Source organism: Haliotis asinina, chromosome 10, assembly GCF_037392515.1.
Source record: "Haliotis asinina isolate JCU_RB_2024 chromosome 10, JCU_Hal_asi_v2, whole genome shotgun sequence".
NCBI classification, from domain to species: domain Eukaryota; kingdom Metazoa; phylum Mollusca; class Gastropoda; order Lepetellida; family Haliotidae; genus Haliotis; species Haliotis asinina.
In genome coordinates, this window is record NC_090289.1 from 12,254,757 (window position 1) to 12,326,845 (window position 72,089).

At 37.3% G+C, this 72,089-nt stretch overlaps 1 protein-coding gene across 1 annotated transcript; it reads left to right on the forward strand.

Moving 5' to 3' along the window:
• The first annotated feature begins 19,931 nt into the window (after nt 1–19,931).
• LOC137298486 (homeobox protein MOX-2-like) lies at nt 19,932–46,539 on the forward strand. The gene is made up of 3 exons (XM_067830774.1): nt 19,932–20,379; nt 39,918–40,087; nt 46,360–46,539. The coding sequence occupies exons 1-3, from the start codon at nt 19,932–19,934 to the stop codon at nt 46,537–46,539; spliced, it is 798 nt and encodes a 265-aa protein (XP_067686875.1).
• Nucleotides 46,540–72,089: the final 25,550 nt, after the last annotated feature.

Genomic DNA, 72,089 nt, shown 5'->3' on the forward strand with positions numbered 1-72,089 from the left:
ATACACATCATAATGATTCAAAATAGCGGAACACGCATCTTGGAGCATTTCGTCGGTTAATTTCATGCATTGTAAGCATGTTAATGACATTGCCGGGAACTAATATCGTGAGCCACTAACAATGTCTTAATGGATCAATGTTTTAGCTTATGTTGGTTTATGTCAATATTTATTAGCACTTTACACATTAGACAATAGGCCATAATAGAAGTACCACCCGAGGTGTGTTATTGTTTAATTTGACGCATATCTTTTAACACATTACACAGACTTCTCAAATGGTTTTACCATGTAAAGGACATGTCCCGACTGAAAATTAGCAAAGAAACGTGTGTTTTTCCCATTTACATTGTAATACGCGTGTACATTATTAGCACATGTGATAAAGAGAAGGTGTAGGTAAAACCACAAATCATTGCAGTCTATACTAAAAGAATATTAGGGCAGTAATGTTTAGTTAATTTGACTGTGTGCATGAGGATGAGTATTTTAAAGTGTGTTTACATTTATTTGAGTGAAGTTTTGTCAGTTTCAACTTACCCTGAAATACTTTCACATTTCTATTTGCATGTGAATGTCTTGTCAAACTGAATTTCCGTCGAAATTCGCCTAAACATGCATCTGAATGATTTGTCATTAACTGAATTTACCTCGAAATACGCCTAAATATGTATGTAAATGTCTTGTCATTAGCTGAATTTACCTCGACATACGCCTAAACATGTATGTATGCAACCGTTTGGTGAAACTTTATATATCTCGAAATGCGCTTAAATATGTTTGTGAATGTTTGGTCAAATAGAATTTACCTAAATACATGTGTACCCGTTTGGGCAAACTTAATTTACCTCAAAATACGCCCAAATATGTATGTGGATGTTTTGTCAAACTGAGATATAACTAAATATCAGTGTAGAGTTACCCCGAGAGCCGCATATATGTGAAAGCGCGTGTATATGTGAATATTTCGTCAATCTGAATTTACCTGTGAATATTTCGTCAATCTGAATTTACCCGAAGTACGCCTAAATATGCATGTGAATGTTTTATCAAGGCGAACTTAGCCCCGCATCCGCTTAAGTGAGAATGTGTATGTGCATGCGAAAACTGTGTCTATCTGAATTTACCCCGAAATATGCCTAAATCTGTATGTGTGAATGTATGTGTGTGTGAATGTTTTGTCCAATTAAATAAACTTCGAAATATGCTTGAATGTGTAAAGTTGAGCTAATCCCCCAAACGCTTAAATATATTTGCAGTTGTGTATGCTATGTTTTGTGTGTAGCTTTTATTGCAGATCCAAGTATGAAAACTTATATTTTGAACATAAACGTACACAAAAATAACTATTTTTTCTCATCTTTTGCGGGCGCATAGTATCAGCACTATTTCATGGTGATTCATCATGGTGATTCATGAACACATTTTATAATGCCAATCTCTGTTGTCAGTCATTTGTTCAAGAAAATGTTTAAGAAATACCGTTTGACGTGGAACTGCATAGTTTACACAATTCACGATAGAAAATGCAGAAATGATACAGTTGACTCGCATGTAGGCCATACCCCGTGTGTTCGACAAGAAGGTAAATAATTAGTGAGATCCAGGTTAACGGTGTCCACTCTGTTACAGATATAACATGAAACTACTTTCTTTACAACTGTTTGATGTGTATGCATCGGCAGATGCTCAAACGTGATCGGACAGTGTTCGACATTATTTGTGCATGTCAATCCTATTTTCTATATTATACATCCCAGGGACCCTACTTTCTTTTTATACAATTTATAGTTTTGGTTTTTTTCTTACGTTTTTGTTTACAACATGCCGTTTTGCCATTGAATAACGATTGGCATAGAATAGTACTATTAATTCAAACCATATGGACAGTCACAAAATCTTCTCATATGTTCTTCATCCATTTTATATGTTCTCAAAACAATATTGCAATAGGTATCGTTTGAAAAGCGTACTGCAATATACCGGTATACCGGTATATCGTAGAGACCTAGTCTAGATACAGGTCTACCTCTTCGACTTGCCTACTTTTAAAAAAAATATTGAGTAAGCAATCTATGCGGCGTTGGCATTACGTGTCATCGTTCCCCTAACATCGACAGTCTTGCTCATGAAATCGACCACTCGTTTGTCTTATTTTATCATTATTATGTTATTATTTATTATTATATAGGATATTATAGGATATTTATATTTTATGTAGAGCACTTATCCATTAAACTAGAGCTTCCTCAAGGCGCTGGTATTTGTTTCCCTCCATCATTGAATGTCAATCTCATATTATCAATCACGTCACATCATGTTATCAATTTCAACTCCCTGGGGAGTAAACAACTATTGCTGCCACTAGGCAGTGTCTCTCTCATCTTTACGTGGTACACTTGTATACTCGCTGCCGTGACATATTAGGACTGTCAGAGACTGCTAAACTACATTCACTGAACTTCCTCTTCTGTAGGTATCTATATCTCATTGTGTAGTATTAACAACACACTTCAAAAATAACGTTGAGTAGCGGATCTGTACTTAATAATATCTAATAACTCTTTGCTTTATGTGTCGTCATTGCGATTACGTAAGTCTCAGTTATTTTGTAATTTTGAATAAATGCTTTCATTTTACAAAACTTGTCTCAGCCAAATTACAGTTTTTATGTCTGTGTGTGTGTGTGTGCGCGCGCGCGTGTGTGTATTTCCTATTTTAGACCCAATATACAGTTCCTATATTAGCTGCAAAGTCAGCAAATCACACATCAGTTAACATATAAAATGAAAAACGTGTTATTAAATTTTATACAATTCAGTGTCAGTCCTTTTGCCTTTCTTCTATAGACACACTCACTTAGAACACACTTTACAATCATGTTTTACGAATAGCAAGCTTAATAGCAAGAATAGCATATGCTTAAGTCAGTATTTCGAATTTATAATGATCTGTTTACATTCCGTTCAAGATTCTTTTTGAACAATAAGTGCGAATACATTATTTATCTACGTGTTATGTTTTTAGTTAATTGCCTCTTCACATTGTTGAGCTAAACAAGAACGACAAGAATGACACGTGTGTCGCTATAATATGTTTAAGAGATTACCGTTACAAGTCACGCTCCAGTACCGTTAGTTTTGCATTACATTGACTGAGGTGTCTTGTCATATGGAAAACTGATGTAGAAGGAACATGGTGACATTTGCAGGTAAGAGTATTCTACAGTAGAACAGGGTTAGAACGAAATCGGACATTCAAGACTAAGATTATAACGAACATTTCGACTGTTTTATGACCAATAACGCACAATTATTAATTATTAATGTCAGTTTACCTTTCATTCGACGGACCAATGTGCATGATCAGTGAAGTGGGTCGACAGCAAACGCCACCCAAAATGCCACTCGAACAAAAGCCACAATTTAGGCAACAGTTTATCAGTGAGCACGATTTAGTAAGCCATGTCCAAATGCCGCTCCCCATTGTAATTACTTTATAAATTATATATTTTTATCAGCAATCGCATCCAAAACAAAAATATCTTTATTCACCGTTGGGTAGCAAATAAACTATTTCTAGTACAACATATCTGCAGTATTACAGTATTTACAAAATATTTTACTGTCAAAACCAGAATGAACCACCCTACTAAATATTCATGGCAATAGGGTTTTAGTAATAATTACATGCATGAATGCAAAATATCTTTAATGATTATTCCAGAACTGACATTGTAAGAACATAATGTTGTGTGAGTTTATACATTAGTTGTTTATACCATTGTCCAAATTTGAAAAATCAGTAGATTGTGAATTAAATTTTGTATCGGCATTTTAACGTTGGCAGTTTAAGATGTTCAATATGCCATTAATGGTGTCATGTTTATTTCATCATATACGTTAAATGATCAACCTTTTTCTTCAGTTTTGCAGAAAATGGCATTTTTCTCATATCGGAATATTTAAGACCTTTAATAACGTTCTGAACCAGACAGTCCTGTAAAACATTGTCCATAATTTAAAAGAAAAACCAGCACATTGCGTAGTAAGATGCGATCGGAATTAAATTGTGTAAAGATATTTTAATATGCGCAGTTTAAGATGTACAATGTGCATTTAATGGTGTCCGGTTCATTTCATCGCATACGTCACATGATCAACCGTTTTGATCACATTTCCAGAAAATGACATTTTTCTCATCTTTGCTAACATTTCAAAACAGTATGTAAGTTCCTAACCAGACAGTACTGTAAAACATTGTCATTTATATGAATGAATCGTCAGTTAAGTTACAGCTGATTTTTGTATTCCGTGAAATAGTTTCCTAGTATTATCGGTATAGCTTGTTTTTATGATATGTACGTATTATAGCTTTGTACAAGTTATTACCCCATTGGTGTGAAACAAAGCGCTCATTTAAACCATGTTTCCGAAATCACACACCTCATTTCATTTTACAAAGCATTTAACTTAAAATACTTATACTGATAAACAAATCTAAACGCGTTTCTGAGAATTACATCAGAAATAAGATGTATTTAATATATGGATTCTTACTTGACTTTTCAATACCAATTCTTGCTACACATACAAAAATAGCGAATCCTGCATCGCTGACTTTACGATCTTCTGTTTTACGATGGAAATACCTTCCAGCTAATTTTTGGATGTAATTATTTCCGCGGACATGGGCTGATGTAATTGACATCTGTGTGCAATAGAAAAGCAATTGACAACAGAGGTATGTCAATCATTGTATCCAGTGTAGCGGCACATGCACGAGTGGTATATTTGTTGGCATATTTAGGTATAGCTGAAGAAAATGTCCGCGAACACTGGGTCTACTGATTTATTACATCATGCATGCAGTAACACATTTACAAGATGCGTTCACTGAGATGTTTTTTCTCAAAGAGAATTTTTCAAATGCGTGGTATGTGCATTTGTGCTAGTCTAAAGATTTACAACATAATGGATTATGACAAGTATTATTAATATCATAAATAACTATTTCTTTACTATACACACCCGTTTCAAGGTTACTCCATGCCCCTGCACATCTCCCATACATTAGTTTCCTATAGGAATCGAAATGGTAATATCAATTTATAATTACTGATAATTGTAATGACTGTTTTCTTAATTATCAACATAGTGTTGGCAAAACATTCGTTTAATGACATTATGAGAAAGAATTTGTTCTTACCTTGTAACCTAAAAACATTTGTTGTGATGCATATTTCGTAAGTAATCGAACGTTAGGGTACTTTTTGTAAATACTTATTTCTTGCTGGGAAACAAATGACTTACAAAAACACTTTTCATTTACCTCTAAAAACAATTTGAACTCATTGGGTATCCTTGGGTGAACTGTTTCAACTTACATTGTAGTTCTATTTCATTATTTAATACATTGCGGGAACAAAGAGTTGAAAGCCATGCCATTAATGGTATTTATATATTTCCAAAATGCCACTAAGTCATTTCAACAAAACCACCTATATTGTATGTCTGCCACACATCTACTTCAAACATATTCCCACATTCTCTTAAAGATAGTAACGAACAAAGAAACCCACATTTCACATATTAACCCCAAAGAAAACCCAGAAACCAACATTAACGCGTGGTTGGTAACCTTTCTGAAACACACCCTTCTTTCAATGACCCACGTTATTTTCAGAGTTTTGTGCTCTTTCAGGTTCCCGAACCAGTAGTTCCAAGGAATGGTTCTGTTTCTATCTTGAGGCCTGTTCTCCAGTTTTAAATTTCGAAGATCATTTTATTATCACTTCTTCAAAGTGAGGCGTGATTTACACGGATAAGGCGAGATGACCTGTGATTTGGAAAGGGGGCTATTTTTCGGGAAGGAGAAGTTTTGTTTGATCTCCCGGCCCACTAACGCTCTCAGATGGAAATGGGCCGTGAAGGAATTTCGCACATTTTCTCCTCTGCCACACAGAACAAGTTTAATAGACCTATGTAGTCGTTGTAGACGTGGCTGGGGAGTTGGGGCGTTGTACAGGAAGCTGACAGGTTTCGCTACAGACTGTATGTCCCGTTGTATGCTGCAGGATGAACTCTGTGGCATATGAGGGAAGATCTCACACTGTACCTTTCCATTTCTTGAACCCACTGAATTCTTGAATTGAGTGTATTTTTGTTACTTATTTTTAGAGAAACAGATTGATTTTTTTAGATCCTTGATAGGCTGTTACAGTTAAGGGCGTAAATATGTATTGTCAATGCCAGGGAAAATCGACTCATTAGTAACCATTGTAACATAACCTATTTTGTGCAAAGAGGAAACTAATAAAAATACACTCTATAAGGCGTTTTGTGCATCTTCAGGATCCCGAAACAGTTGTTTCAAGGGATGGTTCTGTTTCTATCTTGAGGCCTTGTCAGGCTGTTACAGTTAAGGGAATAAATATATATTGTCAATGCTAGAGAAAAAGGATTCACATGTAACCATTGTAACATAACCGTAACCGTGGTAACATAACCTATCTTGTGCGTAGAGGAAACTAATAACAATACACTCCGTATTTTCTTTAGTAATTTTGTATTACTGATTTATAAGCAGTGGTGCAACGATATAATTGCCCAGATTCTTATAAATCCTTGAACAAACTCTCCGTATTCCTCCACGGACGACTGGATAATTAAAGCAAAATGGATATTTTGAAACTGTTCACGGTTGACATTAAACCCAAATCAACCCACTTTCGGATATTTCAATTATTTTTCAATTTTTCAACCCGGAATAGAATTATCTGTAGTTAAACGTCACTGATAAGAAAGCGGAATAACTGCGGGTTCATATGTAGTCATCACTGCACTGTTGTGTAGAATTTCGGTTAACTCGAAGTAGTTACTCAGATCACATCGCATCACTTCGACACATTCGAGTTTGTCCATAGATATTTGTTTGGTGTTCGAGTAAAAGTCAGTGTACGATATCCATCTGATGGAATCTGTCACAAACTATGTGAAACAATCAGATATCATTGTGAGCGTTCTCGAGATGACATGGTGCTGGACATATCACTTATCATTTTCACACAAAAATAATAAAAAAAACGCGAGCTCATAGTCATCTAGTTAATTTGGCACCGAGAAAGAATGGAGTACGTGTAACTTGTATTTTACCACATTAACAAATTATACGAACAAGGAGAAAAAAACATATGGTTAAAACACACTACTCGGGGACGACGGCCCATAAGTAGTCTGTAGTTATGTTTACTATATGGTATATGATATTACCTCTGCGAACCAGTACCAATATCTGATGCATTATCCTAAGATCCCTCAGGTGATAAACAGATTCATTGTTTTTCCAATAACTGCGAAACAGCTAAAACAGGGACACATGAGACGACGGTGGGTAAAAAGATCTCCCCAAAGCACTGCTATAGTCTCTCTGCTTTCCCGGGATGGGGGACTCCGTGTGTGAACCGTAAAACTTTGAGATATAAAGAGCAACGTGAGAGATCCGCGTTGATAGTGTGACGTCATACGATAAGAACTCAGGTGACGTCACGTGATATTTTCCTTCAACGCCCTTTATAACAGATGCTCGAAAGGACTGCCAGTTGGTGTGTGTGAGTGCTTTTAACGCGGAGATGATACCATATTTTTTACTTTATTTATGTAGTAATGTATCGTTATTAGAAATCTTAAAGTCGATCGTACAAGTCATTTGGCTTATAAGGAAAGCGACTTGATATATAAAGAATCATTTGCAACAGACCGACAACTGTATATCATTAATGTCGGTTTACGAATCCCTATCCAGTTCACGAAAGAGTGTACGTATGATGTTCCAACAAAGTCACTCGTCACACATACAAAGGCAAGACGAGTGCTCGCCAGCCACCACGTCCTTGTCAGTGAGTTAAGTTTTACGCCGCTTTTAGCAATATTCCAGCAACATCCAGCGGGGACACCAGAAATGGGCTTCGCACATTGAACCCACTTGGGGAATCGAACCCAGGCCTTCGGCGTGACGAGCGAACGCTTTTATCACTAGGCTATCCCATGGCTCCTGATACTGTGTGTGACACGACCAGATATAATGATTATCATATTTACCAGACTATAACAGACGTTATGTATACTTACTCATAGGTCATCGAGACTTCTGTATTTATGCTGATTCAAAGTAGAAAGACGCTACAGTCAGTTAGTGTTACAGACAATAGTACGGTCGACATAGCATCACAAGGAGCTTAACTAATTTCGAAATATCAGAAAAAAAGTTGAACGTATGAGCAGTCAACTATTTACACCAACTGATGGATTTCTGTTGCTACGAGTTCAACTCAATAGAGCCGTGAAGGTCCATGGTAGAATACGCCTTTACCAACCAAGGCGACTCTGCTTGTTTATCTGTGAGGCGACTAACGGGATCGGATGGTCAGGCTCACTGACTTGGTTGATACATGTCATCGGTTCCCAGTTGCGCAGATCGATGATCATGCTGTTGATCACTGGATTGTCTGTTCCAGACCGCCTCCATCTAGCTGGAATATTGCTGAGTGCGGCGTAAAACTAAACTCACTCTCTCGCTCAACTCATTACGGATAAGGTCTTTCTGAAATAAACACATGAACTGTTTTGTTTCTCACGTATATGAAAACGAGCCATTATGGTTGTCTGCGGCAGTAGTTTCGGGTAGCAAAATACAGTATAGAAAGTGGTGACAGATATTTTGCAAATACCTCCATGAAAAAGTTTAACTGTTCAAACACAAAACGCGGTTATTTTTCATTTGTCTCTATACTGAATTGATATTGTACCAGACTTTCATTCTACCATGATAATATACTAGATTTACATTTTATCGTGATAATGTACTCTGTATCTACGTTCTACTATGATAATGTACCAGAATTACATCGATCCTATCGTATCCTAATGTAATAGATTTACATTCTCCCGTGATAATGCTCTAGAACAACATTCAAAAGTGATCATGCACTAGATTTTCATTGCACTGGTATATTGTACAATTCATATTTTATCTGTGATGGTTCGTGTAGAAAGAATACTGTATGATACCTCGTATATGTATATCTATCAAACAGTCTACTAGGGAAAGCATTCTATAGTATGGAACTCCTACGGGACATCATAAAGTATACACGTAAATTAGACGGCAGATGAAATGAAGCAAACGAGAAATAGCAATTCAATGGTGATATATTTAAGAGGGGTGTCGTAGTTGTATTTTGAAATTAAAGTTTTCAGTCTTTGAGCGTCTATTTTTTTCAGTTGTAAATTGTGTACTTTCGTATGCTCGGTTTTGTTTGTATATATTTAATTTAATGTGATGATGTATCTATTCTTGTTAAACAAGCTGAAAACTTCGTGCACATATGCCATGGAACAACGGTATAAACATAAATATATTTAGTGATGCGCTGAGATTCATGATGCATTGTCTATTTGTGATTTTTTTAGTTTTGACTTTTCAATGTAATGGTTCTCATTATATACTTTTATTTCTATTAAATTCCAGATATTTGTTATTTACCAAATCTAACTGGTAATGCCCATATAATTTCAATCCATATCAAACACAACCAACTTTATAATTTAAAATCATTTCAAAAGCAAAAACACAATTTGTAATCTAAAATCATTCTTGAAATACATTTCTTACCTGAGATAAAAAAAGCCACCAATACGTGCATATTTTTATGAAATATAATAATGTTTCGTTAAAAACTTATACAGTGTTTTCATATTCTTTCAGACCGATGAATGACATGCGTATTCGTCAAGGTGGTCCACAACACAATGCAAAGGTTATTTAACTCCAACGAACTTTCTGCCCTTCTCAAGGGGTTCTGTCTTATTTTTCATTCAATCATACAAGGCTTTGACACACGTGCTAGCCATATGGTACCTGCCTATGCCTGCCCCTCTATTCAGGTCTGTGTTAGTGTTACACGAGGCATTGTAAGTCGTACACCGGAAACCGTGCATCGTTTTTGCCTTATTCTAATCCATGTTAAACGCATGCACGGACGGCGCCGAGGCGAATATTGTGTTGTTTGCAAATAGAGAGAAGGTGTTTATTTATACATGTTTGTGTAGAGGAAACAAACATACAATCACAAATACATGTGAAATACATTCTTTATGTCAATATCAGTTTGTTGGGGATGTAAATAAAGCAAGATACACTTGTTTTGTCTTTGTTGCACGGTTGAGCATGTCACGCGTGCCTGTATGTTACTGGCGTACAAGGTCCAGGTATATTTGTAAGTAGCTTCCTGACTTTTGTTATTTCGTCACCGTTTCAACAGAAAAGATTAGATTTGATATGCAAAGGCAGCCACAATAATGTTAAGTTATAAGCAATCTATTAACAAAACTTATTCTTCTCTTATTTGCAGATATTTTTCTCATTGTGTCACCGTTTCAACATGCAGAAAAGATAAGATTTGATTTGTAAAAGTAGTCATAGTGTATTAGGGATATAAGCAAGATATTAACAAAACACTTATTTGTAGGTGTTTTCCTGACTTTTGTCATTTTTGTTACCATTTCAACAGGCAGAAGAGATCAGATTTGCTATGCAAAATCAGTCACAATGTATGAGGATATAAGCAACATTAACAAAACACTTCTCTTATTTGTAGGTGTTTTCCTGACTTTTGTCATTTTTGTCACCATTTCAACAGGCAGAAGAGATCAGATTTGCTATGCAAAACCAGCTACAACATATTAGGATATAAGCAATATTAACTAGACACTTTTCTTATTTGTAGGTATTTTCCTGACTTTTGTCAACACGCAGAATTAGATCTTATACCCACAAGTAGTCACTATATATTAGCATATAAGTAATATACAAACAAGCATTGTCTTTGCCTGGTATTGTCTATACTTTATAATGATGCACATGCAACCGTTTCTGGTATAACTGGAATCCTACAATGGAAGCGGCTTCAAGCAGAGATTAATTAATAATATGGAAGATGTTTTGTCGTTTTCATGCAACCATTAGTTCGCGACTCAATGGATCAGGTGAAACCTGTTTATCATTACCCTGACAACTACTTGAGAAACCGAAAAATAAAGAATAAAAATTGATTTAATTGGTGTAGAAGGCAAATAAATTGTGAGAATTACATGAATAGATCACTGTGATTCTATGTTCTCTAAAGGGCAAGGCTCGTCAGGGAAATGATTTTCAAAATGTCAAGTTACCCAGGCCTTTTAACTCAATATGGCAGATTTACTTCATTGTAATGTTCTGCTAGATGCCACGGCATTTCATGTCTTACTTTTATTTATTTAAGTTTTGTACGTCATTTACTTATCAATTTCAGTGATAATTTGATGTTATTTATATATTGTATTCTTTATTACTTATCTATAATTACGGATGCTTCGGTGGTGAATATATACTTGATCTCTATAGTTTATAAACGTACCAGGTACGAAATATACATATACCTGACTTTAACTCTAACTATGACACTTTCGTTTGTACGAATTCTCAAAAACCAAGCCTCAAGGGTCCTCATCAACCGCAACAAAACCACTCCTAACATGTCACCTCTTATCTAACTCAAATACACCAATATCTGTACTGTTTCCACCGACTATAAGATTGTGAAACAATTTACCTACGGATGTTAGGAATTGTACTTCCCTATCAAAGTTTTAATGAACCATAATGACATCATACAACTCTGTCCCACAGTACTTTTCCAACGGCATTAGAAAATTTAACATTTTACATACTCGGTTACGCCATGAAGCTGGTAGATTAAGTTACGATCTGTACAGAGTAGGGCTAATCCCTGATCCATCCTGCGCATGTGGAAACCAGTACGAAAATGTTCATCACAATTTCTTAGAATGTTCTTTCTACAGTCAACATAGAAGGGTCATGCTAAAAGCTATTCAAAACCTATGTGGTAGTAACTTTGTGATTACATTATCTGTTATTTTAAACGGCATTGCAGATCTGACCAATGATAAAAATGAAATGATATTAAAAAATGTCCATCAATACATATGCAAATCTAAACGATTCCAGTAGTCTTCTATCTACACACCTTTTGCATTATACCACTCCCCTCTGTTACCATTCAGTCTTTCCCTGTTTCTGATAATTTCTTGTGATGTAATAAGCGATTGTAAATATCTTTGGAGAGGGGTTTTATAAGTTGAATGAACTTGCCCCCAATCCTTTTTACATTGAGAAGAAAATATGTTTAAACTAACTGTTCTTCGCCAACAAAACCAACCCTCGCACGTCCTCATAAAACCCACACCAAAACGCTACATAGTTAAAAGTAATAATATGGATCTTAATCTTGCAGTAAACTCAACGCCAAAAAGTGTGCTCAAAGCGCCCACGGATATCCACAATTCATTATTACCCTGGATAATCTGAGCTGCTTATGAGGCGCGAGAAATTTATAGTCATATGTGATTTATTTCACCGGGTACCCATTTTCTGCTGGGTGAACAGAGGCACTTTTGAACAAACTCACTTGCATATGGTGGTACCGCAAGTATGAGGTAGGAATGAAGTCATAGAAACTCTCAGGAGTCATGCTGCCAAGCACGGTAATCGTGAAATGACCATCAAGTCCACTACTGGAGGTTTCGGCCATGGCACAACGAAGTTCTCGGACCAGCCACGTCATTACGGGTGGAGAAGATAATGTCAAAACACGCTGCTCGCATCATCTATCTGGTCCTATGGAGTGTGAATTGGAACACCATACCATAAACTATTCATCTTTTGAGGCACAACCTTCTTTCGGAAGTCGGAAACAACATTCCCTTTGTCATGCGCTTAGTTGCCAGTATTCGTTTCCAGCTGCCTCGGATTTTAGATGATCCCAGTTAACCTTCTGGTAACAGCGAGTACAAGAAAGCAAAATAAGCATGCTCTTACGGATTACAGTCGTTGTTGTGTCCGATACACTACAAACTTACGGCTGCTATGACACCAATATGACATGCATCACCATCGAATAATCATATCTATGTTATATTATCAATAATCACCAGTAAAACACGGATGCACGCTTTCCTAACTTTTGTCTGGCAGTTCATATCAAGGGAGTCTGGTTGGTTTGGTATTTAACACTACATGCGGCTGTATCACAGCTATTTGGCGGCGGTCTGTAACTATTTGAGTCTGGACCGGACAATCCAGTGATCAACAGCATAAGCATCGAACTGTACAACTGGGCTACGATGGTTTGTGTCAGCAAAGTGAGCGATCCTTATCACTCGATCCCGTTAGTAGCCTCATATGACAAGCATGGGTTGCGTGGGTCCCTAGATGCAACGCAGGTTCGGGACTGGCGGGGTTCGTTAACAAAGAATCGCTAGGAAGCATCTCCGATATCATGAAGAGAGATGCAGTTTCTGTACAAATGATGTTTCTAAATGTTTGTAGTATTCATTTAGGCGTCAAGGAGTGGGGTACAGTTGGACATAGTAACATGGTAGTATTTTGATAGTGAAAACAGGCTGACAAGTGTCACACAGGATGGTCAGATATATTTAGCTTGCCCATCCTGTGTTAAAATACTAGACGACTACGTCGGGGACGCGATAGTTCTACTTCCTGATCCAGAGACCCGCAAGAGAACTTCGTAGAATCAAAGACCCACTCCCCCAGCACCAAGTCACCGTAGTGATCTTGAGTTAAGGAGGAGATTCGGAGATGTCCCCGAAAGCGTCTTGATCTACAACAACGGCCCACGCGTCTGCAGCGACTGTGGCATTGGCCTTGTTTCAGGGAGGAAATAAATGTTAGAGCTTCTCAGTGGTGTGGCCACCAACATTAGACTGAACAACATTCAGTACACGTCAGCAAATTCTGACATGTATGAGTGCAGATGCAAATTTGTTGACAATTTACACTGTCGTATGTTGATGAAGTATTAAACACGTTTTCCTTACCATTTGTTGTAAATATGGACATTTTTCCTAGGCACATTTAGTACCTCTTTGCCAGTACTTTTTTCCGATGACGTTTTTTCCTAACACCCCTTTTAGGAAAAGAAGTCCCCCATCCACCAAGTGTCCCCTTTCTGTAAACACACTCCGTCCAATAAAACAACCAGCCTACAAACACTGATAATGTCGTGTGTACACGCACCTCTTGTAAATGCATAAAATATTGCCATTTGCGGTAGGAACAGATTATACAATCATGACAACTGGGTATTTAAGTTTGTGTCAACAAGTGTCTCTCTGCACCAGCTTCGTCAAAATGAAGTCAGTCTCAGGACGAAATCTCCACACTGGTCATTGAAACACCTGTCATTTGGAGCAACCACGCCAGTGTTACAAATGATGGCAATAAACACCTATTCGTAATTCCCAACATGTTTAACGCCCATCATTAATTACGAGCAGTCTTCGGAGAGCAGTATAACCAGCAGGGAGCCAATTGCGATTCCCATAATCCACTTGTAACAAGTCTCCAGGCTGGAAGTACGGAAGTTAGGATTTGTAGTGCAGGCGCTGACACTCCACATTGCCTTACGTAAGTTCACGTCACACGAGATCTCCTTACTGAAAGGAAAACAGAAAAGTCGGATTGGAAAAAGTACCGAAAGGGGAGTGGGGCGATAAAAACTTGGCACCATTGGTTTATTAGCTTACGGGAAATGTGTCACAAACGTGTCGGGGTTTTGGAACCAATATTTCCTTTAGATCCAATTAAACCCCAGCTGAGGAAACAAAGCTTACGTGTGGCGAAGGATGATGTGTGGAACGTTTTATAAGAAAACTTAAAAGCGGCATGGTGGTGTTAATTGGGCAACACCCACACGTGGGGTGAGGCCAATCAAAGTGAACTTGATACTAATCAGTTTATATAGCTTTCTCACTTTCTTAATTTATTTCTCAGTTTCGTTATTAATTTTAGCTGTCAAACAATTAATTGTAAAAGTGTTGTCTTTATTCACTCATTCATTCTTTCAGTCATTCATTTTACCGTTGCAACTACATCTTACATACCAACACTGAATGGGATGGAATATATAAACATTGTTCTGTTATACACGGGACGGGTTGATTAAACCTAAACATCAACACGTCCATGAAGTGCAACCATGTTCTGACAACTTTCATGGACGGAGCTGGGCAGGACACCAATAACAAGGGTGTTTTACAAGTGAGCTTCACTTTGGTAATTTATCCTCAAGAGTCTGATGGACCAAGTATTGTCTCCACACAGACTCCAATCGGCGTCATACGTTGAATCGAACCCTGGTCTTCGGCGTGACTACAACTTAACTACTGCGCTACCCCCACAGTCCCTTAAATTTATAAACACCTGGGTCGTTTCGGGCAGGACAAAGCCACGGATGCAAGTCGCAGACGTTTATGCTGTCGTGTAACCATTGTCGAATTCGAACCCGGGGCTGTGAAGTAAGGGACCTAACATCTCTGTCCGTGTCTCTAATCAGTACATGATTCAAATATCGATCAATATTTTCGATAACTGCATCAAGTGCTGTGACACAACTATCACGACAGTAGACATCGCGGTTTCGTTAAAATGCTATACAAAAATGCCCCTTTCAATGGTTCAGCATATTCATGATAATTGGATAATAGATCCATACCTATTATCTTTATTTACACAACCACGTATTTGCACTGGCAACGAAATAACATCAGTGCTGCGATGACTGATCAGGCATATGTAAGATACGTTTCTGTAATCACAAGCATACTGAAAACACGTTTGGATGTTATGCTTACTTAGAAGCGGGTATTCAAACATACATTGGCGCTCAGTACCCTCTGTTTATTGATGTTTAACTAATGATATTATTGGCACAATAGCTGCTCTGTAGATGCTAGAAATGACTTTCATTTGTGAACTAACTCATAAATTCAAAACGTCAGCAAGAACGATCAGTCTCAATATCTGTCGAAACAAATTCCATAAGCGCAAAAGGTTAAATAGTGATGAAATTATATTAATGGGTTTTAGAAAACACCAGGTGTTCGAGAAAACGGTAAGCATGTGTTTGACTCCGTCACTCAAAGAAGTTGTATAAAAACCCGTGTCAGTGAGTAAGGAGGAGGGTAAACTCCATGCGTAGATCCTGCATAGGATTGCATCGCAGAGGTGTTGACAAGCCACGTGTCACATTTAGTAAATTTCAGTGATTCTCTTTAAAAAAAATATCTGGGATTACTAGACCAGACGTTCTGGTTGAAACCATGATTAACAATCTTAGCTGTGAGGAAATATGTATATTTGTGAAACTGGAAGACACAGGCACAAAAGTAACAAGACGTTTGAGAATTGTACAGCCAATATTCTACGCTCAAGGTCAAGTGACGTCAGGACGCACAATTTGCACGCAGCTTACTCAGCATGGCTCTTTTGACGTCACAGAAACTTTTATCAAGGTCAAAGTCATATCTACACTCAGACTGGAATTTAGTCCATGAAATGGAGGTATTTCATTTGAAAAAAACAAATAACAACGAAAACACTCCAGATAGAGCCCAGAGCAATCTAGACTTGAAATATTGTCCAAGAATTCATTTTGTGCACCTAGTATATTTACGTTCCAGGGACCTAGAGTGAGTGAGTAAGTTTGGTTTTACGCCGCTTTTAGCAATACCCCAGCAATATCACGTCGGGGAACACCCGAAAGGTTAATCATTACACAGCAGATTAAGTAGCATATTCTAAGCACCGCGTGTTGAGAACAAATACATTTTTCTCTTCAATTATTTTATTATTTATGACAGTTTACAGAAGTAACGAAATACCAAAATGGCCTTATTGAAAGACGTGGTAACTTGAAAATCCATTCACTGTGCCATGTTGGAGTTCTTCCGTGTCTTGGTCAAACGCACTCAGGACAAAAGCCACTTGGTACAAAAGCCCGTCGACCAAAGGCCCCTCAAGACAAAAGCCTCTCGAAAAATGACCAAAACCCTTTCCCATTACCTATTACGGGAAAATAAAATTAGAGACAAGAAATGGTTAACAACATAATACATTGTATATTATAGACTATGGATATTAATGAATATGTAATTGGCAAATATTATTAGAGGGTAAGAAATATATATCAATGAACACAAATCAACAAGAAATGACATGGCTTCATTGTGGTGCTAAACCTGACATGATAAATACGTATTAATGTTTGCTTGCCAAATACTTGGATCCCAGTGTAACAGGATGGTGTGGGGTTTTTTTGCAATATCTTCCTTCGATGAGCCTGAGTTTGGGTATATTTGAAACAATTAAGTAAGATACATGAGTCGAATGGCTTTCGACATGGGTACTCAACATAGCGAGGGGCTTTTGTCTTGAGGGGCTTTTGGCCGTTCCCCGTTGTTCCAAAGGCTCTTTTCCCAAGCCCTGGAACCAAACGTTGCCTCAATGGTAACTTAGACTTCAACCAGCACGAGTTTTTGAAACCTTTATTGAACATGACCAGCGCATGTAGGAGAAGGCTTCGCGTGACCATTATACCTCTCGGGTTTCCACTTGATGAGGGTTCTTGACAGACAAAGATAATGCGAGCCTGGGGGTGTTCGCCAAAATTGTTTCAACCATTTCTAATTGACACTGACAGTCAACAGGGGGCGCTATGATCCAACTCGAGCTGTTGACCAATAGATGGAGAGATAAATAGATCTGTGGCATTTGATCCCGTTCCAGATTTGTCACGGTTCGAGATTTTGGATTTCCCAGAATTTGTATGTGTCTATGATGATACGAGAATCCGTGAAGGTGTCAGACTCAAAGATCCCCATCCCCGCTGTTGCTTTGTTTCAGTGGAAAGAGCAGAGACTGATGAAGCGTTACGTGCACACGTGGTCATGAAGCAGCTGAGAAAAGCTCTCATCAATCTGGCCTAACTGGCATCTGATTATTGAATTTATATATTATATACTTTTTACTTTACAACAGTTTAAGTGCAGAAACCCGCTATACAGGAAGTGTTTTTATACGAGCTATTTTATACAGTACACACAATCAGTATGTAGTTTCCAAGAAAAGTATCTCTTATTATGCCAATCACTGAATTGTCTGATCCAGATTCGGTTATTCATAGATTGCCGTCACACAGTTTTGTTGCGTTTGGAGTTAAACAAACAAACAAACAAACAAACAAACAAACAAACAAACAAAATCATGCTCATAATTTAGTCGGAATTGCACAATCGACACGACTTCATATGTATGTGGAAATGGTCCTGTAGTTTTATTTTCACAGATCATGCGTAATAATGATGTTGATAATGCAGCGAAACTTTTATTAAACATACCTGTATCCAATAAACTCCCTGATGTCTCATCTTCTGTTTTTCTGGTAAACATTTCTAAATCCGATATTCGTACTACCTGCGTGCAAAAACCGTTTACGTTTTAAAATTAAAATGATTAAAAAATATAATCTGTATTTACTTTCACGTGTATTTGGTTTAGTTTCTTCAGGCACTTCGCGGAAGCCTATCGCGGTTCTCTGGTGATTCATGGACGCATTGTCTTGATATAGTCGACATTGTACAACCACTGCATTTGATTGTAATATCTTATAAAAGCGGAAAGAATTGGTCAGATTTAGTCTTTGAAATGTGTTTATATATTTCCGCTTTTATTTTACCTTGACTGATAGCGATGTTGCTCCTATATAAGAAATTCTACAAAATATCACTCCTATAAGCACTTCTTCGCGATTGAAAGGAACGTGGTTTTAGTTTAACTTATAAATACGGTAAATTAAGGTTATTTCGAACGTAAGGGCAAAACTAATTTTAGTTCTTTACAACAGTTGTTGGTTATACGCATTTCTACTGAAATAAATAGCCAGGGACAAGGGCTAAAACAACAGTTCGCATACGAGTGGGTTAGTTTTAAACGTAGTCCACTGTCCTTGGACTGACACTGTGATATTCTGATTCCTGATATACTGAAGACGTTCTGTTTACTCGAATTATTACTAATTTTTTGTACTTGTATGTGTCTATATACTGGACACAATAAGTTATGGATATTGGCATTTTTATGATTAATATTTCATCAGCGTGTCAATAAATGAATAGATCATTATTTTAAAATTTTAAACTTTACATATATCCCTAACTATATTTGTCCAGTATATTTCCTCTTGCTCTCCTTCAGCAAAGGATAGTTCTAAAATACCCATTTTTTTCATTTGCATTTGCCATGCCAATCGTTGCGTAAGATTGTGCTAACCGGCATGTTAGGATTTAATTCTCCTGTCTACATCAACATGTATATTGTATGTGTATGTGCAACGTTTTCTATACAGACGGTATTGTCTGAAGCACATTCCATATACACAGTATACAAATAGAAAAGTGACCTATTTCAGTAAACATTCGACATATGGAAACACGCAAACGTGAGTTAGATTGTGTGAAGATACAAACGTGAGTGGAAGATTGTGCTGAGAAAACAATGGATCGTGATTTAATGGTGGTCGAAACTAAGGGAAAGAAATCTGGTAATAACATTACACCGTTACTTGACACTTTTAATGACTAGAAATTGGAGGAGGGACCGGCGTCTGAGATGCACGGGGAGGGGTGCAGTGAAGGGGGAGTACGGGGCGCAAGGCTTTAGCCTTCTTCACTTCCGTGTCCTAGAGGCGCTGACGGGACGCTTCACAACCTCTGTAAGAGATATTCTTCCGCACTACGATGGCTTGTCAGTGCTAGTGTGTATCACGACTCGGCTCACAGCTGGAAGAGTGTTTTTCTTGCTAACGCGAGACTCCGTCTTTCTACCGACGTTACTTTAGTTGTGGAATACAACAGTTCAAGCAACGGCTACGAGCCCAGGTTGACAGCCATTCCAAAAAGGATCCTTCACAATTTTTTATTTTACTACAGAGGTTAGTTCGTCATCCAGGGTATCCGATGGAAGGACCAGAAAGGATAGGCGCAAGGACAAGTGTTCCTGGGATGGCCAGCTCGTCCTGCAACTATAGCATGGGACGTTATCTTCAGAGGCCAAGTCCGTTTGACTGTATGCACAGTGGCGTGGGAATGAATTCTGGTAATCTTGGGTACGGGACATATTCCAATGACTGGGGGTTGGTACATGGTGCCTACTCACCCCACAGTCTCAACTCAGACCGACAGATGAACAGATCACAAGGGTCCTACCTGTCTATGTCCTCGTCAAAAGACTATTCAATCAATACCTCTGCCTTATCCCCATCATACCCCTCTCCCCCTCAGTCGGGGAGGGGCGCGTTCGACACGACAGGGGGAACGGACTCGTATAATTCAATGTGTAACCCTTCGACACAAGTAACAACATGTATAACACCGGAACTAGACAAGAAAGAAAACAAACCAAAAGGTATGTAACCGATAAAAAACAAACATCAACAATTGCTTCCAAGATTCTAAGAAGGAAAGGTGTCCGGGGAAGGTTGCGATCACTGACATAAATTGAAGAATTCACATGCTGTTTGGGGGTTAACGTTTTGAATTTCATTTTTGAAACTAATTAGATCAACTGACTTCAAGGTTGTTTCGTGTGTTTATGGAAGAGTGATTAAATCTCATTTTGGAATTTACTACTGAATGTTAAAACATATCAACCCCTGAAAACGTTTGAAGAATTATGTTTTGATTCTGACCCAGTTACAGAACCTAAAAGGAATCAGTTTTATCAACGGAAGTTGTCACGAACTTCTTCTTATGTCTACAGGCGAGTCAGTTTCAGTACATTAATTTAATGTAAACAGATGTATAGTCCAAAGAAATGTTGTTCGATGTTTTAAGGTAAACTTTTATAGCCTGGTTTTCGACAAGTGAATGTTTTGGTGTCCTATTTCAAGTAAGGCTGCAAAACGTGATTAGATGTCGTCATGGTAACCACTTATTTTTAATGTAATAACACATAAGATCTTACTTCATATATTCGAAGGCATAATCTAGACTGCATTAATTTGTCTTCGGAGTTCCCATTTCAGATATTTTCAAAATAGACTCACACCTTTGCTTTGATGTCTGAGAAACAAAAAACGTAAAAAAGTCTGATGTGCACCCGTATCGTGAATCGTCCCGATATTGCATTCCAATTCGGTGCGGGATTACCCGTTCTATCAGTTTTATTGCAACAGAGCAGGTGCGCGTTGATCCACATATCTTTATTAGGGTGCTGATTTCAACGACCACACTTCGTACATCGACAAGTGCCCATATACACATCACGTCCATTAGTATAAATTTCATTTTTTAAAGAATAAAAAAAAATAGTAGAAATAAAAAAAACATGTTTAGACAAAAACTAATTTTATGGCTATATATGGTACAAACGTTATGATAAGTATATTTTTAAATAGTTATTCGTTTTAGTTTTTTCATTTCAAACTTCGAATTTTGTTTACTAGGAATAAGATTGCTATTCGGTCCAGTATACTCAAACGAACGTCACGGAGAATGCAGTATTGTAACTATTCCATGCAGTTACGACTCAAGGGTACGTCACGGAGAATGCAGTATTGTAACTATTCCATGCAGTTACGACTCAAGGGTACGTCACGGAGAATGCAGTAATGTACCTATTTTATGTAGCTAATATATGGCATTTTGATCCCCTTATATTAAGTAGGTCGTAACAAATCTCTGTTACAATTCATTTCTAGGAACGTGTTGTCTTTTTTTTAAATCTATGGAGTTTTAAACAAATGATATTCGTCATTTCAGGTCTTTAATACTTAGTGCTACATTTTAGCTTTCAGTTATATTCCCAAAAGAAATATTCCTGTACCGAGTAAGCATAAGGAATTTGTAACGAATGAACCCAAAATATACTCTAAAGCACTCTCAAAGAAATGTAAAAGTCGCATTTTGACAAAGCTCGTAGAAATAGTTGATAGGGGAAGAATTTCTGTTCTATTTTTTACAACAATAAATCATTCTAATCGCCCAATACAGACATAACCCAACAGAATGCTTAAAAACGGCGTGCCTGTGGTCTGACGTCATGACTTAACATCTTTTTAAAATGACAATATCAAAATACCTAGTCACAATATTACATGTTAATTTTGATTCGTAGCAATTCCGAAAAAATAAGGAGGCGGTGTTCTCGAATTTAACTTCTCAGTTACAATCAGAATTTACATCTCCCCGCATCCCGCCTTCTATGCAATATATGTCATTTCAATTTACATTTAATTTTTTAAAAATAAATCGTTAAAAAAGAAATGCACTTCGCCCAATTTAATTCGCACTATACACCCTTGTCTGTTCCCATTGAAAATGAAGATGTAACACAGTGAATGGACACGGTTTTCGTTACATTACAGGAAATAAATTATCATATTGTCAAGATTCCACAGATGAGCAAGATAAGTTTCAAAGTCGGTGTGGAACTTATCGCAAATATTTCGTTGTAGGAAGCCATATTTCATCATCCATCTCGTTAGGAAAGATTCCTCCGTAAATAGTGGGCAGAGAAACACGCCTACAGTTGCGAGAGCGTTGAAGAGACTGACTATAAATGCAATGGTTTAGGAGACATTTATATATGTAAGACCTGTGGATACAACAAATTATCTTGGTTAAAAATCCACTAACTAGGGGTTACATCTTTACACGGGGAGTATGGTGTTTAGTGTAACGTCAACTGTTTCAAACAGGTCTTTTAAAGGGTGCATATTTGTGTCGAATCACCTGTTATAACATTTAAACATTTCACTGATTAAATATGAATATACGAGTTTTCATTCTTTATCCGTTTTAGTTAAGATTGACTCGATATAAACGATTATTTTGGGATGTGTATGAAACTGCAACCAACTTGCCGTAATCAAAAGAAATCTCTGGATAAAACACACGCCACTGTACTTTTCCGACTATTCTGAAATAGTTTGTTTACAAAAACACTATTTAATAGTGTAAAAACCAGGTGGTCGCACATTCGCAGAATATGCAATATATAAGGAAACATATATTCTGTATAAGTGCTGAAAAACAAAATGACAAATACGTGGATAGAATTCTTCAGAAGAACGATCGAAACCTCATAACCATGTAGACAGATATAAGATAATTATAACTGAAATGTGATTTTGTGAGCATTTTGAACAGACAGAAGAATGTGATGATGTGAATTGATAAGAGCCAATAATTCATGAAAGGTCGTCTAACTTTTCATGTCAAGACTATTGCAAGTTTATAGAAGGCGTCGTTTTATTATATGATTTCTTTAGTCTGTGGAAATTTAAAGGTCTGTATCGCTTGTGTCATTGGGTGGTGCGGTACAAGACTAAGTTGATACACAACTGAATGTTTAACATGCAGTGGGGCAAGATTGTCCTTTCCGAATTGCAATGAAAGGCCAAGATGAAGAAATCCTTTGTTTGATTCAGAGCGATGTTTTTTACTTGCGCGTTTATTGTGTCATCTTCAGTCTAACCATAGCTGCCTACGACTGCAGGATGGTGATTGTAAAGGATTATATCCTGCTCTTAATGTCCATTTCTCTTAAAGTCTCAGACGTATTCTGCAAATGACACCACGTAACACGCTAAAGGTGCTGCTACGTGTTACATGTTGGCAATTCAAAATATATTACAAAGAGGCGTTGAACTATTTGAAGCTGTTTGTTCCCCATTCCAGTTCCACATTCCAGTTCCACATATACAACGTCGACAAATATCTATAGCCAGTGAGGGTAACACAAACTTGTGACTGATAGTATCAACAAACTAACTTGACCACCCGATATCCCGTTAGTCACCTCGTGCGATGAGTAAAGGTTTATGTGGATAACCCGGGACAACAATGGGCAACAATTTAGCAGGAATGCAAGCATACCGAATAAAAAACATAGACTTGTCACTCATATTTTATGTATCCGTGTCTTGAAACCGTACAAAATATGTAAATATAGATGATATATTCGTGTGTATGTATCGTTTGCATATACACTGTCGACGTGCGACACGCGAGAGATATTAATTTATTATATCTTCAAATCCAAGGTAAATCAGAAATATACAACTCAGGTTTCAAGAAATATATGTCAGAGTCTAGGGTTGTTTGTTGGTTCATTTTAAAAAAAGCACTTACCTAGGTCATACTTTAAAACACAACTAACACATATAACATAAATATAACATCTTCTTTGCATAATGGATTTGATATCACTGAATATGTCTAAACATGCCACGAAACTCTGAACCTTGAAGATGTATGTAAAATGTTGGCCATTATAAGTTCGTTTGAAAATATGCACCACAATGGGAAAAAATACAAATATTCAGTATTTTACAGTGAATGTTTTACTGTTGGGTCTATTGAACATATTACAGAAAATGTTTTGAATGACAACCACGAGATTCAAATCAAAGTTAAGTTAAGTTAGATATCATCTAAGATACGTACGGTGGTGAAATGTGTTATGTGTTAGCTTCAATAATAACAAAGCTCATCAAATACAGTTCACTTTTACTTATGCTGCTAAAATACACAATTTCATCGTTTAATTTGTGCCTGCTTATTTCTTCAGCTGATATAACAGAGATATTAATTACATTATCATCATAACTGTTTTTGTATAGTTTTGTCGATATGCGAACTCAATTCTTATATATTTGATAACTCGTTTGCTCAATACAGTAAATCTAAATAGCTTCAGCTTGAACGTCTCACATAAAGGGTTAGTTTTCCATCAAGATGGATACAGGTGTTTAGTTGAGGCTAACTAACATCTAAGATTTAAAACTGTACTAAATTATCGTTTACTGTCCCTTCTTTACAATTAAGTAAGGAAAAATTAAGTAAGACAGTGTGCATAAACAGTGTGTTATGCTACCTTCTCCCCAAACAACTATCACTGGCATTTATGTCCCAAAGACAAATTTGGATATCTTTAACATGCTTTAATACTTTCCCTGTGCTTTGAAAGCATGCATATGTCTGCTAATGCCAAATATCCACTGTACTTATTATTGAGAGAGTTAATTTCTTTTTCATTGCAGATGGGATTTTTTATAACAAATTATCATAACCTTAGATTAGAATTTGCATACTCTGAGGACGTAGATAAAACCGCTTCGTAACCCAGCAACGCCCCTTGTCAGGTGTCGTTACGTCATAGTGCTGTCAGCTGACCGTGAATGATTGACAGTTACCCCCGAAGCAGACAGCCAATCAGCAGGGGAGGTGTAGATCAGAGCCTGATAGTGCCAAGGTGCTGGGCGGAACATTCGGTGAAGCTCTCCTGGGATCTGCATAGCTACTGGATACCTATAACAGTAGCAAGATGAAGGAGATATGTGGAAAATCTAGCAGAGATAATTAACAAATATTCACAAGTCAATTAGAGTTTATGGCATCAACATTTGTGGCAGGATCGTCTGGAAACTGAGCATGGTAATTGAACTAAAATCAAGACTTACATATAGGTGGGAGATATGTGGCTAGACATTTCATAAGCCACTTAAAATGGTTATAAAACCGATCAATAATTACTTAAAATAATTTCAGACTAAGAAAACGAGCGCTTAATTTGGCAACATTACTCTATTTATAGGGCAGTTGTATATAAAAAAAGCAAAATCCCGTACCAATAGTAAACATCGGTAAACACCATAATTATCTGTCATTTTTCAAATGGAAATATACCATTAAACGTGTAGAAATATACATAATTAAGATGTTCACATCACTAGTTGATACTAGTGATTCACAAAACACAACTGGGAAATAGTGGAATTAGTGAAAGGACTCTTTTTAGCTGTTATGGTTGTTGAGGAAAGTGTTATTTGCATCTGTTTAATCAAATATAGGACTTTTAATCAATTTCATATGTCTACACATAATATCTAATTGGCATTTAATGTGTGACTTCGGTTTGCTATGCTATCAAGGTTTAATTAATCAATTAAAGTTAAATCCTTTCACGCTGATTAACAGTTAATCATATGCAAAAGTATTATAACTGCATCAATATTTAAACTGAAAATGCATCAAATATAATTGGTTGTACTGTACGCAAGTTCCAGCAAGAAGGAAAAAATCCTGGAAGAGGGAAATAACTATTAACAGCTAAGCCATGGACGTGAAATACTCTACATAGGCAACTCAAATACAATTCAAGATAACGGTTATATGTCTTTTTCTGTTACTGAAACTCTATTGCAACTCATTCCCACAAAGTTTATGTTTGACAATATATTTTATGAAACGATATTATTTCATATCATTGAGCTACGTTTTGAAACGATAATCATTTATATATAGGTATTATAATAGATATTTTAACTTAATAAAATATATGTTTTAACTTGAGCATTCTGTGTGGCATTCTATCGCTAAACAAGTAGTGGCATTTCATGTCCGTATACATCGTACCTTGTATATCAGTATTGTAGTATGCATTTGTGGGAATTAACTATGCCCTGTGAATTAACATTAATTATACAGACGAATAATAGCCGAAAGAAGAGAAGAAAAAGATCTTCACTGACAGAATTCCATGACTTTTCTGTTTAAAGCCAACGGCAGCGGTCTTTTGTTTCATGAAGTTTCATGTTTCGGTCTTCATGAAGTGAGGAATAATATTCTTTCTTTATCTTCTTCATCGTTATCTTCTTCTTCTTTTCATTCTCACTGTATTCACTTCATGAATTGAGGAGTAATATACTTCTTCTGTCTCATCTTCATCGTCTTCTTCATCATCGTCACCTTCTCTTTGCAGTCACACTGAGGAGTAATATTCTTCTTCTTTTCATCTTCTTCATCGTCTTCTACCTCCTCCTCTTCTTCTCACTGCAGTCGGGTTGGTTGGTGCCTGCACGAATATATTTTACATTGCTTTCCCAAGTCTTACCGAGAGTATGAGAGTCAACTGAAGCTATAGGTATCCCGTACAGTGTCCAAGTCTCTGTCAGCATGTCGGTGTTGTCTGTTTCCTAAACAGCGTCTTATCTCTCAACATCACTTTGTTTATTTTCCCTACCTCGTGCTTCCAAGCAAACACTGTATCTCCTCGTTATAGCGCGAGAAAATAAACACAACGTAAACACATATCTCATCTGAAACAATATTTTTTGACAGTGTACATGTTTTATGTAAAGAAATTCACGAAAATCGAAATAATATCATCACATACGTTTTCAAGTAAACACGGAAATGAAAACGAGTTTAATTAATGAAAAAAAAAATGAAAATTACATTCATTCAATCGTTTTATCATGCAAGGGAAATATACACCGTATAATCGTATAGCGTCAGTGATGATTGACATACGCTCCTAAAATATATCCCTAATTTCGCAATTCGAATAAGTAATACATCGCCTTTAAAGCTTCATACATGCATTAATGACATGCCTAACCAACTACAATTACAGAGTTCTTGTAATAATTGGTACATACATTACTTCATCAGAGCTGCTATTTATGGCCACATTGTTGTTATCACTTAGATTTCGTTGTTATTATTTGAACTTAAGTAAAAATACGTTCGTTTCTGTAATAAGAAATATAAATATAATAATCCTATTTAACTATTTATCTATTTCATTTCGTTTCCTACCAATATGTTTTCCAAATGTTGGGAGATTTTTCTTCAGAATTTGAAAATTATATTAAGTTATTGTAACATAAGTTTTACAAATTTTATGTTACTACGAGCTATTATTATGAAATATAATTCCGCTTAAGTAAATATTGTGTATCAATTGTATCAATAGAATCAACAACATCTGAATGGTTATACGGTTATAAAGGTTATATAATTTACACCTCGGGTGATGATGCTGAAATTATGATAGCTTACTTTTTTAAAAATGTCACTATACTTAGATGTGTTATAACTCAATTAAAAATAAATTGACGATTAACACCATGATATGAATGTATACCTAAGCTGAAATCTTTTTATGATGTTTTGATATATTCCAGTAATAACATGCAAATCCTTTCTGAAACCATTTAGTCTAAACGGTCAATTTGTATCTCATTAAACCCCATTTCGAGACGAATCTACTGGTACTATAGGCGCGTTTTCTTACGTCATTGACTCGCGGAACATTTGGACCTATTTATCATGTCGGACGCGCAGCGTGTAAGGTGTGAAGAAGCTAATGAACGATTCAATTAAGCACCAACCGTGAACTAATTTCTGCAATAATCACCTAATGCATGTGTACGATTGGTTAAGGGATCAGCTTCATTGCATGGTCGTGTTTTCATTTCTTCGATGTCAGACTGATCATTAGCTTACTGTCTTAAATCTCAGATGTGTCTGAATTTCTTTTCTAGGGTCAGAGTCATTATGTATACAATTAACATTCAGTCGACTGGTTATTGGTGCTTAGTGGTGACGGGTACTGGTTTTAACTGCCCCGTATAGGGTTGGGAAACTGTTTGCATGAATGCAAGTTTCCTCCTCTTTTCGCTCTCTTGGTTTTCTGGTCACGTTTGACGTTTTTAAGTATGGTATTTATGTCAATTCTAAACATTGTAAAAACTACAACAGAACAATAAAAATGAACACATTTAAAATAAAAAAATCTGTTTGATACGGTTGGCTTATATTAAAAACAAATAAAACTTCAAAAGTGATTATGTACATTCCTCAGAAGATTATCGGTGTCGGTTTCCGATGCGTTTTTTTACGCAATCTGTCATACTTTTTATAATGTTTTAAATACAGTCAATACCTTTCAAAAAGGCACCTTTATATCGATAAGTTTAATGTGGTTTCCAAAACACGGATGTTGTAATGAATGATTACACGTGAGGGACCCACAGAGAAATGTGTGAAAATGGAATGTGAACTAGCTATGCATTTTCCAGTGTAATTAAAGCTGAAAAACTAATGATTCACAATGAACTACAATAGCTGACATACGAAAAGAGCTCATAGATATTTCAAACTCTCTCCAGGCGGACAACCCTGATCTGTGTTTAAAGTATATAATTTGTTTTCAGTTAAGAGATATTACGGTTTTCCTCGATGCGCATCTTGTTACAGACTACTGTGAAATTCTTCAAAGTTTTATTTAAAAATGCAAATTCTAGCTGCAGCACTATCTGGATTTTATTCATCACAGGCACATACCTGGCTTGATTGATATATCAGATATAGCAATTGCACAACCTATCCTGAAAACCAGTTTTTATCTTCATAAAGAGTGTGGGGTATGTCAGATTCATTTAGTCTCTCGCAATGGATATAAATTGTCTGGAAAAATATATTCCCTCTGATGAACAGATGTACTATGCTCCCGAAGACATTTGATATAAACCTAATAGAATGCTCACTTTACCCCGCTGTTATCCAAGACAGACGCTTTGTTGTGAAGGTGAAAGAGGGAGGTAACTCTATTACTTCTGCTTGTTGTATGATCAAAGGCTGTTCTCACGTTAATGACTTTTTGATGAAACATCACAGACACTCGGTAACGTCACATTTGTTAGTAAGTCGCCCAGAGACACATTAATTAAGAAACAATTAGCATTCATCTGTCAGCAACACTCGTAACAACTCTGAGGCAAGGGAGATAATCCAAATAAACAAAGACGCCCATACGTAGAGATCCCTTAGCCTTGTACTGGTTTCCATGGAGACAATGTTTCGAATGTATATCTAAACAAATAAACGCATGTGGGCATGTGTATGTTGAGAAGGCTATTGACAACCTTATCTCCTCTTCTGTTTGTACATATCGTTCTTCAGGCACCGAATGTACACGTATGATCAGGCTGTGTTTGGGAGCTGCAGTGCAAATGTTTCCATCTGAAAAAAAGTCTAGCTCCTCTTTAAGAAAGTATAGCTTTCCACAGTCTTGTCTTTGTTCTGGCCTCGTCTTCGTGTCGAAACTAGTAGTAGTAGTAGTAGTAGTAGTAGTAGTAGTAGTAGTAGTAGTAGTAGTAGTAGTAGTAGTAGTAGTAGTAATGGTGGTGGTGCTGAGTACAGTAGTATGGCGTACCAGTGACCCTTTTCTGAGGTTCCACCAAGATAAATCCAAGTAGATCAAGACTGCCTGTGCGTTCTAATTCAAAGTAAACTTTTTTCTTTCGGTTGTTTGAACAATCATCCCAAGAATTTCGAACACAACTCACATAATAAAATGCATTTAAGATTTACCGTTCCGTTTATATACAGCTCTGCTTTTTCAGTTTCCCATAAACTGTACGTGGACACAGTCATATTTTGTTTAAGACATCAGCTGGCAAGCTGACTATATTTTATATTTGATGCGTGCATACAAAATGATATATAGCTAAACGACCTCCCAGGTCATGAGTACTAACATTTCACCAACTCCAACCCAAAATATTACAAATCCCAAATCGTTTTTAAGAGCCAGCAACGAATTTGATAACCACCGAAATTGGGATATCCTTTTTTCACTTCTCATACAGATCAACAATTGCTTTGCCTCCCAAATTTTCTCACATGAAACAAAAATCATAAAACCCAAACCCCCAGAAAAGAAAAATGTGTGAGAACTATTTCTCGTTGCGGAGCCACCCAGTATATTCTCTTGTTCCTAACTTTAATTAGGTGTGAAATGTCCCTGCGTGAGGCTGCAGTGTGAATCTCGCGGGTTCTTGCCATCTGCTGTGTTGTAAATTTCCAAATGACACCTTTTTTGGCCGCTTTTGAAATTGGAAACTGTATATCCATCAAGTGCGCGGTCATAAACAAAGTGTTTGTTCTCGTACGTTTGATGGCAATACAACATTATGGTGGTAGTATACGGCCCACAATAGCAGCAGACTTCGGAAACAGTTTATCCTCAACAGTTATTTTACATTTCCGCTGTTTGCTGCTGCTGCAGGAATCGTGCAATGATGGCCGATGCTGAAGCTGCAGGATACCGGGTGACGAATGGCTATAGGATGATATTCTCTGTGCAGATTCATGGAACGTGTAATTAGGATCAAATGTGACGGTTTTAAATGTAATTTTGTCATCACCACTGAAAGGCTTGCATGGACACGCGAACAAGGCAATGGGTCCCTTTCCTGAAGTAGTCATCTCTCTCTATCCTGTCTCACTATGCGTGCACACTATTAAGCAATACAATATTCAGTTCTTAAATGGTGATATCTCTGCAATCGACTTTACTGCACCCAATGTCTTAAAGGGAAACAAATTTTATTGGTTCCATTACGTTGATCACTGTGTTGATTGTAATTCCCGATTGAGACGTCATTTAAAACTGACCTACTTTCAGACCTACTTTCCATTGAACAATCCCTCAGCAGACATAAATCAATTTTACAATGCGCAACATTGTTCTCTACCAATATATCTATATTGATATAGCACGTCACTTTCGAACGAAATAATTGTTTCGACGTATATATTCAAAGGAATTACACGCATGGTTTCACATTGGGTTGATGGAATGACGGATGGTTACATCTTATAAAAACCCGTCCCCCTCTGCTGCTCTTAGCAACACAACACCGCAACAATAAGCGTGCTTTATTTGTTTTGAGCATTCGAACAATTATTAAAGAATTGCGGGAATGCCGGATTCGTTTCGCGGTACCGTGAGGGTAACACAACAATATTCAACAAAAGGCACAGCAGTTGTTTTCAAGTATGACAACATATCAGATAATTCATCAATTGGGAACAGTTTCAAAGAACACAGTCAACATCAAAGATTTCACACGTGGAGAAAAGCACGTTCTAGTAAATGTATCTCCGACAAATTCCTCGCACTTCAACTCTGCGCGTCGTGTTTTCTGTTCGCGGAGTGATACGGCCTTTGAGAAAAAATAGTTCCTAAATCGTTTGTCGGTAAACCTCAAACGTTGTGTGTTATCTACCGACCCATGGATGATAAAGTGAAGCGTTCAGGTGGGGTTCCTTTTTACGCTATCCCTCCCCCTGTTTAACTGTAACCCCTATTGAGACTACACTGTTGCAGCTAACCCCACACGTGGCATTATTGAGGAACTACAACTGGTGAACAGAGGCGACTGCCGCATGTACAAGTGTCAACTGTTGTTCTGCATCCATTATTGCTACTGCATATGTTACTGCTGCTTCTACTACGTCTGCTACGATTACGTGTTTTTTCTTGTAACTAATACTTTCACAATTATGATCATTGCTGGCCCACTACAGCTTCTAACATCAGCACCAAAACTTCAGCAACAACTATATCAACGGCGACTGTTCTATACTTCAGCGTCAAGCTGAGTCTTTTGGGCATGCCTACTTCTACATCTGTTTGCGACATCAGCTACTCTTCTGTCGGCGGCTACCTCTTCTCCCTCCTTGAATAATGTTTCAACTACTACTACTACTACTACTACTACTACTACTACTGCTGCTGCTGCTGCTTCTGCTACAACAAAAACTACTACAACTACAACTGCTCCGCTGCTGCTACCACCACCACCACTACTACTGCTACTGCTGTTGTTGTTGCTGCTACTATTACTACTACTATTACTACTAATATTTCAAATTCTAAAACACATACTTACAGGACGCTAATGCAACTGATTCTATTAACGCACCTACACATCCATAGCTATAGGCAACTTGCGCTACTGCTACCATTTCTAACCCGTGAAAGTCCGGGGTAGAATTATGGCCTTCAGTAACCCATGCTTGTTCTAAGAGGCGACTGTCGGGTCCGGGCAGTAAGGCTCGCTGACGTGGTTGACACATGTCATCGGTTTCCACATTGCGCAAACCGATGCTCATTCTACTGATCACTGGATTGTCTGGTCCAGACTCGATTATTTACAGACCGCGTCCATACAGCTGGACGTTTACTGAGTGTGGCGTAAAACTAAACTCACTCACTCACTACTATCACTACTGCTACTGTAGATACGTACACTTGCGTATATCACATGTGATATATTCACCCCATAGATGTGTAATCGATGTGTAAACCAGGTGCCTCTAGTTCATGCATTCATACACGCGTTCATTGCATGTTACATATGTCACGGGAACGTAAGCGTGTACATAGCACATCAACACAATTACCAATATCACTTATATGTGCATGTGGAAATAGCATGTGTATACATAGTAATTCATTTGCAAATAACATATAATTATGTAACCTCTATCAGGTGCACGCATTTTGTCAAAAGTGTATTGGTTGCCTCTTTTACGTATGCGTATTTAGTAAATAGCGTATCCTCTATCAGGTATACGTATTGTTCAATAGCTTATATGTTACTTTAATCATGCATACGTATTGTTTCAATAGTTTATATCTTACTTTAATCTGGTATATCAGGTATAACCATTTTGTAAATAACATATATCACGTAATTTCTATCAGGTATACGTATCTTGTAAATATCATATATGTGATCTCTATCAGGTATACCTGCTTTGTAAATAGCACATATGTTATTAATGTCAAGGGTAAATGGATAAACAGCGTAGATTTCATCAATGTCATTTATACATTTTGTAAATCATATGCTATTTATATCAAGCGGGTGTACAGCTGTAAATAACATGTTTTTTTGTTTCATTTATACGTATTCGTGTATAAAGCATAGCCCATTTACAGATGTATACATATTCGTGAGCACATATAATAGGTACTATACTATAAAGTGAGGATTCGTCTATGAGATTATTTCATCACCTCGTTAAACCACATACTTCTAATGATCGCGTTTCCTTCTTCGTGAACACCATATGAATCATACGGTTCGGGCAGCCATTTTGTACTTTAAACCGATCAGAATCTATTTCGGACGATAGTGCAGACTGTATATTCTTTTATATTGATATTATATTTCCCCAATACTACGTTTGATACGGTTGATACCAGCTACAGCATATACATGTATACGTTTATGACCAGTATATGATAATCCGTGAAACCCGATTATTTCATGAGGAAATCATTCAACCTGGATTTGTTAAAACTGTGCCTGCGTGCATACGATCGTAAGTTCGTCTCTGTGTGGTCTTACCAAGATATGCAGTTAACACATTGAGGCTATATATGTTCCTGGATTTATAATGAAGTTCTAAATTGTGTGAATATCGTCAAAAATATGAACCGAAACAGCATTGATGTGTACCCGTATGTTGGTCGCAGTGTGACCCAGCATCGGCTGTGTAGTGAGGCTTACTCGGAGAGAGGCATCCTATCCGTTCAAATATCGCAAACATTCTTATCGAATAAATTTATCTAGGTACTAAAATTCTGAGCGCACTTTGATATGTGTTCTGCTGCTGATAACCTTCTCTGATGTCACGTGGACATTGATGGTATTTGAAAAGCACCTTTAGTTTAAAAAATGGTTTGGAAAAAAATATGGCTCTTTAAGGGACCATTATAGCAATATTATAGTCATAGAATACGATACTTACTTTGAAAGATGTAACTGTTTAAAGATGGGAGCATGTGGTGCGGGTTTCCAGGAAGATATCAGACGTTGGTTGGTGTTGACGTGAGCATTAAAGCCCTATACAGTTCGATCTGAAACTGGTTACATCCTGTGCAACCCCTACCCATTCATATGTTCTACTTGGTATGCCTGTGGTGTGTTGCCTTTTGTGTTTTATCGCTTTGGGACGACTCGTGTTGGGATTATTACTGGGTAGGAGGTTTCAAATGGGACTTCAGTTTGTGTGCCTTGTCACCAAGAACAGCTATGTTTTCGAAGTATCCACTCCCCATCATTACTCCAACCCAAATGTTCGGGACTGAATATATAGATGGTGAACATGCTCTCTCTCAGAAGAGTAGCGTCATACCACTGACTACAAGATGTATGTAGGAAAATTGATTATCCCCAGCAATCCCTGTGAAATAACATAGATTAGCACCATCCTGTTTCTATTTATGGTCTCTCTCTCTGGCCATTATTTTGTTTCTTCGTACTATTATTAGGCGCACACGCATTATAATAATTATTGTAAGTATTTATCAAGTATTCAACGTTGACTGTTTTCAAACCAGATCCCGCTACCGATAATGTATTGGTCGAATTATTTAAGCATTATTTACGTTTGATAATGCAGTAGTTTAATACCACTTGTAAAAGATGCTCTGTATCACACTCCTCATATAATTCTCACCAGAAGGACTGTGTTGGCAGAAACATGAAAGGACCTTATAAACCCGGCATGCAATTCCAAAACCTACATACCACCACAATACACACTTAAACCTGCCACCAAATAATACTTGTAGACACATTGCTCCCAAATTCAAGAATCTTACAAATAACAGTCTTCATCTGACTTGTTCCACAAATCAGCTGATGATTACACCAAACCCAAATGGACGGACCATACCCACACCCCTCCAGCGTTTACTTATCGGTGAAACCTTATCAAATGTAATGCATATTCTGATAGATGTATAATTGTTCCTTTGATCTGTATCATCGGCGCGCACCTGTACACATTCATTTACTTGTCTTAACGCTCTAATGTCCCAGAACACCATGCCGGCTTCCTGGGTTCTGCCCGCTGCCTTCGCACTGGCAACGGTGGTTGATTTGTCCGATAGCTCTGTCTGCTTCCCTGGGGTTTATTTGCACAGGGGCAGGGATCGCCCGTTCAGTAACACTATCAGATTTTCACAAACAGTGCGGATTTTGTTTGAAATCGCTACCTCCAGCATCCTACCATTTCGGCACCCTAAAAGAGCAACACTAGGTTGTTATTTCTCTCCCTGTACAAAGTTTGCGTTCTGTCTTTCAAAGAACGGTTCTCATTTTGCTTGAGGCTTGCAACAATAAGCGAGTTATAAATCCTTCTTGATACATGGCGGTTTATGGAAGAGAACAATGGGGCATATTGCAGCGAGTTATGAACACTTGAGTGTTAGATCTACACTTGAAATGCGTTTACTTTTCATGAAAATTTTCAAAAAGGAACAAATAAAAATATGCAAAGCTTGTTATAGATGAATGTATGGCATTAGGGGATGAATGTATTCACCGATGTTTGTTCAGGGAAAGGTAGTGTTGTATACGATGAACTTACGGTATTTTGATGGACATAGATATACATAAGTATAAATGAACATATCGTATAATAAAGTATAAATGAAACAAATGAAATGTAGTCTCCATGATCGATATAATGTAACAAACACAACACGATGATGATTTCGTGACACGCCGGAAGTCTCCATCCTTAATACTCTGATACATTTTGTGGCTCTCACATCATTTTGAAAATGCGTGTATGTGTATTTATGCAAAGTGTATGTATGATTAACACTGAGTGTACGTATGATTGACATTGAGTGTACGTATGAGTGTACGTATGATTGACATTGAGAGTACGTATGATTGATATTGAGTGTACGTATGATTGACATTGAGTGTACGTACGATTGACATTGAGTGTACGTATGATTGATATTGAGTGTACGTACGATTGACATTGAGTGTACGTATGATTGATATTGAGTGTACGTATGATTGACATTGAGTGTACGTATGAGTGTACGTATGATTGACATTTAGAGTACGTATGATTGATATTGAGTGTACGTATGATTGGCATTGAGTGTACGTATGATTGGTACTGAGTGTACGTATGATTGATATTGAGTGTACGTACGATTGACATTGAGTGTACGTATGATTGATATTGAGTGTACGTATGATTGACATTGAGTGTACGTATGATTGATATTGAGTGTACGTATGATTGGTACTGAGTGTACGTATGATTGATATTGTGTGTACGTACGATTAACATTGAGTGTACGTATGATTGACAGTAAATGCTACAGCAACGCAACGTCGTTTACAGGGTTTAACTGTAAGACACACTATCTTCTGGAAGATGAAGTTTTTTAACCAAAACACTATACAAGGACATGTGTTACTGGAAATGAGTAGTAGAGCTCTGTGTCGGTGTTAAACATACCACAATTTCCAAATTGAGGAAGACCAGGACAAACATAAAATGATTTACGTGATACCGATGTCTAAATGTCTAAAAAACACTTTTTCGACAGCAACCAAGTCAGCAACGATCTTGTCGACTGGTCAAGTGTTTGGAGATATCGTTGTCATTACTTTTGTCAATCATTTAGGAAGTATTTGCAGAATAAGTGAAAAAAAAACGGACAAATCAGATGGATCAGATAATTCACCGAAACAGATTCCATTGATCAAAAGGTAAAATAACGGTACAATTTATATGATAGGGTCATCAGTGATGACAACAGGTGTTCGCGAAGAGCGATAAGATCGGTCATGGTCCATATACTGCAAAAACTGCCATAATCTCGTATAACGGTGTACACGTGTGGTCTAATCATATACTAATTAAATTTGAAACTTCTGAAGACGTCATGAGGAGCGTCAGAAGATGGAACGTGACACTAGAGCATGTAAGGTAACTCTGGATCAAGGGAGAACCTGACCTATAATGAATATTAAGTCTGTGTTGGTAACGGTTCATCGCAATTTCTCAGGTGTGTTGAGTGTTAGATCACTATGTGGTCTATCAAAAAACGCTTTAGACCTTACAGTGAGCTGTAGTTAGGGGTTGATATTGTTCGTGCTATAAGAGAGAGAGAGAGAGAGAGAGAGAGAGAGAGAGAGAGAGAGAGAGAGAGAGAGAGAGAGAGAGAGAGAGAGAGAGAGAGAGAGAGAGAGAGAGAGAGAGAGAGAGAGAGAGAGATGACTACTTTTGGAAAGGGACCTCTTGCCCTGTTCGCGTGGTAAGTGGTAATGACAAAGTTACAATTAAAACCGTCACATTTGATCCTAATTACGCATTCTATGATTTTGCAGAGAGAATGTCCCGAACATTTGGGTCAGGATAATGTACACGAATGTTAAGGACTGGTTACTTAACGAATATAAATGTTACAGATGACAAGGCACACATACCTAACATCTTGTTTGAAACTTCCTACCCACTCATACATCCAACATTAACAGTCCCACAGCGATAAATGCAAAAATGGCATAACACCACAAGCACACCAGGTAGAACACATCTACCTTTTTTGAAATATTCATAAAAATAGCGCTCTTACTTCACCCCATTGCAACTGAGACGAACGAGAATATCATCAAAGAACATTTTTTTTACACGCAGTAAGCCTAAAAAATACTATTTTTTCAGAGGCACTTGTAAATTATGTTTATCTGTGTCCTCGAGTGACCTTGTACATCGTTTCGCGACCCTCACCCGTCTTCATTCCACACAGACATACCGCCGTGCCTTGGCGATGTACCTTTCAACACTTCCAAAATCTCTTTCTCACTGGAACCCCTGGTAACTACAACATGCCTGAGTATAAAGCCGATACCTCGGCTAAACGTTCCAGGTTCTGCACTCAGTTCCCGCAGGGTAGATGTCGTATTCTATAGTGCACCAAACTAACTATGTATGTTTTGTGTAAGTTACTGTATGAACCATCTCACTATCCTAAGATGCTTCTATGTGCTATGTTTGAGAAGCTGTTTAACAATGGCTTAGACATGGGATAGATGAATTGTGAAACATTTATTATTATTACCTATAAGTGAATTAAAACTGAACAAAATTTAATATTTTAGTAACCTCTTTGCAGTGATGACAAAATTCCTAAAAAGAGAAAGATCAAATATTTTTTCGATTCCATTTTTTTCGTTCATACCTATAAGTGAAATTAAGACTGAACAAAAAACGTATTCTGAGGAAACTCTTTGCAGTGATGACACAATTCCTATAAAGAGAAACATCAAATATTTTTTCGAATCCATCTTTTTCGTTCAGCATACATCACAGCGTGGCAGCCTAATATTATGGGGAAAAAACGCTCGGTGTATGTATTACTACAGGAGTATGGTCATAGTATATACAATCTCGTTAACTAAATAAAAACGATTTATCCATAATCATAGATAAAAGTGACAAAGTCATTTCCATAATCAAAATATGTGACAAAATGAATTCCGTAATCATAAATTAAAGTGACAAATCATTTCCATAATCATAAAGAAAAGTGACAAAATCTTTTTCATAATCCTTAATACAAGAGATAAAATCTTTTCCATAATCATCAACAAAAGTGCATAGTCTTCTTCATAATCATAAATAAAAGCGACGAAGTCTTTTCCCACAATCATAAATAATGTGACCAAAGCCTTTCCAGAATCATAAATGAAAGCGAGAAAATCATGTACAATTCATTTCCTGGATCAGTCTAATGTAAGGGAACATTTTATTCACGATCCCGGCTCTATCATGAGTATACGTTATGAATAACTCTCAAATTGTGTTGTTACCGGGCGTATCCTATCCCACTGGTGACACCCCTCAACACAATTATACAAAGACTCGTCAACCATTCACCTACAAACATCCACAATAAACATTTGCTGCGATGTATACTTGACATTGTTGAAGCTTCATCGCACCAAAACCCCGTTTTCATAATTTTAACAAATTTGCAGATTCCGACAATATTATAAGCAGGTGATAGTGGGTCACTTTTAGACAGTGATGTTACCAGGTGTGAAGGTCAGCTATACTATAAGCCTCTCTAATCCGACAAACCCCTCAACTCAAAACCCTGAGATCCGGACCTTCCTGAAACACAGCATGTAAACTTTGGTAATACAATTGTCTTCATAAAAATGACTGATACATCGAAATGTTTTGAAAGCTGTACTTAGGCCTTCCATATCGATCTGGGCAAATAAAGAGTGTATTTCTTCTGGTAGTTCAATCTCCAGTCAGTTGCTTGTCCATGAAGCACAAATGGTATTATACCAACGGCACAATCAGCGTCTCTGTTGTCAATTAGAATGATGTGATGTGTATATCAGGATTCGAAACACAACATTCAACGACTAAATTCAACGATTTTCTTTGAATTGTGGATTAAGTTACAATACATGGACATTCATGCAACATATTGCTAAACTACTCATCATTTCGTTTCAGATTCCCCCGATCCTTATAAATTGGACCTTTCTGTAAAACCAAGGAAAGAGAGGACAGCATTTACCAAACACCAGATCCAGGAACTCGAGAAGGAGTTCAACGTTCACAACTATCTAACACGGCTACGTCGATATGAACTTGCAGTGTCCTTGGAACTTTCTGAAAGACAGGTAACACGTCTTCTCAGGTGCCATTCAGATGGCCGTAGTAACATGCTATTGCAGCCGTCTACGGCATGTAGACAGACATAGTTTATTGGTATATATGGTCGCGAGGCCAACAGTACAATATAAACGTATTGCAGTGTACACAGTGACAGCGCTATCATGCTATACGACGTAAATAACATGTCATAGACAGGCAGTGTTATGGGATATAGTAATTGTCGATTTCATCTTTTGCGATTTATATGGTAAGGTAATAAGGCTAACTTGTACAGTAGCTGCACGTCATTCGCTGTAAATAAAGCAATAAACTTTTCTACATACATACAAAGGAAAGTATCTAAAATATGATCACATTCTAAAAGTATATGTATTCATCCTCTGTGAGGTCACAACGATCACAAGTGCTGATCATAATGAGTGTTTAGATTATATGGGTGTTAAGAAAACGTTGCACCTTTTATTTAAAATCATGGATATTACATTTCAAAATAGTTACAATTCTGCGGATATGATAGATATTAGAGACGATAAATAAACTATCGTTCTGAATAGATTTACAATGAATGACAACGTTCAGATTTGGTGTTTCACTATCCCTCCAAAACACAACTTTATCCAACAGCTGACAAATACCTAAGATCAGATGTGAGTTGCCTGCAGATATCAATGTTGTTTAACAGATACCTATGACATCCACGCGATTGTAATAACACATTTAAAGGGGAAGCTCCCCCTGGGCATGCCTGATATTTATTACATAAAGGGAAACGTTGCATGGAAAGGACACATGTAAGGATGTTTGGTGGTGTTCGTCCATATCGAATCATATGAGACCTTGCGATGATTTGATCACTGTAGACCCGTGAAGGTCCCGGGGTAGAATAGGTCTTCAGCAACAACTGCTTGTCGTAAGAGGCGACTGACGGGATCGGGTGGTCAGGCTCGCTGACTTGGTTGACACATGTCATCGGTTCCCAGTTGCGGAGATCGATGCTCATGTTGTTGGTCACAGGGTTGTCTGCTCCAGACTCGATTATTTACAGACCGCCGCCATATAGCTGGAATATTATTGACTGCGGCGTATCATTAAACTTACTCACTCTCTCACCGATCACTCGGATCGAAAGTAATTCTTTCCGATTTATGTTAACTGACATACGTACAATGTTTGGAAGCCATAGTGTCCCTCATTCTGATGCGATGATTAATAGTGAACTTGACAAGACCTAAAAGTGAAAAACGCTTTCCGCACGCATACGCTATATCTGTTAAAAGCAGTCAATGGTTCAATTCCGACTTTATCATGAGCATGTGTTAATAAATTACTATCAAATAGTGATTATTTTACGTATACGCGAATGGCATCCTGACCCACCGACAAACGGCATAAAATATGCAAAGGCTTGTTATTTGTTTATTTTGGGTAGGTGTGAAAATTGGACAATGCAACGAACACCATTTTTATCAATGATGGGTCAAATCTGAAATGCAATGGTCTGTAGTATGGGGGAAGTTTTGATTGAACTAACACAAGTGATACAGGCTTCTCAAAGCAATAAGATATACTTTGAAAACTCAAATTACATCTAGTTTACAATAATATTTAAATACCCCAGCGTATGATATCTTTTCACCGATGACACCGGGTGTTAGCGAAAAGGTGAGGGTGCCCTGCAAAACCCCGTTTAAAAGGACGTCTTCAGTTCACCTGAGAGCTATAACACCGCACTTACTTACTTAATACCCTTAATGTTATGACCTGACGGAAATGGCGTCATGGTACCTCCTGAGAAGATGTTACGATGAATACGAGTATGACTGACGAAAAAATTATTTAACGACGATAGGCTTGCACTGTTACAAGAAGGCGTGGAAGCATCTATTTGGAGGAAGATCGGAAAGGACCGAGTTTTGCCGAGAGAAAGCCCATGTTATCAGAAGATCTGTAAAAACGAACAAGGAACACAAATAAACGTACCTCCAAGTCTTTGCATTCCGGAACTGATAGTATCAAAAGAACGAGTGTTAGATTGGCTGATTACAACATATTTCTTTGTACTTGTGCCACACACGTGACGCAGACTTCGTCCTTTAGAGGGCGATTTTTAAAGGTTTTCCTGGTGTACGTTTTCCAAAAGCAAAGAAACAACCCAGATGTCTCTAGGCTGCATAAGGTCACTTCTTACACAAAGATCTAAACCCATTATTAAACGGGGGGAGAGGGACAGGGGCAGCACGAGGAAGATATCATATCCGCATGCGTGATTGATATACATGTACTGAGAACTCAATCGACCAGACAGCATAGCCGTTGAAACAAATAGTTTTGAACTGATACTGAAAAAAGACAGCATTATGTATGTGCTATTCCTGTCTGAAGGCGGTCTTGTTGATTAAGATTTTTGAAAAAGTATGTCATGGCCTATTTATTACCAGGAAACGTATACCCAGGAATGGCATGTTACAAGAGTTAAACAGGTTCTTGTACGTCTCAGTTCAGACAAATAATAGAATACATTTTGCCTGCTTGTTAATGCATCAACGCTTCGATAGTGGGTCCTGTAATACATTCTTCTATATTTGAATTGTGATATTTCTCAAAGATCCGAAATTAAAATAAATTAAAAATCTTTTTTTTTTGTCAATAACTCCAGATAATCTGATGGTTATTAATTAATGTAAGCTTAATGTTTAAGCAATATATGATTATTGATATTACGTTTCAAATCGATTAAGAAAGGTTTCGTTATATGGGGCGAAGTATCGTATGAAAAATGAATTCAATTTAACTTTATTTAGTTCGCCTAATGAATATAAATTAATGCCTAAATTTTACATCTGTAATTCTGTGTGCGTAAAGTTTGACCTCTGTTGCTCCATCAGAAGAAGTTCTTGCTTTGACGGTCGAAGTGTCCACTATGGAGAAGAATGAAATGTCCGAGGACCTTTGAATTTTTAATTTAGACTCTTTGTAATTACTCTTCAACGAAAAAAAGTATATGAAATAAAGTGAAATTAAGAGTGTGTGGCCTCATAAATTCACCTTGCCAGCTGAACATTTACATCTCAGAATTTTATTCAACTTTGGATATAAGTTGTTTAACAAACGATCATAGATGTAATTGGTCTGTATTACAAGGGGATGAGCGCAGTAGTAAGTGAAGTGTAAGTAGTAAGTGAGATAAGTGAAGAGTGAATTAGATGCACTGTGGTTCGTGATGAGCGTCAACTTAGACAAACCTTACTTTCTGTCGGTGTCTCATTTAACGTGCATACCCTTGTAATACAACCTTTAACTTGTGTAAAACTTGATTTAATTTAATTCACTGCAAACGGACTGCTGTTGATGGTAAAAACCTTATTGTGTTGTTTTGCCTGTCACATATGTTTTTGAGAAAAAAAAACACTCTGCTTTAAACATCTTTAATGCGATGGCTCAGTCCATCAAGTTTACTTTTTTCCAAAAGGTAGTATTTAATGTGTTCTGTTTGAGTGCAGGACCCTTGTTGATGGCTCTGTATCGAGCGTTAAATCTTTTCTGTGGTTCTTAAGCTCTGAAGATCCACGTGCATGTTTGTATAGTCAGTTTTTTTCCAGACAGATTTACTCAGGTTCACACTCTACTCTTGCTCTGTAGTGAACGCATCCTCGGGTCACTGTGTGCTGAAGCTGTCTGATTTCAGATTTTCTGATGCCAAAATGGCGGTTTTGGCCATTGGTCAAGCGTTCCTTCATTGCAGTCTATCCATCAATGTCAGTTCCTCATGCCCTCTAGAAAATGCCCTATGTCAGTTCATCTTTAATTAAGTTTTTGCTGAATTATCCAAGCCTAATTACATATACATAACTTATATTCTTTTAAGCACATAACGTTAGTAATTCCAGAATTCGCTTTCATATCTAACATGAACTTGACCTTGTGTGGGATTGGCTGAAATATAATTTGTTTCATCATACATGTTATCTCATCTCCGTAACATGTGCGTCAATAATTAATCTTGATCTTTGATCATTGACTCTATATATAGTTTTATTTGCGTATCGCGAAAATCCTTTTTGTAGACCCCACGTGATTATATCGCGAGTTTAGTACATTTCCTGGCACAGCCTACTTTGAGTCTTTTTAGGACGACTTGTGTATTTCCTGTTTGTTCTGTATGAAGAACGAACTGTCATATATCACTACGGTCTAACATCTCAGGTAAAGTCAACATATCGCTGGCAATATCTAGCCGAGTATAACACACTACAGGCAAAAACATTAAAAATGTCCTTCTTATCAAACAGCCAAATTACTTAATTTGACGACAGATGGCACATTACCTCTGGTGAAATGGAGTAGTTACGACACGTATTTCAGCGGCCGCTATCGAGCGATACACAAGGGTTGGAAGACCTATATTTTCACTTGACCGAAATACCTGGCAATACCAGTCATCTGTACGGTGTATGAACACGCCATGAACGAATTGCATGTGTAAAACCTTCGTGAAAACACAATCAGCCAGCAAAATCATTCAATTATCAGTTCATTAAGCAAATCCGATTGTATCTTATGCATATGCTTTGCATTTTATTAATCATTCACGGGTGGTTAGAAACTCACGCAAAAAGGCATGTCGAGTGTTGGACATCACTTTGGTCGCTGATGAACCAAATGAGGTATTTCTTCCATATGCCTGTCATTAAACTTTTCAAAACCCTTAACAGTACTCGTTTTGGGATTTATCGTTGCTTTCAATGAACACTCACAAATACCTTTAATTGATACTTATTTGCATGACCTCACAACAGAAAACTTTAGGAAATAATCATCGTCTAGATATATAAATTGTAATATATTACATAATACCCATAATGTGCCGTTTGTAGCTAATATGTAAATGTGTATATATTCCCTCTATTCATCTCTAGTTACGTCATTGTATTTTTATTTGCACAAACAACGAAACTATTTAGTTTTCTTCAGTTGTCGATAATTCGGTGAATGACAGGTGAAAGTGACAGTTTCACTAGATGCATATGGATGATTAAACACTAAAGTATAAAGAGGTATAAATTTCAGCATACAACACGTAAAGGCTAACAACAGCAAACATTTATATACAACCGCGTGAAATACTACTAAGGGTAAAAGTACAAATTGCTGAATACAATCACGTGACAATATTCGGAATTCAGTATAATCCTTTGGAAAATATACTTGAAGCAAACAAACAATATCATGACAAACATTAGACGACATTATTCTTCAGCATTATTCTTGCTGCATTATTCTTGCTGCATTGTGGGTTGAACCAAAATGTCTGCTTTCAACTGAGGATATGGGTGAGGATTTTACAGGTATCTTCGACATTGTGCGCGTTTGTTCGGGCGGTATCCTTATGAGTCGCTATGCATCCGCGTGCACGTTATTAAACCAGAAACAACCCAGATTACATAGAAGTCGGTCGAGCTACCCCCCAAGAAAAACAAATCGATTGGAGCATTGCAGTGTGTTATAAAGTTCATAGACGTTATGTTGACCTATGCCTTGACTGAAAGCATCCACGTTATGATATTTCCGACAAATCGGTTTGAAGCAATGCCCCGTTAAGTGGATGCACACATTCCTGATAATCATTGACCATAAGTCTAACACTTAGTACTAAAAAATAGTATTTATCAAAATGGACACAAAACATGGCTATGATTATGTTCTTACTTGCATTCTAAAGTCGATAAAACAAATGACTGGTGATGAAGTGCCTGATGCTGAGAGAGTTCAAATACCATTATCCAGCCTCACACATGAATGTCGATTTCTGATTGGCTGAGCTCTCTTCTGTTATTTTGAATGCACCCCGTTGCCAATGGCGACTCAATCGGTACTTTGTGGTTGTACTTCATTATCTCGAATAACATTGACTTACGTATGACGTATGGAAATAACTGATGTGTTGCGAATTCAAGTCAATGGAAGGGAGATAAATCTGTACACCAACCCATGGTCCCCTCGGTACCAGCGAACAACCAATGTTGCTCAAACTAAAAACGTACTCTCGTCTGCCCTTTACTATGGCCCTATAATCTCAAATATAACACACAGCTTACAAATAAGCACTTTTTAAATGACACTGCGTATTATTATCTATGATTCACCACATGGGTGAAGAAATGTGTTTAAATCATTTCTGGTGTTCCCCTTCGTGAAATTGCCGGAATATTTCTAAACGCGGCGTAAAACAAGACTCACTCATTCACCCACTCATACCTATATACTTATTCTGTTCCAGGTGAAGGTTTGGTTCCAAAACAGAAGAATGAAATGGAAACGCGTCAAGGGCACTAAGCTCGTAAAGGACAAAGTGGATGGCCAGCTCAAACCAATAATGGCGCCCAATGTGACTTCTACAAGTGTCCCAGACGCAGATATAGACGAAAGTTTGACAGAACAGGAGCCGCCTGCTCACTGATACAAGATTGTATAGAAGTTTCTGTGATAACCAAGAGGAATATGATCCCGAATAGGTCGTGTCTGTTTTCTTCACCCATGACGCAATGGAAGCAGAGCTTGACTCAAGTCACGCCTGTTACGACAATCACAGGAAGTCAGAACAGTTGACGGCCCTCCACGAACTTCCGGTTTCATATGGCCTTGACTTCATGAACATGTGGTGAAGAATGTGGAGAGTTCACAAGAACGGTGATGTGCCATAACGTGTAGGATTTTACTATACAGCGGTCGGCATGTGTCATGGCTGAATTGTACAGAATTTTAATATACAATTACACTTAAGATGGAAAACTGTTGTATTATATATATGCCTCCCTGTAAAGGGCGTACGATACAAAGAACAAATCTCATATTCACGTTTCCTGACGTTTATCGATGTATGTGAGTGTTGAATGGCCAAGAAACACGATTGGCCTCCTCCACGATAAAAGACAGGATTACTATACACCTGTTTTAATCCTCATAGGTTGCCATTTGTAACCGCAATCGTGCACAGGTACAAGTGCATGGTACATAATTAGCGAGCAGCTTAAACTACACCGGTCATGTAACAACAAAAAATGCGTTACCGAATTCCTCTTGAGATTGGGTATTTCACTGCTGAGGGAAAGAAAGTAAACACAATTACCTCCGATTGGATGTTCATTTGAGAAAAGTAATGTTTTGCACGTGCCTCCATAGAAACATGCGCCATCTGGTGGCGAAAAAAAGCGGCAGGTGACACTGCCGTCTTCTTTCGATTTGCTCAAGTGACGTTCAATTTTTGTGGACAGAGAAAACTTATCAGGATAAGTAAATCCAAGTTTTATTTTACAAACATGCTCTGTAAATAAACAAATATTTAGAAGACGAAATGTTTTGTTTTTTGTTGCACGATTAAACTTACTGAGGTGTCAACACCTGGCGAGGGGAGGAAAGGTTTGAGTTTATGCCAGGAATTCCCGAGTGCAGGAAACCGGGCCGAGTAGTATACCCAACCCTCATTGTGGGGACCTGCCCCTAATGAGGGCCCCACACTTGTGCCAACACATCATCTCGACATATAACGCGGGATTTCCATTTACCGTGAGGGTCAGTTTCGTTTTCCCATGAAAATTGTGGAAATCAAAGGATATGACCAGCCCAACACAAGCGTATAGTGTTAGGTGACTGCAAGACTCATTATGTGAAATGCCTTTTTGTAACACAAGTACTTATACGTCGTACAAGTGGTCTAGATATCACGCGAAACAGTTACCGTAAACTGTCAGCTGTTTTCCGATTTCAAACAAGAACCGTTTATGCTGTAGACGATGCCTTCTGGAGGAGATACAGTTTCTCTTATATAATTTAAGATTTTCTGAAAATCTATAATAGGAAGGTCACTGATCTGGAATAGCAGTTTAGTTTAGCAAGTACAGCTAATTTGCTTAAAGAATGCATTGTTTATACTTAATTGCCACATATTTTTCAAGTTTCCCCAGAGAATAGTACTTATATGCCGTATACACCTTCTTTGTGTGTATATATTTACAATGAACCAGGCTAATGACTTCTTGGTATTTTAGAAGTGGAGTTGATGAGGAACGACGACACTTGTTGGACAACGACATGAGAATCTATGTCGAAACGCCACCTTTCACACAATAAAAGAAGTTGTACAAACATAAAAATTGTCTTCGTTCTTAAAAACAGACCAATAACAGTGTTCATTTAGGACTATGGCTTCAAAAATGGACAAGATGCGTTTAATTCTGTTTGTTTGGCTTTTTTGGTTTTTGTTTGTTTGTTTTATCCCTTTTTGACAGTTTATTGTCACTCACGGTATTACGACAGTTTACAACCAGGAATAGGTTTTTCATTAATAAATCTGTCTCATTTTTTAATTTATTTCTGGCACTCATGGCATCATGAAATCTTTCGCTCTCTGTAAAACTTCTCCATATATGGCATATATGTTTCTGTGAACGCCGTGTGAAATGTAGCCTTATGTTGATTTCATTCCGTGATCCGATCACAAGATTCGTAATGATTTCTTCATCCGTTAATCAAGAAGAACATCTGAACACATTTACTTAGGCGATATGCAGCTAAAACGCACACGTCATTACAAGCGGATTTGTTTGTTTGTTTGTTTGTTGTTTAACGCCGCACTCATGCAGTAATATTCCAGATGTATGGCGGCGGTCTGTAATAATGGGGTATTGACCGATGGCATGTGTCAGCCAAGCCAGATCCCGCTGGTCGCCTCTTACGACAAGCATGGGTTACTTTAACCTGGGTCTCCATGGGTCCCACTCCAACAAGAAGTCAAGATGGTCACAGTGACGTGTTGGTAGAAATTAAGCATTCAAAAATCCTTAACCAAGGGTGTCACTGTAAATCACGAATACCATTTCCCCCGCTCCTATAAAGAACATGCATACTCTTATGTCGGAACAAAGGTTCAGAAATAAGAGAAGGTAACACGGATGTAAAGAAGGATGGATGACGTTCCTACAAGCTTGTCGGAATGGAACAGTCCCTACAAAAAAATTGTAATACTTCCCGATATGTGAGAAGGTGTGTTGAACATATGAGAGATGTTCCTTCCATACCATTCAGCGCATAGTTGGTGCTCAGCGAGCTGATCTAGTGATTAATTGAGCCACTGCTGGTCGGGAGTCTCTATACTCCAGCCATCACCTGACCAAAGCATCAGTGAGGGGAGTTAACATGCTCTACCAATTTTGGGATTCAAACCAGGTTCAGATTCGTAATGAGCTTTATCCTATGCTGTAGCTTTTTTCCACTGTCGAAAGCATATGTGTAGGCATATGTTATACTAATGCTTAGTCTCCGAATATACACATATATGCTTAGTCTCTCTCTCTCGCCCTCTCTCTCTCTCTATGTTACTATCTACCTATGCATCTGTGTATCTACCTATCTATCTATCTATCTATCTATCTATCTATCTATCTATCTATCTATTATTCGTTTGATAGTAACATACAATCGCATTTAATTGGAACGAGGCCCCATGGAACCTATGGATTCCTGGACCTGAGGAAATCTACACTTGCTTCGTTTTAGGCTAAGTCTTTCGCTCTGTAGAGTGTAGAGAAAGCTTGGCAGTAGGCAAATGTGCTTCAGGAACTGTGAGACAGACAAGGCTTAGTGTGCCTTGCTGGACGAACGGCCCTGGCAGGTTTGTTAAATGTAGGCTGAAGGCACAAAACGTTGAGTGCAGGATGGAGGGTGTAGGCATAGGAAGGTCAGCTCGGCGCAAATGTATGGATATGATGCTTACTGCGAAGCAAGTTCTCGTAGCCTGTACAGAGTACAAGCGTAGTTCACTGAACGCTGGATGCAGGCAAACCAAGCTCTGTACAGGCAACTGAAGGGACAGAATGCTTAGTGCACGTTGTCATCAATAAACGTTGTCGTCCATAAACGTTGACGTCCATAAACGTTGTCGTCCATAAACGTTGACGTCCATAAACGTTGACGTCCATACACGTTGTCGTCCATGAACGTTGTCGTCCATAAACGCTGACGTCCATAAACGTTGTCGTCCATAAACGTTGTCGTCCATAAACGTTGACGTCCATAAACGTTGACGTCCATACACGTTGTCGTCCATGAACGTTGTCGTCCATAAACGCTGACGTCCATAAACGTTGTCGTCCATAAACGTTGTCGTCCATAAACGTTGACGTCCATAAACGTTGTCGTCCATACACGTTGTCGTCCATGAACGTTGTCGTCCATAAACGTTGTCGTCCATAAACGCTGACGTCCATAAACGTTGACGTCCATAAACGTTGTCGTCCATACACGTTGTCGTCCATAAACGTTGTCGTCCATAAACGTGTAAGCTTCAGTGGGCATGACTAGTGGATGCCTAACGTAGCACACTGAATGCAGAATGCATGGCGTATTGTGAGATATATGCATGCATACATACACTGATGTAATGTTTGTATTCTACCAAAGTACATGGATGACAAAGTCATGGTTTAACGCGAGAACCTATATACTCTTTCTAGGGTTAAAGGGAAAATATAAACTAAAGCAGTCTGCGCCCTAAGACGGCCCATTGTTTCACAAGCCATTATATATTATTTAATAGGAAATACGGTACACACATAGGTAACTGGCTCATGATAAATGCAAAACCACCGAATAAACGCCTTGGAATGCAAAATACAAGTGTTGTTATAACAGATATATGACGTTACCTGTATCAGTGATAAATGATACGCTTAAGGTGTGCTTGTCGTACGAGGCGACTGACGGGATCGAGTGGTCAGGCTGACTCGGTTGACACATGTCATCAGTTCCCAATTGCGCAGATCGATGCTCATGTTGTTGGTCACTGGGTTGTCTGGTCCAGACTCGATTATTTATGACCACCGTCATGTAGCATATTATTATTATTGAGTGCGGCGTAAAACTAAACTCACTCACTTACTTAAGAGCTTAAGGAACAGTAGTGACACACATACTGATTTCTCAAATCTGATTCTGTTTCAATGGCGTTAAAGCTAAACAGAGACCATATACCGAAATGATAAGTAGTCTCTGACACAAACGTTTTAATCGAAACATTTAAACTTGCGTGAGAAGTTTTTAGACAAAAATATCCCTTGACCTTTGTTTAAAACTGAGATTTGGCAAGTGAGAAGTGAATATATCGCTGAAACTATCGACTGTGAGATGGAACCATACACGATCCATCGCCAGGGGAAATCGCTGTTTATTTTTACTCCGAGGTTGCATGCTACCGTCCCTACAACAACTTGATATCACAAACATTCCTCCGCCAGCTGAAGAGTTCTCGGAGAGAAACTCTCGTGTAATGAAGGAAAGAAAATTCTACATACGGGGCCCAGCTGGAAAAACGGGTCCGTAAAAATTGGAAGCGGACAAAAAATGGACAGATGTTTTGGCCATTAGGGAACGACTATCGTCTCACTGAAGATAATGGTAGTTCCAGATATGGTTGGAGGGTGCTTTGGGGATCTCACCAAACTCGTAGGCCTGGTCGCTTCACTGTGCAAAGCAATACACAAGACCCAACAATACTGGTAATAAATCAAACTTTCCCTTCAAAACACCACATTTCTCCAGTGTTTCATACTTTTACCATCTGGTGTGGAGAGAAAACTTCGCGAGAACGGATGAGTATATTTGCCTACTCCTGTTGACGGAGGACGAGGTCAGCAACTCAGCAATATAACATTTGCAGTATGGTATCTATACACTCTTTGGATAATACACCCCTCCCATAACTACCTCGTCTAAAGCGCATAAATTGGATTTTCAAAGACTCAACGCTAAAGACACTGTTTTCCATACAACGCTTTGCCCTGAAAATATTTGGAATAATATTGAAATTAGTGAAGCAACAGACAGATGTTGTGTTTGAATTTTTGTATTTCACCTAAACAAAACAAACAGTTACGAATTGTCTGGTAGTGGAGTGGAAATGATTTTAACAGCATTGAAAATAACGGTAAAACTGCTTTTATTATTGACTACAAGACACATATTGAAGCTGTTATATCTATATATTTTCATTAAAATAACGGCACATATATTAAACAATATATACAATTAAATATATATAACTGCTCTAAATCATCAACACTACAATTATATCGGTTTAATGTATGTATACGAAACCTGCTAATTTACGTGTGTAACAAAAACGTTGCAATTTGTGGTCAAATTGTAACTTCTCACTTTAATTGTCTCCCCTTGATTACAAAACACAATAGCGTATCGATTTTGATGTTCTGTACCATTCAGCTGAAGACAACAAAATATTAATGTTGAATATATACTGTGTTTTCTTTAACATGTGTCCGTATTCTAGAGAGTCGACATGCAAAGAAGGATTCTGTTTCACTCTTCAAGGCAAACCCCTAGCACTAAAGAGTGATTCGATGTCATTCAGTTACCGCAATATGAAACACGTAGCCCTTTGATAACTAACTCAACGCTCGTTAGAACTAATTCAAACAAGTTGGCGATGGTGGTGGGGATGATTGTTAACCACTTACATCACCTTTTAACAGGCACTACAATAATACGAGTTTTTATAATTTGTTTGATGGCGATGATGATGATACGAGTGTTCTTCACGTTCATCACCTTTTAACAAAAAGTACATTTACACGCGTTGTTTGGATAATGATGATGATGATGATGATGATGATGATGATGATCGCCGCATACATCACCTTTTAACAAGCCATAATTCAATACGCGCTTGTTTGGATCTCAAGCATGATTTCGTCTCTTATTAGCCTGGTTAAGTAATTTAAAATGGTAAGTGATTCTTTACTAGACAGTTTATTCCACGCTTGAAGATAATGAAACCCTGTTGTTAGATGTATAACCCAGATTGTTAAACGTAACCCATGACACGTTGCAAAGACTGAGGACAAAGATGACACGATGACACTTTGGACAGACTGAAGACAAAGATGAAACGTTGGACAGACTGAAGACAAAGATGACACGATGACACGCTGGTCAGACTGAAGACAAAGATGACACGCTGGACAGACTGAAGACAAAGATGACACGCTGGACAGACTGAAGACAAAGGTGACACGATGACACGCTGGACAGACTGAAGACAAAGGTGACACGTTGGACAGACTGAAGACAAAATACGACACGTTGGACAGACTGAAGACAAAATACGACACGTTGGACAGACTGAAGACAAAGAATATAAATGCTGAGTGTAGAATTAATCACAGCTTACAAAAACCGCGAAACAAGCTCTACATAAATGGTACAAGATGTTGCTCGACACCTGTCCTGAGAAATCGTGTTATTGATAAATACATTTCAGATTGGCTTATTGAAGAAACAAATATTGCGATTATCAACTGAATTGTACAACTTGTGCCCATGATACGTGAAGAATAAAATAATTAGGAGCGTGTAAGCTGTTGGCACAGAGCATGTGATTGCAGGAGATGTTTTAAAACTGATGTTCCTGTGAATAATAGTGTTAGGGTTCTTCTTTCAAAACGCTTATAATGCGTTAAGGGTGCACCGTCTGAAAAGAATGATGAAAAGGATGCTAAGAAGAAAGTGAACGCGTAAATGACTCAAAGTACCTTCCTTCGGATATTGTCGAATTTGATACCAAAACATTTCAGAAGGGCACTTTCGTCTTTGAACAATTCAAAACAAATTATCATTGGACTATCGAACATATCAGATCGTAGCAGGATGAGCGGCGATAGCAGGCCTGGCCACCAACTGCTCTTCTGGTGAGATAGCCTTGATGATGACGATGATGATGATGATGATGATGATGATGATGATGATGACGATGATGATGATGATGATGATGATGATGATGATGATGATGATGATGACGACCATGTACGTCAGTCTTTAACAAACTCCGAAATTAATTCGCGTTTGTTTGACATCCTTTGATGATGATGATGATGATGATGATGATGATGATGATGATGATGATGATGGTGGTGGTGGTGGTGGTGGCGGCGGCGGCGGTGGCAGGTGAAACGACCGTGACTGATAATCGCTAATTGCAAGATGTGTATGTTTTGTTAAATGAGACATATTTCGCACTTGGACAGATGCGCCATGTCAGAGCGGTGATTAGATGAGCACGGGGCATTGTGGGAGTACTTGTCGATTTCCACTTCACAGCTGTCAATCGAAAAACAATTTAGTTTCTTTTGCAAAGTACAAATTACCATGTGTATCTCATTGGTAAAATTCTTATCACCGTGTCAGTGGGTGCGCTCTCCGTGCCAGCTAACCACGTCACTGTCAGGGTATCACACCCACAGATCGAGTAGGCCCGGAATGAAACCGAGGAACGAGGACCACACAGAATCGTACTTTCAAAGAAAAAGAAAAACATACAGTACTATTCCATGTCTATTACTTGAGTCTTAAAGACAGAAATAATATATACATGCATTACAATAATAACAACGACTAAAATATTAAAGTTAATATAGTGCAGTACACACACAGAGATCTGTGTCCTGTGATTATTTCAAAAACTTCTTATTTTCTCTCTCTCTCTCTCTCTCTCTCTCTCTCTCTCTCTCTCTCTCTGTCTGTCTCTCTTTTCTCTGTGTGTGTGTGTCTGCATGAATTTCATTTTTCACAATCCAAACGGAAACAAGGAATGCTGACAAGTGATGACAGAAAACGCATTACTGTAAATCTTATAAATTCCTTCATACAGATTTCAAATGATGTAAGAAATTACATCATACGAAGAACACATTTATGTTCACTTTGCTTGCTGAATACGAATAATTACCATTATAATGCGTCATACGTTCTGTTATAGAATACGAAAACTTTCGCTAGACACATGCAATTTCCTTATATCGGATTATGATATTTTATACTTGAATACATTAAAGGTAAGCCTATATGAATCTGTTTCTGAATGTGTGCGTATTTGTTTGTTTGTTTGTTTGTTAATGTTGACATGTATGTTAACGTCACAGACGACACCATATGTTTGACTGCCGACATTGTATGTGAAGGGTGTTTGGTTTCACTTATTAGAAAATGATCTCCCTTAAAGATGGCACGTTTACATGCATTAACTATGAACTACCTTTCCACAAGCCATTTCAGAAGTAGTGGATTTTTTTACTCAGAAATAAGGTCTCAAAAACAGTATCCGCTGTCCAAGTTAACTATGAACTACCTTTCTATAAATCCACAAGCCATTTTAGAAGAAGTGAATTTTTTACTCAGAAATAAGGTCTCAAAAACAGTAACAGCTGTCCTAGTTTCTGCCGGTTACACTACCAGATATTTTTTAAAAAAATGCAACCATTGAAATGCAAAGGATTCGTCGAAATAATACCTATTTCGCTATTTTTATGAAACGATATTTCATCATCGATATCACCACTAGAGAAATGTACATATACAGTGTTAACTACATACTGACGATGGAGTCCACAAAATAATATCATGGTATTTTTAATATTTAATTTGTTTGCAAAATTGAAATCCAAATTAAAACAGATCCCATACGAAATTCTCGCAGAAATCCATTTGGAGTAGATTCGGATAAATTCTTTAATTCCTTATCCAGGGTCTTGGAGACTGCCATTTTTTTAAAAACTGAATTAAAAGAAGAGAGCTGCATTTCATGTATAAAATCATAATACTTGATATCATATCTGCGTCTTTACGTATGTAGGTATTTAGTCGCTCCACTGAAATCGCTGAAATTACATTGCAGTAATACAAGACAACTACAGCTGATAGGTACATGCGGTGCCATGACATTTCTTTGTGATGACTTTCGTAATCCAAACGCTATTAGCTTTCACCCGGATGAACAGAGTATCATAATAAGCTTAAATGAAACGTAGAATATTGACGGTGACAGTTTTTAAGATATTTCGTGTCTGATGGAGATTACCACTGGTTGATTATAAAACTGTGTAATTTTAACGAAAGACGACTCGACGGTGTTTTGCACACATATAATAAGGTCTGGAGGTCACTTTCTTTAAGAAATGGTATTTAAGTATATCAAACTACAAGCAATATGAAAAATGACAATGCTGCAAAGTATCGCTTTTTTAATTATGGAAATATCGCGAAAGTGGACTCTTGTTAAAAAAAACCGAATGAAACAAGAAAAATTGTTTCACGTTAAATCAGTTTCTGAGTTTGGAAAATGAGCAATTGTATTTTACAATATTAACCAGAAATGGGTTACACACACGTAGCCATGCGGCGAATTGAACCCTCGTCATCGGCGTGACGAGCGAACGCTTTAACCACAAGGCTACCCCGCTGCCCGAAATATAAAAGAAGGAAAAACAGATATACCTGTATGTTTATCCTATTTTTACATCATTACAGATTTATTAAATATGTATGAGTATATGTTTGAAATATTTTCGTTATTTTTTCACAACTAGCCATATTTTTATAATAGTTATGGAATATATTATATGATGATCACAGGTTATATCAGCTGTACATGTTCTTTTCAATACAGCATGGCTTTTTGTCATTGTCATCTAAACCAAATGAATTTTGATACGGAATACGAAGAGTTTCACATTTTTGCACTTGGTAACATCCGGCGAATTCTTAATTTTAACAAATAAAAATCTGTTTGTTTATTGTAGTCATCTTGTCACCCTCAGAAGCTGGGAGCCACATTTTTACACTTAAATCACTTATTTTACAATTTGTCTGTCGGGACATTGCAGGTGTTGGATTTCGACTCACTTCTCCTTCGAAAACAAACAATTGTAGTCTCGTTGGTGGCCGAGACAAAACGATAACAAAACAGCACCGCACTGAAGGTCACCACGAGCGAAAGGTTAATCTCTTCGGCAGAAACGGAATTAGAGCTATCTGATTCGGTGGTACTTGTGTTTAAAATTTTAAACTTAAATTGGTCATGACTGAGACAGAAATATAAGTTTCATCAATTTATTACAGCGGGAAAATAAATATGAAAGAAGAATATTTCAGAGCAAGGCCGATACTAATTCTGAGGATAACAATACTTTAAAAAGTAAATGTGGTTGCAGCAATGACGTCCAAAATTCTAGCGTACGCGTGGAAATGGTTGTCAGGTCTGTTTCCTTGGTTTAGTGTTAGGGTTATTATTGACCACTCTGATTAAACCTTGTTTGTGTATATCATGTTCTAAGGGGATTTTAAACACAATTTGGGTCACTTAGTTGGTTCCATCACTATTTTCTAAAAATATAATTCTTTGGTATCGCGGTATGTATTCATTGTAACATTGTAGATTAGGTGTAACATCAAGATACATTCATTTATTTCGTATGTCGACCGCACATGAAAATTAGGGCTGCGCAGTATATACGGTTTATTGGTATTAACCGGTTCAGACATTAAAGCTATATATTGCTGATTGACAAGCGGTATTTCACATGCATTCGGAAAACTTCGTAACACTCGGAAATCTTCGGATATTACCATTTTTCAAACTGTTCCTTTCCTTTTTTATCTGTGCTAAATGTTATTTACGGTTTTATTTTGTCATACTTAAAAGTTTGTATTAAAGTTTAATGAAACATAGTTCCATCATTAACTCGATTATGAATAGTTTCTTAAAAAAATAAAATAAAAAAATTAAAAAAAATCTTCTGTCAATATAAATGAAAATAAATTGAAAAAAATAATATGTTCCTGTAATTGCAGATCATTAAGAATATAAATGTCTTTCGCATCATTGTCATACATTGGTGTTGATTAGAACATTAAAGAATTTGATAAGGTCTGTTTTAATTGACTGTATTGATACGTCACTAAACTTTTACTGTCCTTTGTGACATATAATTGTCATATTTAACGAAATTGCCGATATGCATTTTATAACATTGGTTTTATGAAGAAAGACAAGTTAGACAAGCATTTTGAATAAACAGACGGGTCAAATTCTTTACAGTACCAAGTGTGTTGGCTTTTAGCTGTAAATGCACCAATTTTACTGAAAACTTTCTGTATTTTCTAACACGTATGATTAAGTCGTATATGGTACGATAAGTCCTAGACACACAAAATATTTTTTTTCGTAACTGTCTGATATATAAAAATTTAGGTCAAATTCTCAAATATTCAAACTTGACGAATGAATCATACACATAGAAAGACTACAGATAGCTCACGGCGGAGAGACGTCCACTGTGACCAAAGGGAAATAACTGCGTAAGACATATTTCGAATCATCGTCCGCTGTACAATGTACCTGACGTTTCAGGTTACGGGGCACGTTTCTAGTCGCCAGAACTAGGTTACATTAATGAATGCAGGTTAATTTTTCTTACGAAGAACTCCATACTGAATAATCCTGAAAGCTACGCCATCAACCGAATACTGGCATATTTTAAAGCTAACGAGCGATCAGGGCTTCATATAATTACAAGCATCACTATGGTCAATAATTGTGTAGATTGCAGCAATAATTAAATCTGTGTTGATCTGTCTATCCCTACGGAATGACTCCTAACTAAATACGTCACTGTTCTATGACGTATTCGATTACGTATTCTATTTCTACGATTATTCACGTGGATACGATTAATTTGAAACATATTCATGTTTAGTAATAAGATGGGAAGGAACTCAAATTATATGCAAATGTTAACACTTCGACAGAAAGGTATGTTTAGACATTGACTTGACAATAAAATGCCAGTTTGACTGACCACTTATCCGTTAATCCGGGAAATAAGTTCATCATCATCATTATCATCAGTTAATCTTCTAATCCTACTGGTCGTATTATGAATGTGTGGTCCTTTCTAAATATACTAGAGTTTCTGGATGTTTGACTAAAAACCCCGTCCGCTCAATGTTCACAAGTGATAAAATTCATCACAGAGTCCTTTGATGGACATTTAAAAGTTGTCTTCATTCTCCATCATTCTGCACCACAGAGACAATGAAAGCGAAAACCGAAAACATCCTTTCCATATCAACAAGAAATACCTGCCATGCCACATATGACCATATGAAACGCGTGTGTCTATGGATTACCATCAAACAGTGGCCATAGTATAGAATCTGACATCATTGCTGTCGATGACGGCTTTGATTCTAAAGGATCTACATCCATGTTACTATCGTTAAACTTATTGAAAATGAAACTAAGGCCATGGCTTACTGTCAGACCTCTTGAACGAGAGTCGATCTATTGTACCTCAATATTTATGGTATACAGACCCAAAAGATAGGAAATATTGGATCACTGTTCGAAAAGACGCGAAAGTGGTAATTTGAAGTTATCCTCTGCGCAGCGTCGGGAATTATGTCGCCATGTTTCATGCAATTTCACTTTTTATTTCCAGTTCAGAGGAAGAAAACTGAGCCTTTAAACCATCAGAAAGTCACATCAGATATCACACAATTTACCTGATGCTTGAGTTAAACTCATTTAATTTATGCTCTTTGGTTTGTATTTTTTTAAAAACTGTAACGCTGTATCACATTGTTGATTGTATATTGTCTTATGGTAAACATCAGAGGATGAAGTATTTGACACTTATAGTTTAGTGTTTCCTAAAATGACATAATAAGTTAATCAGTCAGTGAGCTGATTTAGAAGATGCATATTACATGTTTATGCTTCATGCGCTTATCTATTCCCGGAAATATTGCGATCCTTAGGTATGTGCGTGAATGAGTTGGTGCATGGACTTTGTTTTCCGTGGCACCTAGCAACACCTGTTAAATATAAGCTTGCAAAGACTTAACATTTGTAAAATGACACGTGAAAAGTTTCTGAGTAACGCCTGAAAAGTCTGTAAAGTCAATAGCCACTGTAAACTATGTAAAGTCAGAAAGCTCTGCAAAGTCGGTAACGTCTGAAAAGTCTAGGTCAGTCTGTGAAGTGTCCAGTCAGAAATGTAAGAAAAATCTCTAAAGTCAGGCATATCTGAAAGGTCTCTAAAGTCAATCACGCCTGAAAGGACTCTAAAGTTGGTCATGTCTGAAAGGTCTCTAAAATCAGTCGCGTCTGATGACTCATTGAAGTCAGTCAAATACGAAGGGTTTCTGAAGTCAGTCATGTCCGAAGGGTCTCTACAGTCAGTCACATCTGAAAGGTCTCTAAAGTCAGTGACGTCTAAAGAGTCTCTAAAGTCAGTCACGCCTGGAAGGTCTCTAAAGCCAGTCACGTCTGAAAAGTCTCTAAAGTCAGTCGTATCTGAAGGGTCTCTAAACCCAGTCACGTCTGTATTCAGAAATGACTGAAAAGCCTCTAAAGTCAGTAACTTTCTATACAGTCTCTAACCTTAGTGACGTTTGTGAAGTCTCTAAAATCAACAGTTTGTAAAGTTTATACTTTCTAAAACGTGCATTGCATTAAATTAATTAAATCTGCAACGTCCTTAAAAAGGCAAATTTGTGAAGTCTGTATTTTTTTAAATGTCTGCCAGGCCTCTGAAGTCTGAAAATTGATGTGATTTGTCTGTATATTTTACGAAACAACCTCTAAAAGTGTAAAGTAAAGCGAGTGGTCGATAGTACGAAAACTCCGTAAAGACCGCCAAGTCTCAAAAGTCAGTGAACCTATTAGGTACTAGGCGTGTTCAGTCTAATGTTCTTGGCTCTCATCATAACTATTCACACCCGATATTCATTGTGACCACCCGATCCCCACTGTAGTCAGTAATCTGCAATGATGTATTATTGCGTGAGTCCCAAACCATTTGAGAAGGTCGATATGCCATCCATACTTCGAATCAAATCAATATTGTGTAAAAATTATGTTTTTGTGTAAAACTAAACCACACAAAAATATTGAAGATTAATTGTTTTTTTAAATTTCAGTTTAGATTTCGATGCATTGCTCCTCATGCATGAAATGAAATTGTTATTATCTCAGAAGAAAGCGTTATACACTTATAGACGTTACTAAAGGAAACAGCGAACCTTATTAAATATAAATCACTTTCACTAAGATTTAATTTCATGCAAAAAATTACTTCAGTGTGTACATACGTTTTAGAAACGGATTCCTCGCTTAGCGGCGTTGTTCTTTCTACATCGTCCAGGAGCCAGATCAGGAATGGATCGATATTTTTGGCCAAAAAATGTGCGTGTTGTACCTATTTCCTTAAGGCTTGAATTAAAGCACGTAATATCACGCCTAATCTAAGATTTAGACATTAACCTTATTTACCATATTACTTAGATATCATGCTACTGAGATTGCTATTGCTAATAGATTGAGGTGGGAAATTGAATCAGCCAGGAAAGAGTATGCCATGGATGGTAGATCTAGTGACGTAAACATAACAGTAATACTGTGCGCTGATTTGAAGACGGGGGGCCTCTTATAAGCAATGTACGCGCGACATAGATATGTAGATAGATAACCTCCGCAATGCTGATTCCTCTGCTTCGGAAACCTGTTATTCGGACATATACAGTTAGGGACTCATAACTAACAAAACATATTACTCCTTTACTTTTACACGGTAATCAGGGAACCTGTTTATACCGAAACCCATATACATCATAATGAAATTACGACAATTTCTGTGGAAACTATTTGCACCGAGACTGTAAGGGTTCATCGTAGAATGTGATTAACACAAATGAAAACTCTATAAAATATTATTATGGTTGACAAAATAGTCCTCGTTTTGAATAAATGCTGATCATTAAATGGTTTTGAACGAATTTATAAAACAGTCATGTTTAAAATTGACACACATATATTGATATATCTACTGCAGGGTTATAGTGAGTAGGGTCGCAGTTACTACAACGTGTCATAACCATCCCAAATGCATTTATGTTGCCATCGACGAACTCTCTCTTTCGTATTTACCTAGATGTTCGTGGCTGTTAGATTGATAATCCCATCAGCGTTTCAAATCACCAATTCGCGACTAATTAAGGATACATTGAACATTTGTGGGGGGATTAAAAAAACAGCAAACTCAAATGCAATTGGTGGTCAACAGCTGGCTGTCAAATACATTAGAACGAAGACGAAATCACCTATGACGTCAGCAGTGGCAGATCAATCAGAGAAACTGGGAATGAATTTGACAAAAGAAACAGTAAATTTTGTAAATCACTTACAGAAAACATGATATGCTCATTATAGAGCCCGAAATACCATCCATTCGGAAAAGCCCTTGAAACTCGGAAAAAAATATCCAAAATTTCGCTCTGTATGTCGGGGGACCACACACAGAAACTCTCTAGGGTAAGGGAAAAGTAGGGACCGAGGGGGGTGGTTCTAGAGGAGGGTTAATTAATTTTACACGTGAAACATGCATTTATGTGAAACTGGAAGAATAAGGCTAAAAAGAACAAAACAAAATCGCTTTTGCATATTACCATTTGTTGAAAATCGTTTTGACAGAGAACTATTTTTCATGTTGGGTGAGAGAAACAATATCAAGGGTATCCGTGCATATGTGGAACTTATAAACGCGGGGCCTTATGAACTTTCCATATGTGTTGGTTTTAAAACTTGTGAAAAATACATTTGCAATACATCACTTACCAACCAAGATATACTGATGAAGTTATAATACCAATTATTCTGGAGTTAGTTTCATATCATACTCTGTAATGGTGTTTTCAGATTAACTTGCGTAACAGATCCAGCCTTCCGTTGATCTAGGTACGAGTAACATTCAAGGAATCAATAATGACATGAATGAATACACTACTGGCTCTCAAGAAACCGAAACTAAATAACAATTTAACCTTTAAAGAATTTTCAAGAATTTTCGCACAAACATTGACAAAAGAGGCGAGATAAACATTGGCAACATTTTTCACCAGTTGCAATTTAGCATTAATGAAAACAAAGGCATGAAGGCAAATTACAGCCTTGATTGGCAAAATCACTTAAAATCACATGAAAAAAATACAATCATCTTGAGCGTACTCGAAATAACAATATTTACACATTTCCTGCTAACGCGAGTGATTATAGCGTCTTGGTGTCACAACATTGACAAGGAAGCTACAACAAAATTTTGCCAAGACAATATGTCTAATATGCACTTCAACGCTTAATCAAATTTTAACCATTTCTGAATCGTGTCCCATTGGTTTGCTTATTGTGATTCATAACAAAACCAATTTAAAATATCACGCTACGCGGGAAATCCTTTACACAGGCACAGCTTGGCAACACATTATAATTATCTACATCATCATTACGAGAAAACTGAACAAACACTCGATTAACTCAAGAATTTCAGGTACAGTCACATCACCTATTTCCTAAACAAGATAATCCGGTTTACTAACATGCTTTTAACTGTTAACGTATAATTTCATCTTATGTATACAAACAGGAATACAGTTGTTTTGGTATTCCCGCAACCTACTGAATACAACCTACTCACTGCGCTGTGTTGATCAATTAATATTTACTAGTGCCCCATAGTACAGGATGCTGACATAAAAATGGTTAAACCAAATTGTCCTACAGTTGTTTGAAAGCACTACTCGACGTATCTCCGAAAATTCTGAAAATACATATCCAACCTAGTTAATGCGGATGCAGTTAATTGCTGGCTATTCTTGAATTTGTTTGGGGCTTTTCCTATTTCGTTTTCGTTATTGTGTTTGGAGGTTGGGAGTAATGGCGGAGTGTTAAAGGACTGGTGTCAGTGTTCACAATACAGTAGAGATACTTTTCTGACACATGGTTTCATTGTCTGCAAAATTTGAAAAAATACTATCTTTTTGTACAAGCGAACATGGGGTAATTTCAGTGGATGGTGTTTCAGAAATCTGAGCGCTTAACAAATCCGAACAATACACACTTTGCTCTTAGGTTAAATAATATGTGAGACGGTATTTCAGTCCTGGTAGAGTTAAAATCGGAGTTCCAAATAACAACACCACAGAATAAACAGAAAGCATTAATCATAATGTTTGCAAACACACACATATTTCACAGCAATATTACAACGCCGAAAAGCTTCGCTCAACTTTACAAGACAGATACTCACTTCGGTTGAGAATATAGTCATGAAAAAGACATTTTTTGTGTTTATTTTCACTCGTTTATGTTTTTTCGGAGTCGAAAGAAGGGAGCCAGTGCTTTCATTATGTATATTGTTTTTCAATCATTGGCAAAAGTTATTTTCGGGGACCGTAAATTAACAGTTCTTTTGCGAAACAAGGACACGTGTATGTTTACAGACATAACAAAATAAGGTATTTACGGTAACGATAAACCTTTTGAAGATTTTAATTAAAACACATTACAACGAACGGAGGGAAACGTTACGACTCTTTTATTGAATAAGAAACTAAACCTTGGAAATGGCTGCCTGCTTGGGTTCCTGATGAAACAGTCTCCACTTTGAACCTTTCGCTTTCTTTCATGATGTGGGTATTTATGTACGATACACATATTGAGATTCTTTGAGTTCCTTATGAATTTGCGCACTGACGGTCATAAAACAAGCTGCGAGGACAGTTCTTACATCTGCCGAAATATCTTAAAAGGAAAACGATAGATATATTTCCACACAACGATTGATATATTAGTAACAAAAGTGATATTCACACCGCCGTTTAGCTCTGTACATAAGCAGTCTCTTCTAAGCGAAACACCGCCCATTCTCTTTGAAGTCAGGTCCGCTAGATCTCGCCCAAATATCGCGGGAAGGTCATACGACGCTCTTCAACTCCGGAGTCGTATATTAATGACTTCCGTTTGTGTTGTCTGCACGTGACTATAACGAGACTGGGGAGATTTATGAATTATCTCCCACGTTTTTTGGATAATTTATAGATTTGCACATTTAAGGATACCATCACAATTTCCACGTTGCGTATTTTGTCACATGTAGAGAACTGCATGAAATAACATTTTCAAGACTCATTTTACAAATTATGTGCGCCTTTTAACTTCGTTTCCCTACGCCTTAAGGCGTCTGGCTGCGACGCTTTAGAGTTGATTCTAACACAAACGGTTCGTGAAAAAAAAAAATTGAATTTCAGTTAAATGTGCCCTAAAAGCGATAGTTCAACACTGGATACTTCTACGGTACAACGAAAATACGACCGTGCTGCGTAAAGGTGTTTTCGATAGGATGAATGTGTTTTGCCAGATTGCGCGCAACCTGTGTTCATCATTTGTCTCGACATCCTGTTGTCTACTCCATGGAAACGCCTTTTAAACTTTGATTGAGTGACTCCCGTTGTTTACACAGTCCACGGGAAACAACAGTAAGGACTTCAAAGTGTGGCCACACAATTAGATGTCTCGTGGCTAACCGCCATTAAGATGGGTCGTCTCAAGACGCTTTCTGCATTTATATCCGAAATTGATGACCCCGAACACCAACGTGATTCGGTTATACTGAAAGGTTTACACCAGGACTAAGTACATTAGGTTTCTATTAACCATCTATATAAATATTATTTTGTCAATATGAAACAAACCATTTAACGATATACATATTTTGATAAGAAGAGATTGTCCTTGACCTTGAAGTTGAAGGTTAATGATATATGTATATTTTTAATTAATATGACTACAATGACTATAAACATATGAGCATATGCAAGGAATGGAAAACACACACCACATAACAAATTCATTCATTGATAGTCATCAAATTCGTTGAGTCCTTTCCAGAAAAGTGTTTCAAAATTTGCGAAGGTTTAGGAAAGGTTCGTGTCTCAAAACAAACACACATAACTCTTAAATAATTGTTTACCATGCTTTACACCCCGCTAATACCAGGGAATAAAATACGTAACAAGCCGGACCTAACCCCGTAGTCTTTGTGGACCCGACCCCATCCTTGCTTTGATAGTACCGGTGTGAACGATCGACCGGTCGTGTGTCAAATGCATTAAGACAAACCCCTAGGTTCAATGGGTAGGACGGACCTGGCCCGAATCCCTTACAAATACAACATTAGTCTATAATAGGCACACCTATAATTGAAAACACCGATTGAAAGCCGAAGTGAAAACAATAGAGGTTGATACATCGTGTGTTTGGCATGTGCTTCACGCATCACCATGCAGGTTCTTAATATAAGATACATTGGACCCTATATTGATATTAATCCGATACCGATTATATTTCTTCACAATGATCGCAGTGCGTCTGTTTTGCAGATGGACCTTTCATTTTCAACTCATCACTTATGTGCATATATGTGAACTGTGAAAATATCTACGAAGCAGGTTGTAATTATGTGGACATTCTTTGAAATATTCGCGAATACCCACAGGTCAAGGAATCGAAGACGTCTGTGAAAAATCGTAAGTAATATTTTAGGTCGAACGACGTCTGATAAGAGCAATTACGAGCCAACTAGAATACAGTCGTATACTTGAAATTTGGACTAAGTTTACAGAAAAGTCGCAAGAAGAATAAAAAGACTTTTTTTATTTGCACATTTTTTTCAGAGTACAAGTCACATGTTACATGTTGTAAGCAAGAAACTAGATAACGAAATAAATAGAAATTGTTATCCATACGCCATGTCATGAATTCATGTTTGTCCAACATCTAAATGCCTTTCAAGAACTTCAGCTGTGAACCCATGTACGATCCTTTGTTTGTTTGACTTACATGAAACTGTTCGAAGTTCGTGTGATGTCATGACGTCAGTATCTACCAATATCACTAGCGTTTGTAGTGATACTACACCGGTGAGAGTTTCTTTGAACCCGAACCAATACTTTAGTCAAGCCGTAAGGAACTGTATAACACAGGCATGCTGGTTGTTCGGATAAAATAAAGTGTTCTTTTCATGTAAGTTACTCATTACTCTTCAGATATTATTATAGGTATTATGTGTCATTACTGAAGAGCAATGCTGATTGTCGTGTTGTCTAATTACTGTGATTTCAATTTCTGTCAATGTCATTTGATCGAAATGTTATCGTACTTCTCTTGTCGTCTGAACGAAATCGAAATAGGGTTAGGCGAACCGAATACAAAAAAGTCCTTTTGGGTGTTTTTTAATTCATAATTATTTTTTTTTTAACTTTTAAAACAGGTAAACACTCCAGATGTCTTACAATGCAATCAATTATAGTGTCCATCTGAAAATACATAATGACCAAATACTTACGTTAATGTCTGTGCGAAGGTCGATGCTCTCCTCAGGAACAATTTAGCTTTGGCTTACATGGAAGTGAACTGAGAATAGCATATGAATGCATCAATGAAAATCAGTAATGACACCGGGTGTTCGCGAAAGGTGTAAGTATGTCCTGCCATGATATGCAATGAACAGCGCACGCAATCGACACTAAAGTGAAACATTGGATGAAGAAATAAAGCGCACGCAATCGACACTAAAGTGAAACATTGGATGAAGAAATCAAGTACACGAGAGTTTAACCTTTACTTTGCAGTTAGACAATATTTGGAAATATACCAGAAGCTAGAAAGGATTCTTGATTCTTTATACTCCCATATTTGTCATTGCTGTGGCATTACCATTTCTGTACTGAATAGGGTTTAAAATTGACATTTGACATTTGACATTTACAAACACATGATTTTCGTCAATCAGTCTAGTTGGTGAAGACATACTGCATGTCCATAGTGATAGATACAAAATTTAGAACAGTTTGGACTAGCCGATCTAAACACATTTTCATATATATAGAAAACGATGGTCGGAGCAGTGCACGCCTTTAAAATGTTTTCAGACTTGAAAAAACGTTTAAACGTGTAAGTAAGCTTTTCGGTGACCGCAATCAACCGATCTGGATTATAGTCTTTCAACAAATATCACAGCAACAACTTAATCTCAATAGCATGTTGAGTTCTCTGCTGCATTCGTTCAGCTACAGGATATGAGTGCATGAAATGCATCTTTCGGATATAGGTATATATAGTTTTGATATTATAAGATCCTGCCAAATACTCCTGAAAGACAGGTGGGCATTACCAGGTTTGTCGAAGCTGATATCAGATGCCTGTCCCTGTAGTGAAATGTTCTTTACTTCCCCTTGTGAAAAATTAACCTGCCCTTGCATGTGATGATGATGTTGACAGAAGACGAGGATAAGCTCAGCACTCCGCGATCATCTGGTATTATAAATAGTTATAGTAATTAATAAATTTAAGCTCATAAGATCTGATTCGCACACAGGATTGTGCTAAAGGTGCTTGTGATTGTGAAAATAGTTTTCTTGTTTCCAGGCATATTCTTTGTTCATTCGATTACATTTTAACCAGATCTTTGTTAAGTCAGTTATAGTGCGTGCATCCAACAAAGGTCTCTGTGGTTGCAAAGGAAATTTTATATTTTTATGAATCCGTTCGTCAGATATCGTTATAATGCAAAGACGTCCCATCTTGTTATAACGAAAAGTGTTTTACCAAGCAAAATTATCTATCTGACGCGCCCAGAGTAAGTGTTATCTAGTTCATCAACAAGACACATTTAGGAAATTTATATTCGGTTGTTTTCGCCACAAACAGTAATATTCCATCTGGAAAATTGCAAGCTGTAAAAATCGATTTTTTGACAAAACAGTAACGGTATTATCAGCAATGTCCTTAGACTGCCATCTAGTCCCAGAAATAAAATTGTATTATTTAAAAGTATATTTATGAACAAGCGCTACTCGACATACATCCAACGATTCTGAACATGTCTGTAACAAAAAGCATGAGACGTATCTAACTCTAAAATAATTTAAGCTTCTACAGCGCAGTATATAAAACACTTATTTTGTTTATAGTTAACTAAGCGATGATTTAAGTGTGATTGAACGATCGAACTGATAAATAAAAGTTAAAAGACTCTTGTGTAATTCATTCACACTGTCTCCTGTGTTTAGTTTTAGCATCAACAGATTTGACATTAGATCTAGCAAAGTTCTCAAGATATCAAATAACATTGAATCATGTATGATGTATGGAAATTACCAATGTTTTGCGAATGCAGTTTGATGGAAGGGAGATAAGTCTAAAATATGTTTTCCTGTTTGCAAATGAGTAGAACGAACCCAACGTCAGTATATCTACCCATTTATATTAACTACAAAAAAACATTCAAGTAGGTGTTTCAACATTACTGGATAGCTACATATTTAGAAAGTATTAGAAACCTTTATATGCTCCTTAGACATCATTGCTAAAATCAGAGTTCACTGTACAATTGTGACTAAATTATGAACAGTACATATAATATAATATGTATATGAATAATATATACTGTTCTGCAGTGATACGGTTTTACGATGTTGTGTGTAAGCAGTAGATCCTGGACCAGACAATCCAGTGATTATCACAATGCCTTACGAAAACAGAGCATGTAATTATGAAGATTGTTGATACTCTGATATACTTATGATACCCGGTGTTTTACGATTAGCGTATCGTGCCCCGCCGGTGGCGGAGAGAATTGGATTTTGAGAAAGTAATAAGTATATGTTTAGAAATTTGTTAATCGCATTAATAACATATCTGAAAGACGCGTTGTAGTACATGGCAATCGTTAACGGTGGTGTGGTAACAATGAAATAATTGACAATAAGTGTCTTTCACGATCATTCGCATAAATATTAATACCGCTGAATGATACTGATCACTGTATATTCAATGTTATATGTAAAATTTTAAATTGAAAGTGAATTCATAGTTTTCAACGAATTGATGCTATTTCAAATGTAGTTGTTCAACATAAGCCAACACAAATATCATCTAATGCACTGATGTAGAAAAAAGATAATTTAATGTACTGACGATCACCTTATCAGCAGGCGTAATATATACACTAGACATCACGATGATATTGTAAGGCTAATTCGTGCAGAGAAAACCGATCATGTTTGAAAAGGAACTATGAAGGCCCTCGTGTACTAGACTAATGAATACATTTTATATATTGCTTTCTCTTGTTCGTAATATATAACTGATAATATTACAATTATATTATTCGCACTTGAAATACAATAGAATGATATTTCTTTATGCAATTAGATCTATATTTATGCCAGATATGTTAAAGAAATGATCTTTGCTTTGTGATGGTGACCAGACAGTGACACATGTTCAAATCAATCCAGAAATCTGACCTGATCATCATCCCGTGTTTTGTTGGAGTATTATTCCTATCATTTTAACTGGAACAAGAAGACAGTGTGATCTTAAATAATCACAATAATAACAATGAATGCGCATTTATGATGCGTTCATTTCCACGCTTGCAGCAGGTTCAAAGCGCAACAGGCAAAAGGTACGTAGGAAGGGGTGGTGACCAAAATAATGTGATCCATAGAACTGGCGGAATAGATAGGTTTTGAATCTTGCTTTGAGTGAATCAAACGTTGGAGAAAGTTTAGGATCTTGGGGGAAAATGTGAGGCAAAAACAAAATATGAAACGAAACGAAACATTACAATTCAGCTGCAGACAGATAAAATATTGCAATTGAACTGAAACCCGACACGCATACATCAGCATTTAACACGAACAATATTTAAGAAATATATTGTAACATGGATTTAATTGCAATAGAGTATTATTATTATTATTATTATTGTTAGTTGTGCATGTAGTAGCAGATTTAGCAGTAGCAGTAGTAGTAGTAACAGTAGCAGCAGTTTTAGTAGGGCTGGCAGTAGCAGTAGCAGTAGCAGTAGTAGTAGTAACAGTAGCAGCAGTTTTAGTAGGGCTGGCAGTAGCAGTAGCAGTAGCAGTAGTAGGTGTAGCAGTAGCAGAAGCAGCAGCAGCAGCAGCAGCAGCAGCAGCAGCAGCAGTAGTAGTAGTAGTAGTAGTAGCAGCAGCAGGAACAGCAACAGTAGTAGTATCGGATGGATCGTCTCCCTGGGGAGAGAATCTCCATCGGGTTCTAGTTGTTGAATAGTCGCATAAATATCCCATCTATCCAATCAAATCACAAAATATTTGCACATACACCGAATATGCTTTCTAAATACCTGGTTTGAAACGGGAATTACAGTCGTGAAATAAATAACATTTAAATGGAAAATATGTTCTTGTTCATTTTTTGTTAATGTCAGTATTTATCCCCCAATGTTCAATTACACAGTGTTTATGTACATCGTGTCGCTATGATTAACTGTGACACTTATGGCAAGATACTGCAATTATTTGCACCTGATACAAACCCCCAAATCAACGCACTACGTGACTTTTCATTAGACGAAGGCATATCTTTTCATCTACCTAACAAACTATAAATGTAGGCATACATCAGCATTATCGTCGTTAGTGAAATAATAAGTGAAAAAATCGCCGACATTTAATTAGCGACATACGCTGAAACAGGATGCGTATTATTGGTTAATTATATACACCAGCCAATTATTAAATCAAAAACACGCACGTGCCAAAACCGAACATCACGTGTTTCGGGAGATCTGTCACGTGACCAACATGGCACCTTGTTGATTAATGAGCCATGAGATCGTTAAAGTTAATAGGTTTCAACTATCAGGTCTACCAAGAACTACAGGTCAAGATTAACCATTTTGCTTTTGAGTGTTGGTTACGGTGTAGGGTTTCTTGTCTGGAAATTCTCCAGAAACCCATCACTGTGTTATATACAAGAACGACACATTCATAAATTAAAATTATATTTGAAATTCATAATTTAACTTTATTTTTTCTAAAACTGACCAGAATGATTAATTTCCTTATTGATTCTTCTGACTGAAATGTGATATTTGTAAATATTGTAGCGTAGAATGTTGTTACGCCTTTATTTCGCTTCTGTGTTTTTTTTTTAATATAAGTGTTTCATCACAACACTTATACTTACATAAACTGTCAGGAAATTGAAAGTGTACACACTTGAAAACTACATTAGATCAATAACATTCAGTCGGTTTCAAAATGTTGAGGAAGAAAGCGGTCACCTTGTAAAGAGAGGTCCATTACACTATTACCACCCTGTAAATAAATCATCTTCCAATGACCATTTCCTGTTTCTTCACCGAAAAAACAGTTTATTAACCTACAATACATACTGCCACGATGACGAACCATAATATTACATAGAAATAATGGTAA

Excerpts from the sequence above, each read along its gene's own strand:
- LOC137298486 (XM_067830774.1), top strand. The coding sequence starts at position 19,932 with ATGGAAGGACCAGAAAGGATAGGCGCAAGGACAAGTGTTCCTGGGATG. Across the intron at positions 20,380-39,917 it reads GAAAGAAAACAAACCAAAAG|ATTCCCCCGATCCTTATAAA; the intron begins GTATGTAACCGA and ends ATTTCGTTTCAG. Across the intron at positions 40,088-46,359 it reads TGGAACTTTCTGAAAGACAG|GTGAAGGTTTGGTTCCAAAA; the intron begins GTAACACGTCTT and ends ATTCTGTTCCAG.